This window comes from Xenopus laevis, chromosome 4S, assembly GCF_017654675.1.
Source record: "Xenopus laevis strain J_2021 chromosome 4S, Xenopus_laevis_v10.1, whole genome shotgun sequence".
In the NCBI taxonomy this organism is placed as follows: domain Eukaryota; kingdom Metazoa; phylum Chordata; class Amphibia; order Anura; family Pipidae; genus Xenopus; species Xenopus laevis.
Window position 1 is genome coordinate 92650697 of NC_054378.1, and position 72089 is coordinate 92722785.

At 37.7% G+C, this 72089-nt stretch overlaps 2 protein-coding genes across 3 annotated transcripts; one reads left to right on the forward strand and one right to left on the reverse strand.

The window, feature by feature from the left end:
- Positions 1-7515: 7515 nt before the first annotated feature.
- On the reverse strand, positions 7516-52153 carry cdc73.S (cell division cycle 73 S homeolog). 2 transcript variants are annotated; one of them, NM_001086043.1, is given in 17 exon segments: positions 7673-8087; positions 10542-10683; positions 13372-13472; positions 15399-15560; positions 16873-16960; positions 17086-17121; positions 20886-20943; positions 38664-38728; positions 39776-39854; positions 40000-40098; positions 41703-41919; positions 43185-43273; positions 44028-44080; positions 44206-44268; positions 45257-45326; positions 46596-46701; positions 51826-51968. In NM_001086043.1, coding segments are annotated over 17 exon segments (1596 nt in total). In that variant the 5' UTR covers positions 51957-51968; the 3' UTR covers positions 7673-8050.
- b3galt2l.S (Beta-1,3-galactosyltransferase 2 like S homeolog) lies at positions 26716-31478 on the forward strand. Its single transcript, NM_001094098.1, is given in 2 exon segments — positions 26716-27022; positions 29767-31478. A coding segment is annotated over 1 exon segment (1263 nt). The 5' UTR covers positions 26716-27022; positions 29767-29902; the 3' UTR covers positions 31166-31478.
- Positions 52154-72089: the final 19936 nt, after the last annotated feature.

Here is a 72089-nt window from a genome sequence, read left to right on the forward strand (position 1 = left end):
CTCTTTATCAAAGCAGCATGTTCCCTTGTCTTTGTTGCAGTTGACAAAGGGACAGTGTAGATAAAAAGCTGCTGTGTTTTGTGCCTATACACCAACTGCACCTCCTCTGAGCAGAAGCAGAGCAGCAAATCCTTGCTTACCTCTCCTGTGTTCAGATCTGAGTAAAGGGGTGGCATTATTATTGTTCAATTCACCATTTCACTTTTTCTATTTTAAGCACTATCAAAATGCACACCCCCAAGGCTGACTATCTCCATCTAATATGGCTATACCTGCAGGTACACCGCTTTTGAGAAGTGGTGCTGGATTATATTCAGAACACAGCATCTCTGCCTAAAATACTTACACCCAAGGTACGTCTATTTGGCAATTTGTATGAAATTGTCTTTGAATCTGCAACACATATACTTTTCCAAACCTTACTGTTCTATGCTAGGAAGTGTATCCTCCTTCAAAGAATGGATCAGCCAACTTCTCCCTTCTCCCTCTGATACAACTCAACTACACTGCAAGGGGTGCCTAAACTATGACAAGGTATGGGGAGAATGTGGTGATGCTATAGACTAACACTATATATGGGTACCAATCTGAGACTATGATCCCTCCCTCCACTGGGAATGCCAAAGTCCCCTATTTTCTCTAGCAGGTGACTGAACACCATCTTCAGTAGATCATCGCTGACTGATCAATATACAGCGGTGTTCAGAATAATAGCAGTCCGACATCACTAATCTGACCAATTAATATTTTTGGTAGAAATTATATTTCTACATGGCAAATAATTTAGTAGTAAGTGTTGTAGAGTAATAGAAAACCAATAGACCCAACAGTCCTGATATGCTGCTGATTCTGTGTAATTGAACCATTAATTGAGAAGGAAGGCAGCAAATGTTGTGCATGCTGGTTATAGTGCATTTCTCTCTGAAAATCTGAGTAAAATTGTACGTTAAAGACATTGTTTAGAAGAACAGCGTACTTTGATTTAAAAAGTTGATTGGAGAGGGGAAACATACAAAGTAGTGCAGAAAATGATAGGCTGTTCAGCTAAAATGATCTCAAATGCTTTAAAATGGCAACCAAAACCATGGAAAAAACAGAAACTACCATTCAAATTGATAGAATATCCAAAATGGCAAAGACTCAGCCAATGATTAGCTCCAGGAAGATCAAAGAAGGTGTAAAGTTACGAGTAGGCCTATATGAAGCCAAGCTATCGGCAAGAAGACCCCGCAACGTCCCATTGTTGAAAAAAAAGACATGCTGAAGAGGTTACAAGAACACATTGAGTGGCCTAAAGCGAAATGAACTGATGAAAGCAAGATTATTCTTTTTGGGTTAAGCCACCGTACACTGTGAAGACAATAAAGCATGGTGGCAAAAGCTTCATGATATGGAGATGTTTCTCATACTATGATGTTGAGCCTATTTATCACATACCAGGGATCATGGATCAGTTTCAGTATATCATGTTCATTAAAGTCCAGATAGGGGAATTGGGTAGAGGCTCTGGCCTAGCCACTCGCCAGTGAAATAGTCAAAAATAAATGGAAAGCCAATACCTTGTCTGCTACAAACGGGTGAATCCCAAACTTTATTCCATGGTGCTCACAACACTTCAATGTTCAAACATTGAAGTGTTGTGAGCACCATGGAATAAAGTTTGAAATTCACCCGTTTGTAGCAGACAAGGTATGAGTATATCATGTTGCCTTATTCCGAAAAGGAAATGTCCTTGAAATGTGCGTTTCAACAAGACAACAACCCAAACACACCAGTAAATGAGCAACAACTTGGTTCCAGACCAACAAGATTGACATTATGGAGTGGCCAGCCCAATCCCCAGACCTTAATCTAATAGAAAACTTGTGGGGTGACATCAAAAATGCGGTCTCTGAGGCAAAACCAAGAAATGCAGAAGAATGGTGGAAAGTCAACTCCATGCAACACAGATGTGCAGCAGATCTCAGAAACACTGATTATACAACTTAAGTTTAGGGGTTCAAATGAAAATGTCTTGAAACTCTTTTTAGTTTATACAGTGAATGTTTAAAGTTTATAAATAAGAATGCAGATACTGCTATTTTTTGGAACAGCCTAATATTCCCTTTTCTTCACTTTCAGTAAAGGAATAAAATAAATTTGGAGTCTTTACAATGCATTTGTGTGTGTGTGTGTGTGTGTGGAAAGATATGGAAGATATTTTAAGAAATTTGAGCTTTATTCTTTAAAAGCACTATTATTCTGAAAATGACTGTGGTGTATTGGGAGTATTGCAGACACAGGAACGAAACACGTTTGTAGAACCTATGTTGCATTTTTCATTCATGTCTCAATAAATACTTAAATAAAAACATAAATTCTGCCTTTGATGTTACCTCGGGCAACTTTTAGCCAGTGGTAAAGTACTGTCTGGGGCCAAGTTCTCATCTCGCCTTGGGGCAAAAATGCCCCAAGGATACTTGGAGGTCCCTGAACAATTCCAAATCTACATAGACTGTATAAGCCACTTCTTATTTATAGAAGCCTTTCTTAAGCAGAATAATATGCCTTCACTTGTCAGCAATTCTATTAGTTGCCGTATTATTGCAGTTGAAGGCTACTGTCTGGGAATACAACTTTTAGTCCTATGAGGTGCCTTTCTTTACTTATACCTTTAGTCAAAGCACCCTCTGTTATTTTTCCATATTTTCAAACTACTCTGGGACAATGTTGAACTGAGAAGCAATAATCATTAACAAAGAGGGGGACAGGGTGAAACTTATTGTGAGTTATAGCCCAATAACTACAGTTAAACTGGCACATTTTGACCACAGCTGAAATGCATTGGTGTGTCATGCCCATTAAATTATTAGCAAGTGATGCATTATTGAAGAGGTTTATAGAAAGGCTCAGTAATTGCGATCGATAAGCAAATAAGCTAGATATTTTCTAGCATGATAGCCAAACTGGAAAGGAATAGCACTAAAACTTCAGAGTGATTTATGGGCTAACAGAAAGCAGTTTAACCAGGTGAAACCACATGCTATTATTAGAAGGGTTGGCTTCTCCGCTAACATAAATCAACGTTTTATCACAATAAATAAACTTCCCTCTTTGTAGAAGGAAAGCAGTAAAATGGCGCATGCATATATATTTATGACCCACATTGGCAGATCATTCTCTGATTAATATAATTAAAATGGAAGACTTCCCTTCTTTAAATGACTATTGTTACAATGCATCGTTATTTTAATGAACTTGAGTGAAATAGGTTCCACCGTTTTGCCAAAGGGTGGGGGCTATACTCACCTGCTAATTGGTCACATCAACACCAATCAAGTTAATAGAGGGGACCACCATTCCTTTGACTCCAGAGAATGATGATCTTTTATCTGCTCCTCCAGGGAGACTTGGCGAGTCTTCAGGCAAATTTAAATTGACACACATACATTAAACAAAGACAGATGTTTTAATGTTAAAGTTCAAAGCAATGTCTGTGGTGCAAATACACTTTTGAAAATAACCCCATGCCTGCAGTTAAGTATTGTCGTGGCAGCATCATGTTGTGATCTGAAGGCATTGGAAATGTTTCAAAATATAATGATCTACAGATGGTGCAAAATGCAGGACAATGGTCAAAAGCAGTTTGAGTGGCTTAAGAACAAAAAAATAGAAAACAGCAGCCCAATTCTGTTATTTATTTACCCCAGGAGAAATACAATATGCAACCAATTTCAAACAACTGTCACATTAAAATGATTGATCTTGAAGTTCAATGCTTTGTAATATTATAAAAAAACAGTTGTATAGGATTTGTTATTCAGTAGAATAAAGGAATTGGATAAGAGGCTGGATAGGAGGGAACATCAGACTGTATAAATGGTGAGACAGGTTTTAAATATCCAGAATCTCATAGAAGTAACAGTTGACCAAAGTTGCTTTACCCCAAGGAGATTTTGGTGGGTCTTAAGTTCCTGATGGATCTCAAATAAGAATCAAATCCTTTTCTGGGTTCTGGGAATATCTTATTATATCCTGCTTTGCTGAAAAAAACAGCAGCACACAGTACTAGATAAAAACTTCTTTAAATATTATTTTCCTACTAAAGGAAATTACTATTTTCACCCTTAATCTTTAAGCTGAAGACTGGTTTGCTTCCAAACAAACTAACAGCACGATACAGAATTGTGTTTGCCATCTAAGGTTCTGACAGATTACTCACTTTACTTTTGGTCACTAGTACCGTGTAACCCCCTGTACAGAAAATACAAAATAAAGTAAAACAAGGTCAGGATGAAGGGAAAAAGAGGATTATATTAACTGACACAGTCAAACAGGTAGGGAAAGGACAAAAAAATAGAACTAGGCCATAAACCAGGACGAATTAGAACAAGAACCTGACGCACACCAGACAGAATAGAAGCCACATGAGCTGAAAAAAAACCACAGGAGGAATATGGTCCAGCAAGAGATCCACAAATAGTACCAAAAAAATTTTTTTTTTTTTAAAAAAAAAAAATAAGATTTAGACACTGAAAGAGTACTAGGAACTTGGAATTATACAAGCAGTCTCTGCTGGGAAAACCAGCCAATGAGCTGCATCCCCTGCCTATTGCAGTGCTCAAAATATGGATGTAAGGCAAGGCATTAGTGGAATAAACCCAAAAGCCTAGCGCAGGGATCCCCAACCTTTAGAACCTGTGAGCAACATTCAGAAGTAAAAGGAGTTGGGGGGGGGGGCAACACTAGCATGAAACATGTTCCTAGGGTGCCAAATAAGGGCTGTGACTAGCCATTTAGTAGCCCCTATGTGGATTGCGAGCCTACACTGAGGCTTTGTGTGGCAGTACACCTGGTTTTTATGCAGCCAAAACTTGCCTCCAATCATGGAATTCAAAAATAAGCACCTGCTTTGAGGTCACTGGGAGCAAGATCCAAGTGGTTGCAGAACAACATGTTGCTCACGAGCTACTGGTTGGAAATCAGTGGCCTAGAGGTTAAAAAGAGACAGGAAGTGACAAAGCAGAATGTCCCAGGTTCAACTCCAACAGATAGCAGAAGTTTCCAACCACCCATTTCCGCTTGATAGTCCCATATACACCACTAGAAACAAAAAATACAAATTGCACAGAATCCCAAATGCTGGAGGGAGGTAGAATGAAATAAGAAAGAAAAGAGATTTTTACGTGTTAGCTGCACACATTAAAAGCCAGTCATACAGACACTAAACAATTCAGCTTTTGTGATGGAGAAAGTCAGCCAATCCAGAACCCAGATAACAAAAAACACATGCTCAGAAAGGATGCAAATGGCAGTATGCTAAACTGTTTCTAGATCTGTAAGGAATAATGCAGCACATGCTGGTCTGCACAAGCTCACAATGTCTCTCTTCACTTAGGCTGGCAGCGCAAGAGCATGTCTCTGCCACTAACACAGGAATCTTGTCCAAAAAAAAAAACAGCAATGACTGGAGTTTTAGACAGTTCGGGGAAAAAAAAACAAAAAACATTGAGAACTCACATATTATTATGAAGCATTCAGCAGCCATAACTTTATCGGCTTTCTCTTTCCAGTCTCTTGGCTCTCTTTTCAGTATTTTAATAAAGTTATTCAAAGTAGTCAAGACCGAGACTCAAGTCAACTGCTGTGGCCATGTCGGACTTTATTCACTGTTTTCACACCGTGTGGCTTCTTAGGGATTGTCGCAAATTATCAGGTAGAAAATGAGGTTGGTCTGTAATATAAACTGATGCTACAGGGCTGATTATTAAATTCTGATGCTAGTTGCACTGGTTTTTGAGCCGACATAGTAATTATTTGTATTAATTACTTATATTGTGACATTTATATTCTATGTGTACTGTATATTGTGAGTTGGTCCCTAAGCTCAGTAAGTGAAAGCAGCAGAAAAGAAGATGGGGAGCTATTGGGGGCATATTTGGGGTAGAGATCTTCCCTGCTTAAGGGTTGTGGTTGCCTTGGGCTGGTACAGAAGCCCAAAAATATAATGTACAACATTTCTAGCCTACTTCTTTAGGCTTTAGTTCTCCTTTAACCACTGGTTGGTGGTTTGTTTGTTGGAGAGACAGTAAGCAAGGAGAATTTAGGCTGTCAAATATTTTACGGAAAGTGCGTAGACTAGTACCATGTCAAGATGAGCAAAGGTCATGTCCGTTCCCGCATATGGCTTTTCCTAGAATGATACTCCATGGAAACCGTTGCTTTCTAAGAAAAGCTTAGAAAGTCAAACAAACAAGGATATATAGATATATCTTAAAGATTTATTATTATCTATAGCTGACCCTTCTGAAGAAACAGAATTTCCCCTTTCATGCATGTGCTCTGTCAGCAGAAAGGGTTGTTTCTGTGGTGACAAATCAAGTCAGTGCTTTTTAGACTTTTTCAGTTCAGACCCCCTTATGGAGCAAACTTTGAAAAGGTTCCGCATTTCTTCATAAAGCTGACAAATACACATAGGATCTATTATATCAATGTATAATGCTTGGCACCTGAGGTTTTGCAGTCTATTTGTAATGGGAAGCACCATGCTTTAAAGTTCACAGTTTAACAGTTCAGTGTAAAATTGTAACTGGTTAAATACAGGTTTTGCAAAATAAAAAAAATGTTTCTAATATAGTTAGTTAACTAAATTGTAATGTATAAAGGCTGGAGTGAATGGGTGGAACTCAACTTCCTGCTTTGCAGCGCTCTAACCCGTTACCAGCCAGTAACCAATCAGTGAGAGCTACAAAGCAGGAAGTAGTGTTCTGCCTATTACGTTAGACAACCAGTTAATCCAGCCTTTATACATTAAATTTTTGGCTAACTATATTGAAATCATTTTTTACTACGCACAGCCTATTTACCCAGTTTCACTTTTACACTGAATGGTTCCTTTAAGGGTAGGACTACGCGGCCAACTTCGATGTGTGTCCGTTGGATCTGACGCTGGGCGACGAAACTCACGCGTCAAGTCGGATGCAGCAGGAACAAAGTAAGTAATATAAAGTTGGATGATGTCGCAACGGTGATCCAACACGATCCAACACGACTGTCGGATGCAAATGCTGCGTCTGCATCAGACAGTCGTGTCGCGTCGGATCACCGTTGTGACACCATCAGACTTTATATTACTTACCTTGTTCCTGTCGCATCCGACTTGACACGCGAGTTTTGTCGTCCAGTGACGGAAACGCATTGAAGTCGCCGTGTAGTCCTACCCTGAGGCTGCTAATATTTTGAACATTGCAAAAACATGCAGCCAGCAAGTATAATGAGTAATTAAAAAATTACTGGTATCTATTTATTTATAACTGGACAAAGTTTATCAGCTATAGAATTCCAGTGGAGATGCCGATAAGCAGGTATAAAGAAATTTACAGAACACCACAAATGCTTACAGCCAAGTGACATGCTCCACGATTAAAGATGCTGGAACAAAATGTTTTTCCCTTTTTATTTTATTTTTTTTTATATTCAATGCTTTTGGGAGAAGGAAAAAAAAAAAAAGCAACATATTTTCATAACAGTACTGTGTGTGTGTATCTACCATTTTATTAGAAACACAAAGAATATCACTTTAATCCACATACAAAGCTGTATGCTTCTCTTCACACCGCCTACCAATGAGCACGCCTGATGCCATACGGAAACAGATTTGGCAAATGTGTAAGCTAAACAGCACAGAAATTTCTTTTATGGTAACAGACTAATTCCGAAAAAAGGAAAAAGCAATGGAGTACAAGAATGTAATATTTACAGCCACATCAGTATACTGTATTTGAAAAAGAAAAAAACAAAAAGAATTTGTTTAAAACAAATGCTCTCCCTGCTATCAAAATATACAATTCGAATTGCAAACATTGAAAACCTTATTTTTTTTTCTTTTTAAAAATAGTATGCTATTCCTCTTTTTTTTGTAAATGATGGTAAATTGTCCAAAAAATGGTGGCAATTCTGGTATATTCAAGGTAGGTTCATTGGACAAATGCAAATAGAGTCCTAATCTCTAGATGGAAGTGAAGTCACAATCCTTTCTTCCCACGTAGAAATGAAGAGTATCCAAAGCTTTTCAGAATCTTAAATGGGCTTTGTTTTTGACCATATACCTGGGGGAACAAGAAAAATGCAGATTGTTATGTGAGAAATCAAATTAGAAATAATTGTATGAATTGGAAAGCGCATGCTGCGGTTTAGAGAGCGTTGAATTCTAAGGCACAAGCGGTACTTTATTCTCAAAAGGCTGATATTTAATTATTAAAACTCTGCCTCTAGCCATGTGAAAAGTAAACACCAAAGCATAAACATAACATGTAATATAAATGTGTTCAATAAAACATTAAAGCCTTTACTCATGCTCATCTTTGCTTAAGGCCAAATTATTTTTTGTGAGAATGTCATCTCAGGGAAATAGCAGGGAACATTTAAGGAAAGCTACACCTGAATATATCACTATACGTGATTAAAAGCAGCATATTTAAAATGTGTAAACTATGGCATCCTATCCATTATGTATCTATAAAGCTCCATCAATGAAATAAAAGCTGAGGTTACACTCTACTGCTGTTTATTACGGTTGGTGGAACATATTGGCATATCAGCTATAACATACACTTAAAGGATAAATAAACCTTTGAAATAAGTGAATGTAAAATTGATGAGGGTGCTATTCAAAGCACTTTTGTATTTAAATTCATTTTTTTTTTTAAAAAAAATTGCAAGATATTAAGGGATAAGTGTACTATTCATTAGTGATGTGTGGGTCAAGAATTTCTCGACCCGAACCCGACCCTAACCCGCCCGCTCCCTACAAGCATCCAACCCGTGCCCGCGGCTCCCCTTTATTTATATACCCGCGCCCGCACGCCCCGCAGTGACGTCACAAAAGGGGCAGGCGGAAGTCTATAGATTCTGGCGCCGGAAGCCGGCAGTACTAGGTCGCGGGTGGGAAAAGCAGAAGCGCTCGACCCGCCCCGGGCATTTTGTCCAGGGGTCGGGTCCTGCGGGCCTCGAGTTGGCCCGCACATCACTACTGTTCATATAAATGAATTGTTACAACAGTGCCACCCGCTGGAAGTTGTCATTAGAAACCTTTCTCAAATCTTTCCTAAGCAGAACATCAGAGAAGCCTCTTTCTGTCTCCTTACAACTTCCTTGACTACTTGGTGGTCAGACTGGTTGGAAACTGATCAGCAGGTGGCGCTGTTGAACAAAATTCATTTATATTTACAGCACATGTATCCCTTAATATCTTGGAATAAAAAGAAAATAAATCATGAATGTAAATTGCAAAAGTTCATAGAATAGCACTCATTAATTTTACATTCACTTTTTTTAAAGGTTTACCTATCCTTTAAATGGAATTGGAGAGGGAAGTGGCACAAGTCTTGTAACCATTTTTTATGGAATCTTCCAAAAAAGGATTGTCCAACTCCCAAACGGACAAAAAAAAATATATAATAATTTGCATATTCTATTTTTAATATTAGATGCTTTTTGGGAGAAGTGAAAAAAATGTAAACATTTTTATAATAGTACTGTGTGTATCTACCATTTAATTAGAAACGCAAAGAATATCTCTTTAATCCACATGCAAAGCTGTATGCTTCTCTTCACACTGCCTACCAATGAGCACGCTAAACAGATTTGGCAAATGTGTAAGCTAAAACACAATAGAAGAGTTCTTTATGGTAGTGAACGAATTCCAAAAAAAGAAAGAAAAAAAGCAATGGAGCACAAGAAGAAATGTAACATTTACATATACATCAGTATACTGTATCTGAAAAAGGAAAAAAAAAAAAAAGAATTTATATAAAACAAATGCGCTCCTGGTATCAAAGAACAAAAATTTGAATTGCAAACATTGCAAGTCTTTTTTTTAGAAAAAAATAGTCTTTTTTTTTTCCTTTACAAAAAAAAAAAAAAAAAAAAAAAATTATGCAAATTAACAAAATCAGAAAATGAAAGAAGTGGGGGGAGAAAAAAAGATTCACTAACTTATAAACATGACCTGCAGCATTACATGCATGCACACGCATACACAAAGAGAAATACCAGAATAAGTGCCAATGTGGAATGAGTCATTTAAATTGTTTATAATCACGTTCTTTGCATTTTAATATAAAAAAAATATAAACGATGCTTAGTAAGGCATTCACATACAAACTTAATGAAGGCTGATGCTTGAATATATTTTTTTTAATGCTTTAGGATGAAGAAGATTGAAGGAGAGATTCCCCATTCAGGTAATTATGATGTACAGTATATCAGACAGGGACTATCAGATCCGTTGCCTTCTAATATTTATATGAATAGACTTTATCACAGGAAAGAACAATCTGCAGCCCTATCCATGTTGAACTACACCCCCCAGCATCTATGGACAACTAAAGGCTTTAAGTTCAGCAATATTATCTCTGCTGTAGCATAAAAAGCACAACCTTTTTAATCTCATTAATAGAATTAGCTGAAATACACTCACATAACAGTTACAATAAAATACATTCAAATATCTGCCTGGTTTTTTTTTCCCTTCGTACTCCTTGATAAGAAGAAAAAGTTACCTGTCCAAAGTCTCCCAGAACTTTAAAAACACAGGTCTGTCCAAGTGCCGTTTGTGATAACTTAATTCCAAAAGCGTCACATCCCACTTCTGCACATTGGGATCAAGTCTAACTTCATCATACTTTAGATGGAAAGCTTTAACTGCAAGTTAAAACACAATAATAATGCCTTTAAAAACAATACACATACATAAAAATACATAGTAACATATAGGCGAAGATATCTTAAGTCATAAATATCATTTTGATTCTGCCCCAGTAAAGCACAATTAAAAGACAACTGCTTTACCTCACCATGCACATGGTTCTACGGGTGTATGTCAACTTAAAGGGGAACTATTACGAAAATGAAAATTCAATATAAGCTCCCTCAAACGGAAATAAGAAACTTTCTAAATACAATTCATTCAAATCTCTCTTTATTCGGTCTTCTTGCTGCAGTTGGGTGTCCGATAGTAATTGACAGTTAGATCCAATATATCTTATGGGGGGGGGGGCTTCCTTTTCTAGCAGATCAATTTGAGCACATTCAAATAACCGATTCCAACACAACAAACAAAATAACTGCCTTTTGCACAAATTCTGCATGTAGAGAGACATGATGTCTGGTGATTTTAATGTGAGCTCTAACATGAGCTCTAATACATCTAGGCAAAAGGAGCCCCATATAATATATATATTAGATCTAACGGTCAATGATTATCTGACACCCAACTGCTGCATGAAGAGAAACAAATTCTGAGAGAGGGATAGTGAAAATAAACTTGATTATTTCGGAAATGGTGCAGAACATTTAATTGATTGTTTTTAGAAAGTTTCTTATTTCAGTATGATGAAGCTTTTATTAAACTGTCATTTTCGCTATAGTTCCCCTTTAACTCTAACTCATACAGCCAATAAATGTATTCCTCCTTTAAAGCAATAGAAAACCCTGTTATGCACTGTACAAGTAACAAGAAACCAGGACTGTGCTTACATATAACTAGACCTCTAGTATCTCTGCTCTGACCTGATCTGAAATACAAGAAGTGGGCAAATGCAAGCACCTGAAGCAATGAGAGAATAAGTGCAGATAATTCTGGAAATATCGTTTTTTCTGGAACAAACAGTCTGATTATTTTCATAGTTAAGCAAATCATTTTGTCCTATAGATTTCAGAGCCAAAATAATTGAAAAGCTTCAGATCAGCAATTTTTTTTCCAGTTAATGGAGTCCTTGAATTCTCTCCTTGCATGCAATGTGGAATTCAAACTGCAGTGACTAATGAATGCCAATACAATGTTTGTAGCTAATTTTGCACACCGTCAGCAATGAAGTAAGCATTTATAAGTAACTTTTAATATCATTGGTGTATTTTTATGGCATGGAAAATGGCCAGCCTTTTGTGAAGTCTGCAATAATACTTAAAATGATACGGTCATGAGTTTTAAGGTGTAGTTTTTCTTTCTAAATTACATTATTTACACTGCAAATAATTCACTCCACCATATAGAATGTTATTCCTTAACTAACAAGTATATTTTTTCACTTGTAATATTGGTGTGTGGGCAGCCATCTCAGGTCATTTTACCAGATCATATGCTTTTAGAAAGAGCCAGCACTTGATGGATGGATGGGACTGCTTTCAGGCAGACTATTGTTCCTCTTACTCAATCTAACCGGCAGTGGGACTTGAATTTTTACTATCGAGTAGTGTTCTTATATCTACCAGGGAACATTTATCTTGTGTCAGGGAGCCGTTATCTGATTCCCTTCTCATTGTAGGGGGGGGGGGTGTGTGATATCACACCAACTTGCAGTACAGCAATAAAAAGTGACTGAAGTTTATCAGAGCACAAATCACATGACTGGGGGCACCTGGAAAGCAGACAGTATGTCTAGCTCCATGACAAATTTTACAATTAAATACAAAAAATTATGTTCGTTCTTTTGAAAAATTAATTTCTGTGCAGAATTCTACTGGAGCAGCACTATTAACAGATGCATTTTGAAAAATTTGTTTAAATGTCTGAAATCTTGTTAAGGATGCAACGACTATGTTTTTTTATTATACCATTGCTATGTATGCAAACTAAACAAAATAGTTTAGACCAGGCAAGAGGGAGAAATGACACCTGTCCCCATCATGTAGTGTAGCGCAGAGTAGCGATCCGGCAATCTTCGGAGCTTTCCACGCACACAGTAGGCATGAATACCAGAACTGTCTCAACTGCGCATGCGCGAAAAAGCTCAGTGCCGGAGCTCACTTCCACAAGGAACAAGAAAATGCAGAAGATGGTGCCGAGAGCTCTGCTGCGCTACTCTGCATGAATATGACAAGGATCATGACAGGGACACTTTTTCCACTGAGTTATTAAGGAGGGAGAAAGCAGTGAGGGGGCCAATGGACGGAAGGGGATTTTTGATTAACGGGGGGTTGATCCATGATCCAGGACCAGTGCTCATGCCCCTGTCAACCATCACTGAGATGCAAGCAAAGAAGTAAAGCAAACCAAGCTGACAGCCAACAAAAATGCTCCAAAGACCTGCATTTCTCTGTGATACAGGGGCACAGTAATATTCTGACAATTCTCAATCATGCGGTTTGGATGGGGACCATTGGGCCAATGTAATAGTCATTAAAAAATAAATATAAATTGCAGGGAGGCTTTAACATGAAGTGTTAAACTGGAGCAGTCAGACTTTGGATAGCAGGGCTCTTTCACCTCTTTTAAAATGACCTAAATGGCCCCTGAACAAATTAGGTTCCTTCCTTTACTTTTTTTGTGCTGCCCAGGTCATTATACTGGAAAGTCTGTTCTAACATAAGGCAACAGAGATGGTTACTTACTTTTTGCAAATATGTCTACAGGCGAGCCATCCGGCAACACCCACGGCCAGCCCTTAAATTGCCAAGCCGGTCCTTGGACAAAAACTGCCACAACACGATCCCTAGTGTGGAAAAAAAAAATGAAAGAGAAACATCTTAGTAATAAGGAATATTGGTTATTTCTGAAGGCTGAAAAGCAGCACGTTTGTGCCATCTCTAATGCAGCGATTTCCAAAATGTGAGGGAGGCTACAAGGCCAGTTAAGGGGTAGATCAGTGGAAAAATGTCCATTCACTAACCTAGATTCTCCTGGAACAAATCAAGTGCTTAGGGAGCGATATAGATTTTGCATTCTTGGTTGCTGAATGTATGGTTGGACTGAGATTTAAAAGCTTCTATAGTTCCTTACAGGCCCAATTTAACCACCAGTTAATGGAAACTTAAAGCAATATTTCTAGCCGTTTACAGTTTGCCAGTATATCTGTAACTTTGTTATGAGCTACCTGTGGCAGACAAAACGTTTGCCCTTAAAGGAGAGAGTTGATCCCAGGAACTCCCTCCCAGTGAGGGGCCAAGAGCCAACGATGGGTGGTTTCTGCCCATGCAAAGTACAGGCGTTTTAGCCCACACATCTTGCAGGAGATAAAACTATTTTTATTTTCCAGGCGCCTTTTAAATGTTTAAACTGGTTCAAATGCTTTCAGCAGCCAACATGCACCTAAGAAACTACTGCAACAGTATACTGTACATGGGTTTTATTTTTGGTAAAAAAGATTGTTCAATGCAGTTTTATTGCAACTAACTATATACTGGCATGTTTTCATCTGTGCACTTTCCCACAATATTAATAGATTCAAAAAAAGCGGCTACAGAAGTCCCTACAGAATTTTCAGTGATTTTCAAAATGCTGTTATAACATGCTCCTTTCTCACGATCCTTGGTGGATTCTTGTAAAGGGATGATAACAATGTAAGGGGAAATGGGTGGTGAAATAGAAGCCATGGCCAGCCAGCCTGAACCATGGAATCCTAAGGCAAGCCTAAGACCACCGGCTCAGTCAGGATCGACCTCACAGACGTTAATTCTGTTTGAATATATGAATGTTAAAGGGATACTATCATGGGAAAAAACATTTTTTTCCAAAATGAATCAGGTAATAGTGCTGCTCCAGCAGAATTCTGCACTGAAATCCATTTCTCAAAAGAGCAAATGGATTTTTTTTATATTCAATTTTGAAATCTGACATGGGGCTAGACATATTGTAAGTTTCCCAACTGATGCGTTTTGAAAAAACATGTTTTCCGATGACAGGATCCCTTTAAAGAGAAAAGTAAAATGATCGATTTCAGTTGAATTTATAACTACTCTGATAACTTTATGTTAAAGTGCTCAGAAAGCTCTTACTCATCTTTTTCAAATGTCATATGACATGTTTTAACCAGATAATTGCACAGATGTGTAAAAGGAGCAACCCCCTCCTTTCTGCATTTGTCCAGGTGGATGTTTAAAAGAAAAGCTACCGTTTTACAGCATCTCATCACACCAATTTGCTCGGATCTAACACTCCTATCCTGGCTCAAAAGGGCATTGGGACCATTATATTTCTTTTTTATTTTATTTTTTAAAAACTGTGGCTTTTTGTAGGCAAAGCATTGAAAACATGTCCCGTTGCCATAAAAGGCCAATGACTTAACCAGGAGGTGCTCTCTACATGTCAGTGTACTTGGGGGAATGGAGGATGTTTTTTATGGGATTGATTTTCTTTTATTTAAAACACCCTATAAGTAGTATCTCAAAAAATATATAAAATATGGACAGGCAGCAAAAGCAAAGATTTCAAAACCAAAAAAAATCAAACGTCTAATAACTCAAAATAACACAAAAAGATTAAATTCAACTGTCAAACACTCCCTTTATTTTAGTTGACAAGCAGATATCTGCTGCAAAAGCTGTTAAAGAACTAGAACGCTCAGAATAAAATAACTTCAATAGAAAGTACCCACGTTTGCAACGGATAGTAAGATAGAATTAGTATCTTTAAGTCATACCAGTCCTGGGGGAGCAGCTTTAGTGGCTGGTCCACAACTCTGTATGGAACGGTAACACTTATGTTTGTTCCCCCTGGCTGCATTTGGTCTTTTCTCCTTTGTATTAAGGTTTCATTATCCCTTTGGCAACCTTGTTTTTTCTTTTCGTCTGATGAAACAAACCTAAAGGTAAGCAGATATTGTGATTAGAAACTAATCGACCCAATGTAGGGGCTTATTTTTAGCCTTTGGAATCAAGCACACAGATTAAAAACTAAAAAGCAACAGTAGACAAGGTATACAGAGATACTATTCCTAAAATTAAAAAATGTATAGGGTTACAGAGGCTCTATGTTGTCACAATGGTTTGAATGGCTGCCTTATAGTGCCGAGGTCCTAGGTTCAGCTCCACTTAGGGTTGGGGCAGACGGGCAGATTCGGTTGCCTTACGAGGAAACTTTGGAAATCAAAGTGCTGCAAGTGTATTAGAGCAGGCGATTCTTAATTCAAGCATACGGAAGGCAGTTCTGGGAGATTGTCGCCACGCAGAAGAGGCGATTAGTCGACAGGCAACTAAATCTCCCCGAATCTGCTCGTCTGCCCCAACCCTTATGGTACTATATGAAAGGAGTTTGTATACTCAAACATCAATGGAATCCATCACTTGAAAACACACCTAGATCATAAATAAACTATTGTCACAGTGGAGCTCAGATGCATTTCTGTATACAGGTATGGGATCAGTTATCCGGAAACCCACTATCCAGAAAGCTTTGAATTACAGAAAGGCCGTCTTCCATAGATGCCATTTTTATCCATCTAAATTTTTTTAAAATGCTTTCTTTCTTCTCTGCAATAAAACAAGTCGCTTGTACTTACTCCGAACTAAGATATAATTAATCCTTGTTGGAAGCAAAACCAATCTATTGGGATAATGTTTACATGATTTTCTAGTAGACTTAAGGTACGAAGATCCAAAGTACAGAACAATCCATTATCCAGAAAGCTCCAGGTCCCGAGCATTCTGGATAACAGGTCCCATACGTGTACTACTTAGCAACCCAGAAAATACTAGGCAGTGTTGTGCAGCCTTCCCATATAGGATCAGGTACTTGACACACAACCCATTCATGGGATGACCTATCAAAACAATGAAGTCAAACACATCCAAGCAGTGCACAGGCAAGTAGGGGATGGATATTTTGAAGGCCCACAGACACCATTTAGACAGCTATGTAGTAGAATAAAGTTTATTTTCTAGTACAACATATTACAGACTTGCATACACTCTTCCACGAAAATATTGGGGCCAACGGGAAGGGATAATTTTTATATAAAATGTCTGCAATTATTCTATTAATCAGAGAAAATTCAAAAGGTATGCAGTAAAATGTCAATATCACTTAAAATGTTGTACAAGCAGGAAGTATGGTTTGTTTAGGACCTTTTTATTTTCAAAGAAAGCAACCTTGTTAAAATACAAACAGCCACTTACTTGAGATCTTGCAGAAGGTCTTTTGCATTTAACATAGTAATTAAAGAAGTGGTAGCAGCAGGTATAATGATGATGGGTGTGCGTGACCCTGTGTCAAGTCAAAATACAGAACAACTTTAAAAACATAAATGTCAAAATCTCAATTTTTGCTCGCTCAATTTTCAGCATTAAATCTTTAGATTTTTATTATTAAATGTTTAAATAAAAGGTTACCTTTTTTCTGATTTGGAGGTGGCCTTGCCTGTGAAACTGGAGGAAAAACAGACAAAAAAAAATCAAATAAATAAGAAAAACTTCAGAATCAAGAATCAGAAGATCAGAATCAAGGATACTGATAAATATATGCATGTGTAAGTGTAACACAAATACAGAATAGAATACACATGAAGGCATACAAATTTATTTGTGAATTGTAAGGTTAGACTATAGAGTCGTTCATGGAACCACTACAAAGTAGAGATGGTATTTGGCACAAGTGACAGTCACAAATACAGATCTGATTTAAGGTTGCAGGCGCTTTGCTAGTGGGTTTTCATTAGTTTCTTTTAAAACCTAGTTGCAGGGGGACGTTGCTTTAATTCCCATGGGCACAGCAGTACTTTTAACTGCCAACATAAAGGCTGGTTGGACTGATAACAGGTTTAGAGCTTTCCAGCTGGCAGCCCTCAGCACACTGGCAGAACTACAGCTCCCAGCTAGAGGCTGTAGTGGCATGCTGGCAACTGTATTATTAACAAGTATTTATAAAGTGCCAATGTATTCCACGGCGATGTACAACAAGACTGTAGTCATGAGAAACTAGCAAGTGATCAAATGAGTCAGACACCTCTAACCCCTATCTGGGAGGCATTAAGCATCCCTCACCATTCTCTAGCAAATATAAAATGTTCCACTTTTGGACACTGATATTTTCCAATAGAAACCAGACATATATAGTAGCAGCAGCTTTTTAAAGTACAATTTTCTTATCTTAAATGGGATTTTCTGTGTTGCTAGCCACTGCCAGCATTACTTGGGATGCAGCACACAACTGAGCTTCATGGAAAGATACAAACACATTGTGGCCTGTCAATTTTAAATCTATCTCCTTGTTTTGTAACAATGAGACAAGCCGGGCAGCAATTCTGACCTTTTAGTGCTGATAAGCATTTCATAGACAGGGCTTTGCAAATACCATATCTCAGGATACTGGAGAAGGGAGCTTGCATGCACCTGAAGTCTACTGTTCTTTTCCCTTCTCAAATATAATTTTTAATTAAGAGCAGCCAAACTGCAACTCTGTCAAAATGTTGCGCTATTAGAAAACAGATATTGTGGAGGCTGATAAAATGACTTTGTATGAGGTTTCTTAATTTGCACCCAGTAATTTCTATTTGGTGTCACAACACACTTATTTTAGTCTAATTAAGGGTGTATGTGGGTGTGTGTGTTAATTATTTTATTGTCATTCTGTAATATCCGAAGTTTCGGTCCACATTAGGACCTTTTTCCTAAATATATATATCAGGGATGTATACAGCACCACTCAGTATGCTGCCCATTACATTGTTTCAGGAGTAGGATACAAGCAATGCGTTGTGACAATTCAAAGAAAGCAAGTATTGATCATAAGCACATAGAATTAGAGCTACAGGGAGGTGGGTGGCTCTGTGCATTATTAAAATCCACTTCTGAAAAGGCCCCTATACATTAGTGAATTAAATGTGGGGAAACATGAAGCTTAATGTGGTATGGGAGTGAAACTTAAGTACTAGTGGTGGGATCGTAGATCATCTGCAGAAGACTTACAGTTAAGAGCTTTGTTATGGGTGTATGTGGTGGGGACAGAAATAAAGGGGATCTGTCTCCCAGACATAAAAAGCTGTATAATACAAGTCCTTAAACATAAAACTGAAATTATTTTATTTGATTAACAGATCCACACCTGTTATAAAGGTATTTAAAAATCCCAACTGTCAATCATATATTGTCTGCTCCGACTCTATGCCTCAGGCTGGCTGTGATCTGACCAGATCCCCCCCCCCCCACCCCAAAAAAAAAAAACACTTTGCATACTCTACCTGTGACTTCTGGAGCCAAATTCAGTCCCTAGCACATTCTGTCTTCCCGACGGGTGGCCATAGAGATAAATATATAGAGATACACCCTTTCTTTCACAAACAACCAAAACATGAATCTATGCCCTTATCCTATCCTGTTTATTGCAGTCTCCTAATAACCGATCTTCCGTACTCCAGTCTCTCTCCCCTCCAATCAATCATAAACTCTGCTACCAGGATCCTCCTGAGAGGGAACCTCTTCAACCCCAACTAAAATTCTTAGCACGGCTGCCTATTAAGCAAAGGATAGCATATAATATCCAACTGCTAACATTCAAAGCCCTTCACTACTCTGCTTCTCACTGTACATTTCTGGTCATCTTCCCCACTCCTCTCAGAGCCACATTCTTTTCACACCATCCACATCCACCTCTCATTTCAAGCCTTTCTATTTTGCCGCTCTCCTTACCTCTGGAATTTCATCCCTGAATTCCTCCGTAAGGAATCCTCTCTCAATCTCTTCAAGAAAAAACTCAACCTTTTGTAGCACTAGAACATGTCTAGTCCTGGTACTTGTACATTTCCCTCGTGTACCTTTCCCCCTTCAATGTGTACCACCCACAGACTGTAAGCTCTACTGGGCAGGGATCTTCTTCCCACTGTGTGTCTTACCACATAGCACTTAAGCTGTCCTTATATGAGCTCTGTGTTTATTTATTGTATAACTTGTCCATCCTGTGTGTAATTTTATATATTATACTTTTATTTATAGTGTACGGCACTTCGGCTCCTTAACAGTGCTTTACAAATAAAGTTATGTGTAACAAAAAAAATGTATATACACACACAGCAAAAATGTACCAATTATTTGCCTCTTCCATTTGTATTATTTCCACAAAAAAAAAAAAAAAAAAACATCAAAATTCGCTTTCTACCACTATAGAGCTATTCCAGCCAAATAAAATCAGAAATATTTCCATTTTTTAGAAGGATTATTCTTCGAGCCAATATATAAGATCACTCAAAAATAAAGTTCCAAATAAAAGGCAAGTAGTTGCAATCCGGCCATACTTCAGGTAATTTATTAACACTGGACACATTTTCCCATGGGCAGTAACAAATGGTAATCAACCAAATTGTTGCATTCATTGTTCTACCTGCAGTCAGATTTCTATTTTCCTATATTTCATGTAAATCACAATCCAAGCCTTTCCTTTTAGCAATCCAGAACAGCCTATAAATATCTGGCATGTGCCCCTCAATAACCATCCAGAAATTTTAAAAATACATGAATTCAGTTCAGGATACACCCACAAAGTAAAAACCTCATACCGTAGAGCTATATGGTAAACGTTAAACAGTTAAATATAGAATATAAAAAAAAAACCCAGATATGGGTTAATGAGCAGATTTTAAAATCATATCTACAATAGACATCCATTGAAATGCTAGTTAAAAAAAAAAAAAAAAAAAAAAAAACTACCTTACCACTGTGCAGTACATATTGGTTAATAGTGAACAGGCTTTGGGCCCAGAGGGAGAAGCTGTTTGATAGGATACTTGACACGAATCAATTTAAAAAAAATAAATAAATAAAACCAGTTTCAGGCTTTTGACATTATGAAAAGAGAGCTCAAATTTCAGTGTTTATCTCATTGCTTATCACCTTCTCTTGGACTACAAATTCCTTTCAGCTTCTCATTTCCTTATTAGAATACAGAGCAAGTATTGGCCAGACTCACTCTACTGGTAATAATAAACAGAATATCTAAAGGTACTATTTTATGGTGTTTTAGTTGAATAAAGCTCTCCTTGTATAAGAAATGCAGCCTGGAAAGTCAACAAACCTCTCTCCCTACTAGTCCAGGACATTTTATAACCGAACTACACCCAAAATATGCCTGCTTTTTATGGGAAAAAGTCATTATGATACATTTATGCCAATGTCAATAACCTGCAGCTACATATAGTTACCTGGTCGTGGCACAGGCTGTACAGCTGGAGTCTGTGTCTTCCTGGCAGATGCACCTTCCTAAAAAAACAAAAACAAGAAGATTGTCATAACTAGTCAACAAACATAAGTGGTTAACAATCATTTTTACGTCTCTATGTTTATTTAAATGAAATTAAATCATATAAGCTGTCTTTACAAAATGTTTTCTGCACCTCAGAAAGAAAAGATGGGACTGACAGCCCCTGGAAGGACCAAAACCATAAAGGGGGAGTTCAATGTAACTTTTCATATGTCATACAATGTCCAATTTTTATGGCTATGGGGAAATAGGGAAAGAGGGGGGGGGGGGGGGAGTCCACTGGGCCTGCAAGAAAATAAGAAAAAATACTGCTCTGTGAGGATACAGTTTTATTATTTTTTTTACTAATCAGGCAACTCCTATTCATGTTCCCATCTCTTACACTACTACCTGCTTGCTAGGGTAATACTGAATACAAAGCGCAACTCCCAAATAATAAAACATAAAAAATCAATTGAAAATGATTTGCGCCGTACCAAAAATTAACTTTAAAGTGAATAACCCCCAAGGGGGACTAAAGCTAAGCAAAAAATTATTCTACAAATGTTATGCTTTATGTTTATATGTATATGGGGCTACCCCAGCTCTGTAGCAGTAAAAAGCTATGCCTCGGATAGCCACAGAATTTCCCCATATTTTCTTGCTCTGGTTTACAATAGGTCCCTAAAATATGCCTTTAAATAAGATTCTACATAATAGATATCAAACCTGTCCATTGAGTGACATATCACCCCCCCAAAGAAAATGCTGCTTTGTTAACGAATGATAGCAAAGTGTTCTCAATTAAGCAATTTACCAAATTCCAATCAATGAGTACAGCCGAGATTTGCCCCTAAGGCCAGACTTGTCCAATTGGAGGCCTGAGAGCCTCCACTGGGGTTTTTATGGCCCCCATCTGCTCAAAGGCTCCACAAGCTTCATCATACTGAAATAAGAAACTTTCTAAATACAATCAATTAAATATTCTGTACCATTTCTGAAACAATCAAGTTTATCTTCATTATCTCTAATTCAGCATCATTTTCTCTTCATTCTGTCTTCATACAGGAGTTTGGTGTCAGATAATCATTGACAGTTAGATCCAATATATCTTATAGGGGTATCCTTTTGCCTAGAAGATGTATTAGAGCTCACTATTAAAATCACCCGACATCACATCTCTATACATGTAGAATTTGTGCAAAAGGCAGTTATTTTGTTAGATTGTGTTTGTACTGGAATCAGTTATTTGATCTGCCAGGAAAGGAGCCCCCCCATAAGATATATTGGATCTAACTGTCAATGATTATATGACACCCAACTGATTATGCAGAAATGCAGAATATTTAATCGATTGTATTTACAAAGTGTCCTATTTCAGTATGCCGAAGCTTATATTAAATTTTCATTTTTACAATAGTTCCCCTTTAAGATTTTACAGTGCTCACACACAGTGAGTGAGAAATAATTGGCCCGCTACATGCAAGAAGCTGGAGAGCACTGCCGAAGCCTATATGGGAGATGAAGAATGGGGGCTTGTTTGTGACAGGTCAGTTCAGAGACCATCACAGGTATAAAGGTAGGGGCAATGATACTGTTTTTACTTTTGTCAATGTTATAAATGTAAAAGCTCTACCAAAAAAAAAACACCAAACAGGTTCATGGATCTTTTTTTTTTTTTTTTTTAATGGATTAACCCCTACCTCACTACACAGGGAAGTTGAATAGGGAGCTTGTAAGTCTCATATCCACCACACAACATATATAATAATTGATGGGGAATCTGAGTAAATTTACATCAGTCCAGTCATTTCAGACTTTTAATAAGGAGGCACTAGAAAGATGACAGATACATGATTTTTGATTTGTCCATTTGCATTCAGTGCAAGGAATTGCTTCGATTGTCTCTCAATCTATAATCTAAACAGAAAAGCTTAAGTACAGCTGAAAATTACTACTTCCAACACTACACAACTCAACTGGGGACACAAAACTAAGAGAGGACAACCCCCCCCCCCCCGAAAGCAGCAATCTACCATGCTCTCCCATACACCAACAGAATATAAAACATACATGACCTTCCATTGATCCAACAAGTGTTTTATAGAACTTCTAATGTGTATCTTATGACCGACAGAAAACATTAAATAATTGAAGGTGAAATGTATGAAAACCTAAAGTCTTAAAAATTTCCATTTCTTTACACAGTGCTAAACATGAAAGCTAAGCATAACGCTCACTCTTGCGATCTCTCTCACTGGTACAATTAAGCTGGCAGAGAGGAATACGCCAACGTGGAGCTTTTTAGTTTGGTGCAAACATTAGTTTTATGAAAATGATAGTTATAAAATCCGATAGAAGGTTATGTGTGAACCAGAGGACATGTTCTTTAGGGCAACTTCCTTTCTCAAGAAGTACTTTGGCAAAAAAAGAGCAGGATGAGAACTTCATCCAAAACAGAATGGTATGTATGTATGTATGTATGTATGTATATTTATTAATTGTCCACCTTTCAGTTAAATTTTAGCATGATGTAGAGAGTGATATTCTGGGAAAGTTTCAGTTGGTTTGCATTTGTTGTTTGAGTTATTTAGCGCTTTATTCTGCAACTCTCCAGTTTTTTCCACATTTGAAAGCTGGAAAGAGTCAGAAGACTATAATAATGAATAATGAAGACGAATTGAAACATTTATTAGAATTGGCCATACTATAATATACTTAGGGGCAGATTTATCAAAGCAGTGTCGGACGGGGACAGCAGGGGCCCACCAAGAGAATTTAGACTAGGGGCCCACTGACAGTACGATAATTCTTCCTCTCCACACTCAACCTCTATTCTCCTAGTCTCTTTTAGCTATACATACTATAACCTATTATTCCATCTATTTAGCCGCTTTGTTCTCAAAGAAATAGGGAATGGCCATGAAATAGGCCTAATGTTTAGCAGCATGAGGGCCCACTTACACCTGGGCCCAACGGGAGTTTTCCTGGTATCCCGGTGGGCCAGTCCGACACTGTCTCAAAGTGTGAGATTAGAACTCACCACAATATAACTCACTTTCTATTCATTCCTATGAGATTTTTAGAATCAGATTTATCAATGGAGTTCACCATTTGATAAATATGCTTTTAAAAATACCATAGGAATGAATAGAAAGTTTTATTGTGGTAAATTCTAATCTCACCCTCTGCTATATCTGCCCCTAAAAGTTAACTTAGAAGATGCTGTTAAACGGATTGTCTACCTTTATGTCTGCAAACCTTCTCTCATTTTTTATTTTCTGTGGTTTTTGAGTTAGCTTTTTATTTAGCGGCTCTCCAATTTGCGAATTTGGCAATCTGGTTGCTAGGGTCCAATTTACCACAGTAACCATGCATTGATTTAAAGAGACCGGCACATGAATAAGGAAGAGGACCTGAATAGAAAAATGAATAATCAAAAGTTGCAATAACAACTAATGTGTAGTTTTAAAAGACCTTTTTTATTATTTATTATTTATTTTTATATACATGTTTTATACATGTGTCAGTCTCCCCCATTTGACAGCTGGAAAGGGTGAGAGGATGGCGGCAAATTATTAAAAATAAATAAAAATAAATAATGAAGACCAATAGAACAGTTGCTTCAATGAGCCATTCTATAACATACTAAAAGTTTAAAGGGTTGTTCACCTTCCAAACACTTTTTTCAGTCCAGTTCTTTTTAGATCAGTCTTTTTTTCAGTTGCTTTGCATCTTTTATTTTTTACCGGATTCGCAAAATCTAAGTTTAAGGTTTGCTACATTTAGTGGATACATTTAATTGATATTATTACTTGATACATTTCTCAGCAGCATCTGTGGAATATCAGCAACTATTGTATCAATTCTAACAGCTGCCTTTAATGGAACTCAGGTATTCTGCTCAGCAGGGACAAAGAGAACTCATGTATCAACTAAATGTATCAATTTAGTGCTGTGCTGGTGCTGCAGAGTATGCCCCATACTAAGCAGCTTTTGGAGATGGTGGAAGCAAGGAGACATTGTAATAGGAAAGCAGCACAATTCCAATAAGCTTCTGGTACAGCCTTAATGGCCTTCCCTGACAACCTAAATATTTACATCACTGGCATTAGATTAACGGTCACTTTTCTTTTTTTCACTGTACGCTTCAACAAAAGGGGTAGGGATTGTTTTTGAAGAACTGAAATCCTAAAATTACAAATAAATCTAGACTTAGGACAAATGTTACATTACATGCAAATATAGAACCACCATGCAGCTTTGACTTGACTTCAATAGTGCAGCCATGTTAAAGTTCCTGTATGGTTCAGGGAATTTTCCCAAGCTCTTATTCAAGTCAGACATTGTCTTCAGTTGATGTGATGAATGAAGTGCTGAATAATTTATTGCAGTTGTTTTAGAGTGTGTATACTCAGGGGGATGCACTGTGTTATGCATCCACACACACACACACACACACACACACACACACACACACACACACACACACACACACACACACACACACACACACACACACACACACACACACACACACACACACACACACACACACACCATTAAAATCTTGCTTACAGGGTGTCTTGTTGTTGTTGGGGGGGGGGAACATTTCTTAACATGGGAGTAAACTGCCAATGTATTAATGAAAGGGTACTGGTACATTTACATTAGAGAATCTGTATCCAGACAAGCTTTCGGAGGTGCATATATTCACATTACACATGCCTGAATCTGCCGCTTCATGTTTCACATAGTATTTCAATTAATGGAACGCAAATAAGCAAACAGCAAAGACAGGGGTACATAAAAAGTTATGGAATTATTATGTACCTAAAAACTTGCTTACATAGCTTCAGTAGGAAAAGCATGACTACAGGGGAATAATAGACTGTGCCAGCTCTGTGTGTGCTAGGTAAAATGCATAAACATTCAATGAGATGAATCTCCCAAAATACCAAAGGGTTGGAAGGCAGTTCCAGTTTACCAACCACCCCCAAAGTGCTGGAAGGAAAGAAAAAGTGACTAATAAAATTATATATAATAGAAATCTAAATAAATATATCAATGATTAATAAATATATCAATGATTAATAAATATATATATATATATATATATATATATATATATATATATATATATATATATATATATATATATATATATATATAATTAATTTTTTTATGTGTGTGTTTTTTTTGCAGGAGTGTTAAGTAAATACACTTCAATGTTACATTAGATTTTTATTGTTGCTTAAGAGAGCCTGTAACACGTTACCCCCAATGTGTCACTCTTGGTATGACAGCAGCTGGGTAATTCTTACAAAAAGACATCCTAATGCGGGGGTCAGGCGAACAACATAGAAGTCGTGTGTAGATGGTAAAATCCATGCGGTCTTGTTAATGATTGTCATAAGCAAAAGCATGGGGGCTGGATGCTGCTTGTAGACAGGGAGAAATGCAAGCAAGGCTGTCACGTGAGTATTAGCCTGGCTGTGACGTTCAATTCTGCTCTGTCAGAAGACGGCATCTGTCAGATCCCACATTTAAACCACTGAGTCTAAGAGAAGCAGCAGAAACAGCCTGGGAAACAGACCTGCTTCTCTGCTGCTCCATAGATTTCCCACCCGCCCCCTCCAAAGAGCTCAGTCTTCCAGGGAAGCAGCCTAGCAACAAGGACAGAGTAAAACCCTCGACTATTGCTTCATTCAGATAGATTTTATGTTCTTGCGGAGCTTTCTCTAACACTGCTGATATGTGCTAATATGTGCATGGATACAGACGGTTAAACACTGCATCAGGGACACCAGGCAAGATCTGATGAGGCTCTCAGCACCCGGCGAGGCACCCAGCTGCGGCTTTTACACACAACACAATGCTGGGGATCTTTGTAAATGTGAGCCAGAGGAATATACAAAATGAATGGAAGAGGCAATAGGACAGGCTGCAGGCGGACAGACAGTAGCACAAGCATACGCAGAGAGGACATTTCCCAAGTGCGCATGTTCCAATACACATTTTCTCTGGCCAAGTGATGATGTGCCCAAACTATTCTCAATAAGTGAATTCCAACCATCATGAGCAAATTCAGTAAAAAAGGTACGTAAAAAAAAAAAGCGCGACAATTTCATTTGCTTAAACCATTTAACCCAAAAGTTGCTGGGCAAATCCTGCAAAAAGCTGGTGTTTGCTATGAAACCCAATGCCTGGTATTATATAGTCCATAACTGCTTGCCATGGGGAAAGTCGCTTATATAGGGGAAAGCTAAACCTCTTACAAAGTAGGTCATATTTAATTTTTATCTAAAGTAATCTCTAAGCTTCAGTGACTTCAGCAAGCTGCTGAGACTAGGGAATCATTAATAGCAAATCCGCAATTTAGATTCAAGCAGATGGGGAATCAGAAAGCGGTTCCATGTGATTAGGGGAAAGGCATATTTATCCCTTACCAGAAAATTAACATTACCTTACATTTAAATGGGTAGCGAGGACTGTCATAGAGGTGTAATAGTAGGGAATTGATGTGTACATTTGGAAGTCATTAAAACACTGCAGAATTTGGGACAAGGTTTGTAGAGTGTGCAAAAATATGAGATACTATATTTGCCATGAATACAGCTCGTTTGTGCCAATGAACTGCTTTGTTAAATGCTATTAGTCCTAATGCAATGGGACACTGGAAATAAAGGTTTAATTCCATGTGGCCTGCAATGGGCTACAATGAATGGTTGGATTAGGAACACTGGGTACCAGCAGGGTTGCCACCTTTTCCAGAAAAAAATACCGGCCTTCCTATATATTTATCTTTTTTCCCTATAAATAAAATTGGAATCAACCATAATTTTTATTGGCCAGGAGGGTAAAATACCGGCCAGGTGTCAACCCTAGGTACCAGGGATGCCAATACCAACTATAAGCAATAAACATGCAACAAAAACATATTGCTACAGTAATAACATTACAAGAAACTTTAAAATTGAATCTAATCTATTATTTAGTCCCCAGGCTACCCTGTGCTGCTCAGCTGTCTTTATAACAGCCAGGGGAAATTTACAATGATTTTTTATGGCTAAGGCATGGGAAATCTTTGTATAGACACGGTTCACTGAAACCATTCCTTCACCATACTACCCCACTGACTGAGACAAGATTTTAATCTTAACATAGATTATAGTTGGACTATGTGAACAATGTCATTTTACAGGCTGCAGGAGGAAGCACAGGCATTGGTGCATCTGGAACAGTAATCTAGATTTTCCTTTAGCAGAGAGGAAAGGAAACATTGAATAGCATTTCCATATATTATCCCAGGGTGAATAAGATGAACAAAATCGGCTAAATGTGTCAGCCGAGCACATGCATTGTTCACCAGTTTCCATGCTACTTGTGAGATCAACTAAAACTGAAAAAAAATATATTTGATTAAAAAGATTAGCTTTAGAGCATACAGAAACATTAAATATGTTCCACAGTAAACCCATGTAATGTCATCAATAGGTTAATGTAACAGGAAGTTAAAAATGCCCAGCAGAAAACAAACTGGAAATAGAACAACTTCCTTAATAAATGAACCCTCAGACTAGCAATTGAGCAATAAAGATGCATATCCTATGAAATACTATCACAGGCACAACATTTTGAAATGTAAATATATGAGGCTGGATGTAGCATAGCTTTACAATAAACACTGGCAATCTGGTTCAGAGCTAAATTGTAATTATGTATACTTATAATTGCAGAAAAAACTTGTACAGGTATGGGATTCGTTATCCGGAAACCCGTTATGAAGAAAGTTCTAAATTACGGAAAGGCCGTCTCCCATAGATTCAATTTAATCCAAATTTTTAAAAACGATTTCCCTTTTGTCTGTAATAATTAAACACCTTGTACATGATCCAAACATATATATAATTCATCCTTATTGAAGGCAGAACCAGTCCATTGGGTTTATGTAATGTTTTCATGATTGTCTAAAAGACTGAAGGCATGAAGATCCAAATTACAGAAAGACCAGTTATCCGGGAAGCCCCAGGTCCTGAGCATTGTGGACAATAGGTCCCATACCTGTATACAACAAGCTAAAAACATGATCACCCCTACCAACCGATTGAAGTGCCTTTAGTTCAGTCCAGTACAACAGTCACCATAACACGTAACTTTGGCTCCCTCTTGAGGAAGCAACTTTTAACACGCAAAACCCCAGAGAGATGCTTAAATATTTTAACAATCACAGCCTTTTTTATATATATATAAAAAAAAAATCAATGTAAAGTAGTGGATTTTTGAATGAATGACATTCCAAGCATTTGTTCTGACATTACATCTTAAGTGTATAAAGTGTAAGCAGACTGAAAGGGAATAGCTATTGAACCCTGAAAATGAGTTTTGACAACTGCATCTTCTCATTGACTTTTTGAACACAGCGGCTGCCAATGAAAACATGCGAAGCAGCGTAGTGTGACTAACACAACCCAGCTCCCATCAACTTGCACATGCAGCAGGCTTCTCAGTGCACATGACAAGCACTGAAAACAAAATCAGCAGATTAAATGAACACATTATTTCACTAAATTAGCTACATGATTATTCACCTAACTAGAAGCCTGGCCCAAGCAGAGGACTTAAGCATATCCAGCAGCAAGCGAGAGTTAAATCAGCCGGACAAAGTCTTTATTCAGCAGTTTAGTCAATAACCGGACAGCGGCAACATCTACTAATTAGGCTATAAGGCAATTTCGGTCAAAACAGCTGGATAATTGGAAAGGAATAAGCTGTTGAGGTTTTTATCATGTCTTGAATCTAGTGATGAAGTGTTGGTTTAACGCAAGTGCTTCTCTTTGCAGATCCTCCTTTACTTGATAAAGCAAGTGGCAAATGAATAATGAAGCCTAACACCAAAGAAGAGTGACAGCCGCACAGAGTGCGGGACGAGTGAATCAGGACCTGTGCGATAGAGCGCGGGGCAGTATCACAAACAGCATGCTTCAGTGGAGGAGACGGCATTGCTGTTTTGTCAAAATGACCTGGAATAGCAAGAGGTCTCTGTTCCGCACTCACCTCACTGGTCTTATATCACTTGTGTTTTTATTTGCAATGTTGCTCCTTTTTAACCACCACAGCTCACTCTCGGGCAGAACAGGACTCAAAGAAACCCCAGTGACGCACACAATACGAGGATACAGGGCAACAAAAAGTGAAACGAACAGCTCGCTAAGGAGTATCTGGAAGGAGGGCGCTCAAACGTTAAAGCCTCACACTGCTTCTAATGTGAGCAGCACGGAGTTGTTACAACAAGGAGTAACTGGGTTGGAGAACACACTAAGCACAAATGGAAGTATCTACAGTGAAAAAGGCTCTGGACACCAAAATGTGTATCATTTCAAATATATCATTAACGAGCCTGAGAAGTGCCAGGAGAAAACTCCATTCCTTATTCTGCTCATAGCAGCAGAACCAAGGCAGACGGAGGCCCGGCAAGCGATTAGACAAACTTGGGGTAACGAGAGCCTTGCTCCGGGGATTCCAACAGTAAGGTTGTTTTTACTTGGGTTACATTCCACGGCAGATGGATCAATCCAGCGAGCCATTATGGATGAAAGCAGGCAATATCATGACATTATCCAGCAAGAGTATTTAGACACCTACTACAATTTGACCATTAAAACATTAATGGGCATGAACTGGGTAGCAACATATTGTCCAAAAGTTTTGTACGTCATGAAAACTGACAGTGATATGTTCGTTAACACGGAATACTTAATACACAAGCTGCTGAAGCCTGATCTCCCCCCACGAACCAATTATTTCACAGGATATTTAATGAGAGGGTATGCGCCAAACCGGAACAAAGACAGCAAATGGTACATGCCCCAGGATTTATACCCCAGCGAGCGTTACCCAGTATTTTGCTCAGGGACTGGCTACGTGTTCTCCGGGGACCTTGCTGAGAAAATCTTCAAAGTGTCTCTTAGTATCAGACGTTTGCATTTAGAGGATGTATATGTTGGGATTTGTCTTGCAAAGCTGCGTATTGATCCTGCGCCTCCGCCAAATGAATTTGTCTTCAATCATTGGAGGGTTTCATACTCTAGCTGTAAATATAGTCACCTTATTACTTCCCATCAGTTCCAGCCCGGAGAACTTATTAAATACTGGAATCACTTACAACAGAATAAGCACAATGCCTGTGCCAATGCAGCCAAGGAAAAAGCCAGCAAGTATCGGCACCGTAAAATGCACTAAATGGACAACACGTTAAATAATAGATTCTATTGTGCAAATTGAAAATATTTACAAAAAGCATGTGCAGTGGATTGGCAAGCTTACTGGGAAAGGCTTTTCCAAAGGAGGATAATGGGGAAATTATTTTTTTATTTTCAAAAGATTATTAGAAAATAAATGATCAAAAACAGGAACTAAAGGGTATTGACAAAAACAAACAATGCATAAAAATGTTGTGTATAAAATCTGTGCAATAAGACGCATGCACACTTTCATGGTACACATGCTCTTTTATGTGCCAATAAAATTCAACTGGTCAAATTTTGCATACAAACACAAGGGAAGTGTATTTGTTAATAAAAAATGGGGAGCATGAAACACAGATCAGCAGCCTCAAGCACCAATTGTTGTAGAAATAGAGATTTCAGGTATTTGAAATACAAGTATGGCATCAGTTATCCGGAAAACCGCTATCCAGAAAGCTCAGAATTACAGAAAGGAGTCTCCCATGTATCCTAATACAAATTTTTTTAAATTTTTCCTTTTTCTGTGTAATAAACTAAGATATAATGAATCGTTAATTGAAAGAAAAACCAGCCTATTTGGGTTTATGTAATATTAACATGATTTTCTAGTAGACAATGTGTTTAGATGCAAATTACAGAAAGATCTGTTATCCAGAAAGCCCCAGGTGCTATTCTGGATAACGGGTCCCATACCTGTACAGGTATGGAATTTGTAATCTGGAAAGCAATTATCCAAAAAGCTCAGAATTACGGACATGATGTCTCCCATAGACTCCATTTTATCCAAATTTTTAAAAGTGATTTCCATTTTCGATAACAACAACAACAACAACAACACAGTACCTTGTACTTGATCCAAACTAAAATATAATTAATCCTTATTGGAAGCAAAACCAGCCTATTTGGTTTATTTAATGGTTATATAATTTTCTAGTAGACAAGATAGAGATCCAAATTATGGAAAGATCTGCTATCTGAAAACCCCCAGGTCCCGAGCATTTTGAATTACAGGTCCCATACCTGTAGAATAGCTATCCTACACACTTGCTAGCAATATAAACACCAACTCACTGTTGTAGCTTTGCAGACTTATAATTTCAAATATCAGTGCATAATATTTAAGATGATTTTCTAGGAAGTGTAAAGGTATGGGAACATTACCCAGAATACTCAAAAATATGGCATTGCCATAGTGCCAATATCCAATAGTACCCTATTCATACAAGTAATTCTTTATTTTAACTGCTTTGCTTGTATCTCTTGCCCTAAAGAACGAACCTTGAACATGATGTTAACATCCACAGCATAACTCCATATTAATGGAAAACCAGTGTTTTACTACCCTTAAAGTAAATCTGTATAATAAAAGTCCTTTTCAAATTAAACATGAAATCCAATTTCTATTTTTTATGAAAGCAATCCTAGCTGTTATAAGCTCATTTAAAAATCTCAGCTGTCAATCAAATATTGTCTGCCACTCCTCTAGGCATAGAGGCGGGCCGACAATTACTTTAAATTTCCATTCAGCAATTCCTAGATGTCACTGCTCTCCCACATTCCCCCCCCCCTTCTCTTCACCATTTAATTGTGTAACCAGTGCATGGGGATGGACATCAGGGCCCCCATTCTGGTGCACAAACAAGATTCTGAGATGATGTAAGGCTTGTCTTAATAACAGTGTCCACAAAATGGCTCCTGCGTACTTGCTGTAATTATGAATTCCCAGACCGAAGGAAATAAGATTCAAATAATTTATATTGTGTAATTAAAGTTCATTTTGCTTGAATAATGAGATAAAATAGGATTTTAAATAATTTTTTTGGGTGACAGATGCCCTGTAACAAATTTATGGGCCATGAAATGACAGAATTCAACATTACACCGATTTTACAACTGGCCAAAGCCTCCAAAATATTGCCAAGAAGGCACAGCCCATAGCAGTGACAACCCCCGCGCCAAAAGCCTTACACAAGTCAACTAAGCATCTCTTTGCACCATAGTTTTTTTGTGAACATTCACGCCCAGCCATGAAATACACGATCTACAGCTCAAGTGTACCTTTGCCTCCAATAGGGTAACCATCTCCAGATGACGGACGTAATCCAAAGGCATTATGTTTTAAGGAAACTGCAATTGGTTTTGTCAGTTTCATGCCTTTTCTGGCTTATGAACTGGGTAAGAAAGCTAAAAATCGCTGACAAATGTAGACTGATCAGTAATGAGCACATATAGTACAAGGACCTCTTTTAACAAGAGATCAAATGTGTTTTTTAGTAATCACTAAATATCGGGTGTATCGGGGATGCTGCTGCATCATGGGAAAATCTTTCCTAGAGATTCTTTTTTTAAAACTGCTTGGAAAGTATAAAGTGTCCAAGATGATAGGTTTGCTCTCTGAAGGTAGACAATTAAAGAGATAAAAAGCAAAAAAACAGAAAACAAAAATCAATTATCCAAAAACCACGATAACCACTAGAAGCCCTGGGACATAGAACGATATACGCCAAGCTTCGATTACAGTTTTCAAAAAATTGAATACATATAATGCATTCTAGGAGGTGTATATGTCTATGGGGCGATATGTTTCAATGACTATAAATATATATCTATATACATACATAGCTGTAAAATATTTTACCAGAAAAGTTACTGCATCTGATATAGATTAAAAGTAAGGTGACTAGCGCAAATCTGCTTTAAACTACTGTGCAGCAACAATGGCTATAGTACTGGTGCAACAACACACCAGCTTCAACTGATCAATGTGATTAAAGGAACAGTTCAGTGTAAAAGTAAAAACTGGCTAAATAGATAGGCTGTGCAAATAAATAATATTTCTAATAGTTAATTAGCCAAAAATGTAATGTATAAAGGCTAGAGTGACTGGATGTGTAACATAATAGCCATAACACTACTTCCTGCTTTTCAGCTCTCTAACTCCAAGTTAGTCAGCGACTTGAAGGGGGGCTACATGGGACAGCATCCTCAGCATTCAGCTCAGATTCAAAAGCAACAGTTATGACCCATGTGCCCCCCCCCAAAGTCACTGATTGGTTAATGCCAGGTAACCAGTCAGTGGAAACCAAGAGAGCTGAAAAGCAGGAAGTAGTGTTCTGGTTATTATGTTAGACATCCAGTCACTCCAGCCTTTAGACATTACATTTTTGGATAACTAATTATATTAGAAATATTTTTTGACATACACCACCAATCATGTTAATTTATAGTCATGCAATGATTGCATGCAGAGCTTCAGCCAAGTAACTTTTAATGCAAAGCAAGAATAAAGTTGCAGGATCTCTGCGATTTCTCCTCAGAAAACAGATTACAAAATGTGGGAATAGCCAGAGGCCACTCACAACAAATACATAGCTGCAAGGAAAGTGTGACCCCTTGCCTGGACATGCTGATGAGCATTCATGGGACTTCCCACTGTGGCAAATCATCAAGTGACCAGTAATGAATGACCACATTCCAATGCTGCTAACCATCAGGGTCCTAGAACTGGAGAAACAAGAAGCTCAAGCAAGGCAGTTTACATTGAAAACACTTTTTAGAAAAAGGACATTATCCTTGATTAAGCAACTATTCTATAATGCAGTGAGGAATATAAAAATGATACGCTGGACTGTAAACAGATTTCAAAAAATAGTATTTACAGTGAGAGGAAGTGTGAAGAAGTTCCTTGTTAATGGGATTAAAACAGATTTTTTTTGGGGGGGGGAAAAGACTTGTGGGGCATGTAATACACACAGCAAAATATGCCCAGGTCTATTAACCCATAACAACCAATCAGGTGTCTTTCAGCAGGTACCGGTAAATGTTACCTCCTAAGTGGTTGATTTAGACCAGTAGCTTTGATTACATTTCTTCCTTAAAAATTTATGACCAACAAAAATAATTGTAGACTGAAAAAAAATAGATTGTGCCCTGTAACAACTGGCAATGATTCACATCCATGCTGTGCTGTATTTTTTCCCAGAATATAAATTTGTCAAAAACCAGGATTTCTAAGGACTTTGTGTGAGGGCAATTCCCAACTTTTTGTCACCTATCATCTGGCAACAAAACGATGGAAACCTTACGCCTTATTGGTACCAAGTCTTAAATGAACAGTTCAGTGTAAAAATAAAAACTGTGTAAATAGGCTGTGCAAAATAAAAAAATGTTTCTAGTATAGTTAGTTAGTGTTAATGTAATGTATAAAGGCTGCAGTGACTGGATGTCTAACGTAATAGCCAGAACACTAATTCCTGCTTTTCAGCTCTGTCACTCTGAGCTAGTCAGCGACTTGAAGGGGGGGCCACATGGGACATATCTGTTCAATGATTTTGCATTTAGCTCATATTCAAAAGCAACAGATATGACCCATGTGCCCCCTCTCAAGTCGGCAGCCACGGTAACCAGTCAGTGTAAACAAAGACAGCTGAAAAGCAGGAAGTAGTGTTCTGGCTATTATGTTAGACATCCAGTCACTCCAGCCTTTTTACATTACATCTAACTAACTATATTAGAAACATTTTTTATTTTGCACAGCCTATTTACCCAGTTTTTATTTTTACACTGAACAATTCCTTTAAAGGACAAGTGAACCAAACTGGCAAAACCATACGCTTATAATATACAACAGTTTAAAAGGTACCATTGGATAATAAATATGAAAGAGATCTTGCTCAACAACTCCCTCTATACATTTTGTAGCTGAGCAATTTTGCTTACAAATATTATTGATATCAGTGTCGGATCATTTTGGGGAGAACAAAAGTAAAATGTGACATTCATCACAAAATGCTCTTAGATGAAAGCCTTAATGCGGCCGTACAATATTACCATGGAAACCATTCTCGGAGCTCGCTGCAAAGTATTTAAATTTTGACAGCCTCGTGAGAAGACTCATACTGAATGATAGTAAGGCTTTGTTTTGCTGGGTAATTCAGCCACTTTTCTGATCTAACCATAGAATTTACTACTAAGTGCTAATGCATTCCACGCCGCCGTTATTTCAGAAGTATTTGGATGAGTGAAGCTGCAGAATAATACCCAGCGGATGAGATTTTTGTATGAGCTTATGAATTTTTATTTAACAAGGCCACGCATACTAAGATACAGACGACTTGGTAATAGTAATAAATAGGACTGAAAGTTTTTACCGATCCCCCAGATACAAATAACAGGCAAGTCTGAAATCAAGACTGAGAACGAGTTAGCGGAAATGCAACCACTTAATGAAGCCAATCAGAATGCTGTAGAATAACAGGGCCAAGTCTAATTCTCTCATTGAAGAGCCCTAAGGAGCCACTTTGTGCTGCTTTATTCATGGCCTGCAACTGGGAGCGTCTCGTGTCAGTAGAACCCGATCTCATTTCTCTCCATATTGATTTTACTAAAATGCAAGGTGCATGATAAACATTTGTAACAACATATTAAATAAAATGAATATCAGCAGCTGTTTTAACCCCTTGATTGCCAGCACCCACTATTTTATGCTGTGGACTTTTACTTTACAGTCTCTCTGAGACTGAACCTTGTTCTATGACACTTATCTGGGCAACTGAAGGAAACACTTTTTTTTGTTTACAATTGTTGCCATTTCTAAATACAGGTGCCAGATCTATTATCCGGAAACCCATTATCTAGAGAGTTCCAAATTACAGAAAGGCTGTTTCTAATAGGCTCCACTTTCATAAAAATAATCCAAATTTTTAAAAACAATTTCCTTTTTCTCTGTTAAAATAAAACAATACCTTGTTCTTGTTCCAAACTAAGATATAATTAATCCTTATTGGAAGCAAAACCAGCCTATTGTGTTTATTAAATGTTTACATGATTTTCTAGTAGACTTAAGGTATAAAGACCCAAACTAGGAAAGATCTGGAAAACCCAAGGTTCTCTTATCTGGATAAGAGAACCTGGATTAGTCTTTAGATCTGATGCAGTACGGGCCAAATAGTTTATGAAGAATTTTGAATTCAAGATGTATGGATTCTATGCATCCTCAGTATATGCAGGCCCAATTCTCATATCCTGCCCCAGCCTTTATAATGCAAAAGCAAGTCAGGACTATATCAGGTATAAACCTCCAAAAAATCCCACATAAATCCCCATTTTCAGCAGAGCACCTTCCAAACTATCCCTGTTTTCAGTGTGTCAGTCTAAAACTGCAGATCCCACAACTGGAGAGAAAGTGGTATTCCAGAAAGAAAAAAGTTAAAGACCATTTTTAAATTTGCATGAGGGTGGGAACCTACAAAGCAACCAATCAGTAATAAGAGTAGGTAAAGGAAGTTTAATGATGTGAAATATTTAATTAATTGCTATACTTGTGCAGATATATGTGTTAGCAAATGAGCAAGTAGTTCAGAATTTGTTGAGTAGAAGTGATAAACACACTGAAGAACAGGCTGTTTTTTGGACATAAGGAGTAAAAGAAATTACTCCAAATTACATCAAGACCATTTAAAGAAATATCAAACCATTGAAACGCCATTAGAAAGAAATAATGGGATCATACTACCGCCAAGTGGCCATGATAAAAAAACATAAATCATTTCTAAACCCAAAAATTCCAGAAACATTTAAGGTAAGATACACCTTTGCAGCAGAAGTCACAGTTGAAAATGGACACATTTATACAAAATAAATCATCATTTGCATCAGTGGCTGCCCCAGTGCAGCTTGCAATCCAAGATCCTGATCACATACATTATAGTCAGTTAACAGGAGCAAATTATCCTTTGTTTTCGAAGTGTGGATAAAAACAGGAAATCATACAAGACCGCAAGGTAGCAACTCTAACCACTGAGCTACCATGATGACCATACCTTTTTATGCAGTGCATAGAAAAAATAAATGGTTAAACCAGGATTAGGTAATCAGAGATAAAAGCTATGTTTACAGGAGGGGAGAAAATTTGGCCACATGTGTATGCATTGACAGAACAGGATCTGCTTGTAACTGTGCCACAGAATGGATTTTGGACAGAAAATGCAAACTTGGGTTGGCAGCATGCAATCAGTTTTTCTTCCACCAGCATTCTATGCAAATGGTGGGTTTTACACATCTACAAAATAAAGCTGTGTAAAGAACATTAATTTTCCTTGCAAGACCATAATCTTAAACATGCATCAAGGCTGTGCCAGGTCTATTTAAAAACCAACGGCAACAAGTGTTGACTTGCATAGCTTTCACTTCTCGATCATCAGACCCAAACTCTAATCTTTGAAAGGGAAAGGCCAAAACATATTGTAGCATACAAGACAGACTCAGTGATGCTCTAAGTATGCTGAATAATGGCGAATCTCATATTTTCTGACAGCGCAAGCAGTTTACATGCCAAATACTAAGACACTTTAACTTACTGTAGGTTAGGAAACATTAACAATCATATTTAGATTGCAATATTATATTGCAATGTATATAAGACAAAATAAAGCTGGGTCTTTGTGGAATTTACATTAATTTCTCTAATAAGAGTAACAAATCTTAAGACTTACAGTCACAGACTTCAGTGTCATGCCGTGGTAAGTTCCCATAGTGTCAATCTTAAAGCCTTCCGTTTCTAAAAAGGATTAAATTAACAGTTAAGACTTTCCCTTCAATCTACACATTTCGACGAACTGCAAACAAAATAAATATCTTTTGCATTGTTGGACAGATTTATTTTAGCATTAATGAACCACAAAAAACACAAAAAGTGTAAAAGAAAACATTTCATGTGTATTTACATATTACAGGTAGAGGATACATTATCAGGAAATCTGTTATCCAGAAAGCTCAGAATTACGGGAAGGTCGACCCCATTTTAAAAATGTCCTTTTTCTCTGTAATAATAATACAGTACATAGCACTTGATCTAAACTAAGATGCAACAAATCCTTATTGGAAGCAAAATAATTACAGTGTTGCATAGGAGGTCAGAAAGGTTAGAGATGTAAGCACAGATTCAGCTGACCATCAGCACAAAGAATCCACACAGAGAATGGGGAAATACCTTGCAAAACTGGCAAAAATTGCAATTATAAAATTTAAACTGAACACTTAACCAAGGAGGAAGTTCCTCTACCTTTTAAGGAACTATGGAAAGTTAGAAATACCTTTACATACAGTGGTGCTTGAAAGTTTATGAACCCTTTTAAATTTTAAATTTTTTTATATGAATGTGACCTAAAACAGTCTGGTTTTCAAACAAGTCCTAAAAGTACATGAAGAAAACCAGGTTAAACTACGAAACAAAATTTTATTTGGTCATGTATTTATTAAAAAGAAATGATCCAATAACATATCTACATGTGGCAAAAGTAAGATTAATCCTTAAAATTATAGAATTTGAAGGTGAAATCAGAGGCTGGTGTATGGCAACATAGGGTAGGCAGAGTACGCAGGGGGGATTACAGGTGTGAACAATGCATGAGTTTTCTGTTTGAATTTGAGATGTAAACAATGCAGGGGCCATTTAATTTCTCCGTACTTACTTTTTAAAGTTTATACAAGGTAAGGAATCACAGCAGGCAGACTTTCAATGTGGGGGCCAAAAAATGGGGGGGGGGGGGTTGCAGGCTGGATACACCAGTTGGACAGCACTGATCTAGATAGTCTAACAACGTACCTTCTTTTCCTTTGAACCTTTCCTGATCGTATCTGTTGTAAGCTGCTGGGATTGGTTTATTGGTCCTTAATGCTGGATCCTACAAAGCAGCAACATACAAATTTAATATTTCCAAATCACTCAGTGGATGCACAAGGACATTTTCAATAATTGAAGATTTAAATGTATAGCTACAGAGCTCTAGTAATCTGCCAGATGACACACTACATATAACAGACACTTACAGTTGGTGCTGTGGTTTGAGTTGGTCTTTGCTCAGGAGCACGGCCCTCTTCGCGAGCCTTCACAGACTGAAGTATTGCAAATATGTTCTTAGCAAAGTTCTGGAGGGAAAACAAATCATTTTAAAACTTTTGCACTGGAACTATTCAACAAGCACTTATTACCCAGGTCCCTGAAAAGTGTATGCAGCAGAACACTTCTTCATTTCTATGTCTGCCCATTAATCTTTTATGGACAATGATTAAAAAAATGCAACAATGTACTAAATTATATGCATTAAGCCAAAATTAAGATGCTATCAGGAATACAGGGAGTCCACTTTTTTAATCCATCATAATACCAAACCACAGATGAGATTTAATTTGTATATTTAGATTTAAATATAAACATTTGCGCAAATTATGCACAAAATTTTGTTTGCATTCAGCTATATAAATTTAGTTGAAAACTTAATCTGAATCCTGCAAAAGCGGTCTGATTCAGCAGTATCCTGAACCAAATCCTGTATTCAGTGCATCCCCGTTGCTATAATGTGCAAGGATACAGAGGAACTATGTATCCACTATAACACAAACACTGATACCATAGACAGACCCTTGAATAGCAACATTTTGGAAACAAATTCAATAAGATCAGACAGTCAAAACTGCTGCATTTCCTGGATCACAATTATGTACAGAATTCATGGGAATTAGATCAAATTCTAAAGGAATTTAAATGTAATCCAAGACAAACAGTTTATCTAGACAGAATTTGAAGCAAACACCAAGGGGCAGATTTACATATGGTCGAATATCAAGGGTTAATTAACCCTCGATATTCGACTGCCGAATGTAAATCCTTCAACTTCGAATATCGAAGGATTTACCACAAATAGTTAAATCGATTGTAATCCATCGATCGAGCGATTTTTCTTCTACTAAAAAATTGTTAGAAAGCCTATGGGGACCTTCCCCATAGGCTAACATTGCACTTCGGGATGTTTTAGGTGGCGAAGTAGGGGGTCGAAGTTTTTTTTTAGAGACAGTACTTCGACTATCGAATGGTCGAATATTCGAACGATTTTTAGTTTGAATCGTTCGATTCGAAGACGAAGGTCGAAATAGCCAAAAAAAACCATTCGAAATTCAAAGTTTTTTTTATTCTATTCCTTCACTCGAACTAAGTGAATGTGCCACCAAATGTTTGCAATTTTAAAACAATGCATGACAAGTTCTAAACCAAATTTTGTCTCAAATCCGATTACTATTGTTGGTGCACAGCCTAATACTGACACAGTAGTGACATCATGATGGTCTTCTGCCATCCAAAAAAAAACACATAGCTAAATTTAAGTGGTTCAACCCGAAATGCAGCAAATTATGGATATATAGGAAAGGGCCTAAGTTTAGTACCATTTTTCAAACCTGCTACTTGTAAAACTTCCCTGCACTTCTATAGTGAATAAGAGTAAATGGGGTTTACTGTCAGATAAGCCTCCTGTGCAAACAGTGCTGTTTAAGAAGTCAAAAAAGCTTGCTCCTCACTGGAACAGCGTCCCAACTGGGAGGCAGCAGTCACTTTTGTGCTTATTGTTTAGACTATTTACCTATGGAGAATAACATTTATTTTCATTATTAACTAACTAAAACTGAAAAAAATTGTAGCTATATAAACCAGAATATAATCTGAAAACAAAGCGAAAGAGAGATCACAAAAAACATACTTTGCCGGTGCTCTGTAAGATAGTTGTCCGCGTTCTCCACACTCTTTCTCTGCTCACAATGTCCCTGGTGAAATCGACTTCAGCATCCACAAAGCTTCTTTGTTTTAAGGCAGTTATATCATCATCCAGATCAGTTTTGATGGTGGATCGTTTCTTTGCCATGATTTTTGCTTTGATAGCAGCAATTTTTTCAACGGACATAGCCTCTGAGAGTGATCTGAAAGGTAAGAATATACAGGAATAATATGTGGAGAAGTCCAAGCACAATAACCAACTTTAACCATTATATCAATTTATGATACAATTATTTTGAAGCAGAACTTAAACCCATTTGTAAGTAATTGGGTAATCAAAAATAGAAATTTGCCATTTTTAAATATAATAGCCTCCCCCTGGTATCCAAACAAACTATACATGTTAGGTCATATGAGCCAATTAACAGACAGTTGTGTCTCTTGCTTTCACACTTCTTCCTGTTACAGTTAGAGTTGAAGTATTTCTGGTCAGGTGATCTCTGAGGCAGCACACAGACCATCACAAAATGGTGGCTCAAGGCAAGAGATGTAAAAGGGCAATATTTACTTAAATATATGTATTTACTTAAATATGCGTCTATACCAATTGGGTAAAATTCTTTACTATATATGCCACTTAATAGGATATAAACTGTTGCTTAAATGGATTCTGTCAATTTTTATGGTTTCGTTTTATTCACATGTTTACACTGCAAATAATTCACTTTACCATGTAAAATTTAATTCCTCACCCAAACAAATGTATTTTTTTTAGTTGAAATATTGCTGTGTAGGCAGCCATATCAAGTCATATTGCCTGTTCATGTGCTTCAGAAAGTGCCAGTGCTGCACTACAGAAGTGCTTTCTGACAGGCTATGTTTTCCCCTACTCAGAGTAACTGAAGGAGTCACAATGGGACATGGATTTTAACTACTGAGTGCTGTTCTTATATTTATCAGGCAGCTGTTATCTGGTTACTTTTCTACTGTTCTGCTGATGGGCTGATGGGGGGGGGGGGGAAGGAGGGTGATAGCACACCAGCTTGCAGTGCAGCAGTAAAGATCGTCAAAAGTTTATCAGAGCAAAAGTCACATGACTGGGGGCACCTGGGAAACTGGCAGCATGTCTAGTCCCATCTTAGATTTCAAAATTCAATCTAAAAAAAGCCGTTTGCTCTTTTGAAAAACTGATTTCAGTGCAGAAGTCTGCTGGAGCAGCACTATTAACTGATGCATTTTGGAGAAAAAAAAACGTTTCCCAGGACAGTATCACTTTAAGTATTCATTTTGGGAATATATTTTTCATTTAAGTAGGATTTGGTTTGGGATTCTTTCAAATCTGAGCCTTTTTCAGTAGGATTCGGCTCAACCCAAGTTCCTAACGGAATTCAAGAGCCCACAAAATGCCTATTGGCAAGTACAAATTCAGACTGGTATCCAGCTTGGAGCATTTTAACACTTTACTTACCGAATCTGTTCTGTCGCCACCATGCCTTCTTTATGGCCTTCCAATCGAGCAGCCAATCGCTCCTTGTCAAGACGTACACGTTCCTCATCCTAAAATACATTATTACTTTTTACTAATTTGTAATACATAAACAGAATGGATATGATGGTTTAGCTATCACAATATCCTTGGAACTATTTTTAAATGCATAGAAAATCAGTCAAACAGTAAAATAAAGAATGTTTTGCTTAAAAAGTAAGAGAGCTGTTATTTGTGTGTATGTGTGTGTAATAGATCTCATGCCTGTATAAATAGAAATTATATAAATACACATGTGGGTTTTAAACAGAAAAAAACTCTCCCTTGCCACCATATTTTTCATAAAGTCAAATACTATTACTAACAATGAAGTATTTTAAAGCAAGGGAACTATAACAAGTTATTAATCTTCAGCTGTTAGTGGGTGGTGGGTAGTTCAACATCTGCATAGACCAGTCCTAGAGGACCAAAAACACTATATAAAAATCAAGCCACTGCAATATATACAGTATTAGCCAAACTAACTACTCAGCAAATGTAATGCCCTTTTTTCTTGAATCTGCAGCAATAAATTAGCAAACAGCCCAGGGAAACTGCCAGAAACGGCAAATTTGGAGGAGCTCACCCAAGACATGCAGCCTCTCCACCGAAAACTCTCGCAATAAACTTTGCCAGCTATCAGCGATGACTGTCACATCCACGGGAGGCTCAGGTATTAATAGCAATGTGGCTTTATTGAGACCCACTATTGATCAAACATCACATAGTATGTTTCAATAAAGCCGCCAGAAAGCCCTTCATAATACGCAGAAAGGGAAAACTTACCTCTACTCTTGGTTTCTTTGCCTCAGCGGATATTTCATCTGCAACTCTCTTCACTATAATAAAGATAATTGTTATGAACGCATTTCATTCCCTGGCTGCTAGAGATTTTGTAGAGCATTAGAGGGGCATCCTTGCATCCAAGAGAATAAGAATTGTATTAACATTCCTATGTACATACCTTGTGTGGATCTCTGAAGACCAATTTCAAGTGGCGCACTTCTGTCTATACTGGCAGATGATGCTGTGGAAAGCAGAATGGTTGAGATAATGTAGATACAAATATACTGCTATATTACAAACGTTCAAAGGCCAACTCAGTACAGTAACCTCTAATTCAGGTTATTTATTAGAAAACACAAAAGCATTCAATGTGTGAAATCTATTTGTTAAATTTTTTAAATGATTTTATTGATACAGTTCTGTACCATTTTCTATATGTCGACCTATAAGTCATAAGCCAAGCCCCACTCAACTCTGATGTGTCCAATGAAGCGTTAAATAATACATATTGGTGAACTCCCACTTGAGCAAAGAATAAGTGTTGGTGCCGGGCACACTGGTAACTCACATATAGATCATACCAAAGTTTTGTAGATAAAAAGTAGATACTTTATTTATACAATCATCTCTTGCCTGACGCGTTTCGTGTCACAATGGACACTTAATCATAGGCTTCCCAATTGAGCCCTACCAGAAAAACTACAGGCATATCCAAATACAAATATACACTTTAGAAATGGTTCATAATCGTTTGCATGCCAATTGTTGGTACAGGTATGGGACAGGTTATCCAGAATGATCGGGACCTGGGGTTTTCCAGAATAGATCTTTCCACAGGGCTGGGGGCGGCTTTTAGTGGAAACTATTCAGTATGCACCAGCTCCTAGATATGGACACGTTTCTATGATTTTTATAGGAACTTGTCGGTATTGCTTTAATTTGGATCAAGTACATGGTACTGTTTTATTACAGCGAAAAATAAATCATTTTTAAAAATTTGGATTATTTGGATAAAATGGAGTCTATGGGAGACGGGAATCCCATAATTCGGAACATTCTGGATAACGGGTTTCCAGATAACGGATCCCATACATGTAATGTAAAATGACTTTCACTTCATTGTTTTCTGTTGTTTTCTGTTACTGGTCCTGTAAAATCACAATTGTAGTTTTATAATGATAGTGAATTCAGAAAAAGGTAGTGAACAGTATGAAGTCACTGGCACTTACATGTTTCTCCATTTAAGTATGCAAGGAGATCTTTTCGATCAGGTCTTCTAACCACAGGAATGTTTTCAGTCTGCGGAAGGTGAACAGAAAATTAAAATTTAAAAATATATATCCTTCCCAAAATATATTCAGTGAAAATTACAACTTATAATTACAATTGTCTGATGAATATCAGAAGGGAAATCCAGGAATCTCAGCGGTTGGTTATGTAGCCTACAGGGTATTCTGTTAATATGAAAGTTTTAGGAGAGAGGGAAAAATAATTTTCTTTACTTTTTGATCTGCTTACAAATGAGGAGAGGGTCTCCTTGGTTGAAATCCATTTCATATGGATTCACTTCCCTGGCTTTGCATACACTGATCATAAAAACCTTGCACTATATTGATGAGCCCCAATAAAGCCATAAGTGGTCTGTACATGGGATCTGGTCAGCAACTACCCTGGCTACGCTATAACACCCAGTGTGTGAATGCAACTCTAGAGAGTATTATTTTAGGAGAAAAACTGGGTTCCTTTCCACGACTGTTTCCACTTTACATACAAATGAGGAGAGACTCCCATCATATGAAATGCACTTCATGTTGATGTATATCAAGGACTTCAAAACAACACTTGGTGGTTTTAAATGAATTACCTGAACCAATTGCTGATATCAGTACTTACTTTGCCAAGTTTTCTAGATTAATCATTTATCTAGAAGTATTAGGGTTGGGGCAGACGGGCAGATTTGGGGAGATTTAGTCGCCAGGCGACTAATTGCCTCTTCTGCGTGGCGACAAACTTCCTGAACTGCCTTCCGCCTGCTTGAATGAAGAATTGCCTCTTGCGTAAGGCAGACGGAAGGCAGTTCGGGGAGATTGTCGCCACTCAGAAGAGGCGATTAGTCGCCAGGTGACTAAATCTCCCCAAATCTGCCTGTCTGCCACAACCCTTAAACAAGAGAATTCCAGCACCTAGTCTGTAAAGCCTAGGACCTAGTCATGGCATGCCTAAGGTAACACTATATAGGTAAGCCATCGATTGCCTAGAATACTTAAGGACCTGGGGTTTTGTAGATAAGGGGTGTTTCCATAATTTTTCTCAACATTACTTAGTCATAAAATAAGAATTGCTGACTTAAATCAGACTTGATAATGACTTTCCCTAATATGGAGCTTTCGTGAAAACTGGTTTCTGTATAATGGATTACTACCTGCACTTACTTTAGATTACTGTAATACTGCTGAAGTCACATGACTACTATAAGCATGCCCATATGTATATATTTACACAGTAAAACAGGTGAAAATGTAATAAAGCCATTTATTTAAATTATTTCATTTTTTTTGTACCACTTACCGCAGCACGTCGGACGTACACAGGATGAGAAAGATGCACATTATTGAGCAAGAACAAAATGGAGTCTAGTGTATAATATTCTCTGGGCTGCCCTTCTTTTCCTGTCCTGCATTAAAACAATTAAGATCATGTTTATTAGCAATTCATATGGAAATAAATATAAGGCACATGCACTATTTAAAGCAATATCTATTAAACACCACTACATGTTGAAGACTGCTTGCCTATATTTATAAAGTAACAATGTATTCTGCATAGCTGGGCATATTCATGTTCACACAAACAATATGATTTGTTTCTTATAGGGATTTTTTATATTTTGTTGAATTTGCAGTTTAAATTTATAAGCTCTAGACTCATGAATTCAATGAACTGCCTGGCTACAGGTTGGTCAAGCAACAGGTTTGCTTGACCAACCTATGTTGTTTGAAACACAGGATGACACAGATTTATCCAAATGCGAGATTAGAACTCACCACAGAAAATCTCACGCATGTTCTATTAATTCTTATGGGAATTGTTTTTGTCAATTAAGTTCATCATTTGGTAAATATGTTTTATAAAAATCCCATGGGAATGAATAGAAAATGGGTGAGTTTTACTGTGGACAGTTCTAATCTCACATTTGGATAAATCTCCCCCTTAGTTACGCAATACCATAAGAGCTAAATAAATGCTCCTATAAATGCACTGGTAATAGGAGATACGAGTAGATACGAGTTGAAGTTTAAAGTTTCATTTTTCTCCTTCTAAAAACACGGGGGGGAGGGGTCACTGACCAGAACTGTTCTAAATTGATATTTAGTTGATACATTTGTTATCTTTGTCCCTGCTGAGCAGAATCTGAGTTTCATTAAAGGGCAGCTGTTAGAATTGATACAATAGTTGCTAATATTCCACAGATACTGCTGAGAAATGGATCAACTAATTGTATCAATGTAGCAAAAAGAAGTTTTGGAAGGTGAACAAACCCTTTAAAGTGGACCCGTCACCCAGACATGAAAATCTGTATAATAAAAGTCCTTTTTAAATTAAACCTGAAATCCAATTTCTTTTTTTTAATAAAGCATTTATAGCTGTTGTAAACTCATTTAAAAATATCAGCTGTCAATCAAATATTGCCTACCCCACCTCTATGCCTAGGCATAGAGGCGGGGCAAGCAATTACTTTCACTTTCCATTCAGCACTTCCTAGATGTCACCGCTCTCCCCACATTCCCCCAGCTCTCTTAACGATTTAATTGTGTAACCAGTGCATGGTGATGGGCATTGGGTCCCTGTCCCCTGGTGCACAAACAAGATTCTGAGATTATGTAAGGATTGCCTTAATAACAGTGTCCACAAAATGGCTCCTTCCTGGTTGCTATAATTTTGAATTCCCAGACTGATGGAAACAATATTCAAATAATTTACACAGTGTAATTAAAGTTCATTTTGCTTGACTAACATGATAAAATAGGATTTGGAATAATTTTGCTTGGGTGACGGGTCCACTTTAACATAATGCAGAACTAAAGAAACACATTCACAATTTAAAACAGCACTGGGCAGAGGCGCAGCTGCCATGAGGTGAGTTGAGGCAGCAGCCCCCGATTTACCAGCAAAAAGCAACTCCTTATAACTTTAAGAGATGAATTTCAGGTCACTAAAGGAATTGTTCAGTATAAAAATAAAAACTGGGTAAATAGGTTGTGCAAAATAAAATATTTTATAATATAGTTAGTTAGTTAGGCAAAAATGTAATGTATAAAGGCTGGAGTGACTGGATGTCTAACATAATAGCCAGAACACTACTTCCTGCTTTTCAGCTGTCTTTGTTTACGCTGACTGGTTACCAGGCAATAACCAATCAGAGACTTGAAGGGGGGGGGCACATGGGTCATATCTGTTGCTTTTGAATCTGAGCTGAATGCAGAGGATCAATTGCAAACTCACTGAACAGTTATGTCCCATGTGGCCCCCCTTCAAGTCACTGACAAGCTCAGAGTTAGAGCTGAAAAGCAGGAAGTAGTGTTCTGGCTATTATGTTACACATCCAGTCACTCCAGCCTTTTTTACATTACATTTTTGCCTATATAACTATATTAGATACATTTTTTTATTTTGCACAGCCTATTTACTCAGTTTTTATTTTCACATTGAACTGTTCCTTTAAACTGGAAATTTGGCTCTTCTAGTGCCGAGAGCGCAATTGCCTCATAAACATGAAAGGAGAATTAAATTCACATCTGTCACTATGCATATTAGATGGATGGATAGATATAGGGAGGATGGATGGTGATAAAAATAGACCGAAGTGAGAAGTTTCTTATTTTGCATTATTTCTTATTTCTAGCATTTTTTTTGCATTCGATTCATTCTTACTACAATAATGCCTCCCTGCTAAGGTAATTAACACACAAGCTATTTTAAAAAATGATTTCATACGGTCTTAAAATACTATATACACCATGCTCAAAGTTTATTTGAGGACAAACTATCCCTTTAATCAGAAATGCACTTGTTAAAGGGGTTGTTCACCTTTGAGATAACTTTTAATATCATGTAGAGAGTGATATTCTGGGACATTTTATAATGTACTAAAAGTCAGTTTAAGGGGGTAGTTTAAACTTTTAGTATGTTACAGAATTGCTAATTCTAAGCAACTTTTCAATTGGTCTTCATTATTTATTATTTATAGTCTTATAATTTGCCTTCTCCTAACTCTTTCTGTCTTTTCAATGGGGGATCACGGACCCCTTCTAAAAACAAATGCCCTGTAAGGCTACAAATTTATTGCTGTTTATTTTTATTACACGTCTATCTATTCATGCCCTCTCATATACATATCTCAGTCTCTTATTCAATTCAGTGCAGAGTTACTAGGGCAACTTGGACCGATGAAAATGCAAACCGGAGAACTGCTGAATAAGAAGCTAAATTACAAAAACCCCATAATAAAAATGAAATCCAAATGGTCACAGAACTTCACTCTCTTCCTCATACTAAAAGCTAATTTGAAGGTTTTTTATTCTCCAGATTATGCTTCAAACTGATGTTCAGCCATATTCTGGTTGCTAGGGACAGTGAGCTAGAGAGTCTCAACATGAACCTACATTAAATATATTAGAGTGCATATATAAAGTGGAAGGAAAAATGTATTCACTTTGTGGGGCCAATATGTAACAACAAATTCTCTTTTTAGGGAAAAAAAAAATAAACAGCATGGGGGGGGGGGGGGAGAGCAGCATTGCATGGCAATTTTACCTGCATTTTCCAGGTATCTATCTCCAGAATTAAAGTAATAGTAACACCAAAACATTAAAGTGTTTTAAAGTAATGAAAATATATTGTAGTGTTGCTGTGCACTGGTATAACCGGTGTGTTTGCTTCAGAAAGACTACTATAGTTTATATAAACATGTTGCTGTGTAGCCATGGGGGCAGACATTCAAAGATGAAAAAGGAGAAGAGGCACAGGATACACAGCAGATAACAGATAAGCTCTGTAGTAGTAAAATGGGATTCTTCAGAACTGATCTGTTATCTACAGTGTATCCTGTGCTTGAATTGGATTATACATTCATTATGGCTCAGACTTTTGGGACAATGTAAAAGAAGGCAGCTGATTAACAGACCTGATTTTGTCCAATACTTTTGCAACATGGTTTTAAAAAGTTACGAGGAGTTAAGCAAATGCTGCTATCAATAGCAATTGTTTTTACAACGTTAAAAGCACTGAAAATATTTAATAAATGTACTTTGGAATGTTGCTTAGAATTATGTTTACTTTTATTAGGCATTTATTTTCTTTTTGGGGTTGACTTGCCCTTTAAAATAAGAGAAATAAAAACTGTACAGCATTTGAAAGCTGCTTCTCTTATTTACATGCATTAAAAAAAATCTGTTATTTGTAACTATATATACCTTTTGATGTGGCCTTTACTATAGCTATTAGATGCAAACACAAAAACATAAATACAACGGAGGAAACGTAACAATTCTCAAAGAGCAAAACTTTGCAAATAAAATTCACCTGTTGCTATGGAATATTCTTCACTAGGCTTTTATTGCATTGCAAACCTACTTTGGAGTTTCGTTAAATATTTTGTAGCAAAAAAAGTTTAGCAAAATGTTATTATATACACTGCAAACGTTTGCAAACTTTGCGAGGAAGTCGTTGAGCAGTCAAAAATTATGCAAGCGTGGTCGCTAATGTTCGCAAAGGTGTTTGTGAATGTTTTTACAAACATATTACATTTCCAAATAGGAGTGCAAAGCACAGCCTCTCCTGGACTAAAGCTCCCAGAGTCCTTTGCGTGTTCTAAAAAGCTTAAAGCTGGCCATAGACGCAAAGATCCTATCGTACAAATCGAGCACTCGTGCTATTATCAGACCGTGCGTCATGACATTTTTCGTCTGGCGGAGATCGTTTGTTTGGTCGATCGGACAGGTTTGATTTTGTCCCAACCTTCCCGCCGGAGCCCATTGCGCTCTCATCATAATCCGATCGGCCATAGGGCCGAACGTTCAGATTACCCCTGATATAGCCATGCCGGTTAGTGGCATATCGGGGAAAGATCGGCTCATTTGGCGATGTCGCCAAACGAGCGGATCTTTGCGTCTTTGGCCACCTTCACACATGCAGAGATTTGTAGTTTAGCAACTTCACGGTAGACACATTTAGCTACAATAGACACATGCCGTCAGTCACTCGTTATAAACACACGCAGACACACAAGACATGGAAGCTGTGGGAGTTGCAATGTAATGCTGAACCAACCATGAAATAAACAAGAAGAAAACCCAAAGTAAGTGTTAGCCCATTGGTCCAAGTGGAGAGTATGTGTGTAGACTTACACAGTGACTGAAGTGGGCTCTGCAGCTATTGCTGAACTCCCAGCAGAGGCAGAATAAGTCTGACCTGGGATGCTGGGAGTTGCAGTACAGCAATCCAAGACGCTACAGATACTCTATAATCAGTGGGGTTTTATTTCTGCTCATAAACAGCTGTTGGCACACACTCCCTGAACCCCTCGCTGCTATTAAGGGATGCTGGGAGTTGCAGCTGAACAGGGAGCACAGAAGTGACCGGTTGGAGTGATCTCCTGAATCCTGCAATGAGGCGCAAGTTTGCGATTAAAAGCAGCAGCAGCAGCATGAGGAGGCATAAGGTACATGTTGCACATGCCCGGTGACCACACACACACTGGGGAAGGACAGCGATTGCCCCACTTCTGCGCGATACTCACCCCCAAATGACATAGTTGGTCTTAACATTCTTGGGCCAGGAGAACTCCCCGAAGATAACCTCATCTCCTTTCACGTTGATCTCCTTCTTTTGGATGTTGTACTGACGCAGAACGCTCAGCACGTCCGCCATCTTCTCCTCCTCCGCCTCCTCACTACTCCCGAGGATGCGTACAACCTTCTAGTGGTCTTGCTCGAAAGCCTGTTCCGACAACAGCAAGGACCCAGAAGGCCCTGCTGCCCCACGCAATGCCTGCTCAAATCTCACACAGGACCAAAGTGCCGACCTGCCCGAGAGATGGTCTGAGCCTTCTATAACAAGGACGCAGAACCCAGAGGTGTCCCAGAAAATGCCTGTTTACAAGTGCAGGCCCCACGCATGCGCGTTCTTTTGCCTACTAGTGGTAGTGTACCTGTATGAATGGGTAACTTAGTAGCGCAAACAAATCTACCTGTTCAACATGGTTAATTGCAGACAGGGTGCTTGCATGGGGAACCCACTGAGCCCCACTATATAAATTTATGGTTAAAGCGAAATAGAAGTATTATTTGTTCTACAATGAGATAGTTGTAGTTTCTTGCAGTCCTGCAGCTCCCAGCATCCATTCCCACCAGAGAGGTTGTTGTAGGTTGGATATCTATGAACTCAGTACTTTGGGGTCCCGGCCTTGGATATTAATTTTTTATCTTTCCATGGAAATATCCCAAATTTATAGACAAATAAACTTGTGCGCACAAGAGAGATTATATAGTGAATAAAGTACCCCCTCTTGTAAAATATAAGGATATTATAAGTTACCGAGGAGTTTCATGACCATATAAAAACAAGAGGCCGAAGGCCGAGGGTTTTCATACAGGTCATGGAACTCTGAGGTAACTTCTTATATCCTCATATTTTGCAACTGGGGGTACTTTATTTATTATAATACACAAGTTTCAGTGAGTTATGTGACAGAAATGACATCAGAACTCACCGTTTATAACTGATGACATCAGAACTCACCATTTATAAGGATATCATTTACAAGATATTCATGGCTTTTGTGTTTTATACGTATATATTAACATTGGAGGCAACCATCACCGGTGATGTTGACCATAACAACCAATCAGACAATTGCTTTTGTTTTCTAAAGGTGGCCATACACGGGCATACTTTTATCATTCTGCGATGAACAATCGTCTGACGATTATTTTACCATACGATATGCCATCCACGGAGAACGATTATACGAACAGATATAATCGTATTGTTTGCTTCGTGTGCGGACGAACGTTGTTCAACAAACGAGGAGTGGTGCTAGCATTGTATCACTGTCTGTAGTATATAGTCAATTTCTCCTTCCCTGCTCCATGCAGACATATGGATTTATGTCTTGCTATGGCATAATAAACTTCTTTCACATATGAGGTGATAGGGTGACATTCCGGCAGTCAGCATTAATTTATTTCTTTACATAGTTCATATAATATAATATCAAAGGCTATTGTGATACTAAGCTCTATAGTTAGTATAGGTATGGGTATATCGAATTTAATTAAAAGTAGGGAGGGGTGTATGTATGGATGCTGGGTTTTCATTTGGAGGGGTTGAACTTGATGGACTTTGTATTTTTTCAACCCAATTTAACTATGTAACTATGTAACTATATGGTCACAAATGAAGATTTCAGCAAAGAACGTTTGGGTCCTTCCGTATATGTTCGTTGTTCCTTATATGTTTGTTGGCTTGTGCTACAATCCTGACATGCGCAAAGAGGGATTTTATACCTGAACGACTAAAATTTTTAAACTCATCCAATCAATTTTGCGAACGATAATGTCGAGATGATTGTTCGTCCGATGATCGTTCGTACACCATCAACCATCCAATAGGTTATCGATATTATCGGAACGTTCCGGAATCGGTTGTTTGGAAGTAAAAAATCTGCCCGTGTATGGCCACCTTAACTTGTAGGTAGGGTTGCCACTTGGCTGGTATTTTACCGGCCTGGCTGGTAAAAATGATTGTTGATCCCAATGTTATTAATAGGGAAAAATTATAAATATAAAGGAAAGCCGGTATTTTTTTCGGAAAAGGTGGCAATCCTACTTGTAGGTGACTGTTCATATTTAATTGCTGGTTGGTTGCTATGGGCAACATCACTGTTGAGGATTGTGTTCAAACTCCAAAGTGAATAAATACACCTCTAAATGTCCCTGTAAGCAGTGTATGCTCTCTTGCTATGAAAACTGTAGGGATATTCAACATGTATAGGAATTGAATGTATATTAATGTGCATAGCAAGTGATGGGCAGCTAGGGTTGCCACCTTTTCCGGAAAAAATACTGGCCTTCATATATATATATTTTTTCCCTATTGATAACATAGGGGTCAACCGTCATTTTTACCAACCAGGTGGCAACCTCAGCTGCTAGGGAAGTTACTACCCTTTTTTATAACCCATACCACAATTGAGTAAATTGAGAGCAATAAATAATTTAACCTTCTTGATCGTTGTATTGCAGGTCTAAGGACAACTAAAGGCAACATTTTAAGTATGTACATAAAATAACAGTTTTGTGTACAGTCGTTTCATACTAAAGAAGATATGGCTTCAGAGAATACACCCTAATTATTTTCTGGATCCCCTATTGGGTGCTGACAGCACAGAAGCAGGCAGAGATTGGCCATGTTGGGTTAAAAGGACTTCACTTAATGAAATCTCAGTTTCTGTATATAAATGCATATTATGTGTTTGTTTTTAGGTATGCCGGCCACTTATAAATTGTCTCCAACTGCTACATTTAGCTTCCCCTGTCATCAGAGATGCACCTGTCTGAATGTTTTCTTGATAAGCAGCCACCCTCTCTGTGGTTCTCACCCCTTGTATGGGTGGCCCAGTGACCAAAAAGTAGAGTAACCAGCCAATGTTAGCTGTAACACGTGGGAGTTAGTGGGAACAGTGGCTTGTTTATTTAAGCATGTCACAAGAGAATATTTGTCAGAGCTGATAAAGTATGATCCAAAACATTGTGCCATCAGGGGTTCCCTGAACTTAAATGCACTTCCTCGGCCTCTACTCTATACCTTAGAATCTCTGCTTTAAACCCATGTGTTCAGTCAAAAATACATTTCGACTATTCCTGTAGCAAGAAGCCTCAGTGACTTTGAGAATAGACCTGACACCCTGGGCTTGGGGTTCTTCTAGTGACCACCATGGAGAGATCCTCTTCCTGCTACTTTGTGTCTTCTCGCAGTTGTGCATGCGCAGTAGAGCGGAAAGCCGGACTTTAACGAAAAAGCCGGCTATTACGCTCTACGGCGCATGCGTCTGCCCCAGAAAATTTAAAGAAGAGGATCTCTCTGTGGTGCTCGCTAGAAAAACCCCAGGCTGGTGCGGTTTTCTGCTGATAGGAGCACCGGCCCAGGGTGTCAGGTAAGTAAAAAACTCACTTGGGGGTGCCTAACTTTTGGCACCCCAATTGTAAAATGCTATTCCTTCTCCTTTAAGAAATAATTCCAAACACCTGCGACAAGTTGCATGCGACAAAAATAAGGTAAGTGAATGCATTGTCGAATGGTGTCGCAGTGTTGATCCGACGCGACTGCAGCGTCAGATCGCGCCGAAAACGTCCATGTAGTCCTACCATAAAACCAGTGGACCAGTGCTGTATGTCTGGTTCATCTGCCATTCCGTTTAATATTTTTCAGAGCCTGCTACATGCTACTCCAGTTTCACAAATTAGATTTCTTACCTATACTTCTAGTACATGGTACCTCAGCCATTCTCTAACTAGCAATAAAGGGGTTTCTTCAGATTCACCTGAACATCTTTATGCAGTGTCACCTAAGGGCTAAACTTTTTGATCATCAGATTTTGTGGGTCAAATTTTATCTGAGCTTGTCACTCAAAAGCACAAGATTTGTAGGATCCTACAAAATCAGACCCCCCCTATAGCTAGAATGTAAAGACGGATCAGATAAAGTTGTATTGTGTGGTTTGTTCTTGCATCTACATCCAAAACATAATGTATTTTTATGGGGAAAAAAAGTCAGAAACCATCAGATTTGATCTCGTCGGATAAAGACTTAGCATTTGTATCTGACAATTGTCAATCTCATGAAAATTCTTCCATGTATTTTGCAGATTTTTGTTTCAGTCCCAATATATTTTGATCCATATGACATTTGACTTGTAGGATGTGATCTGTCGATCCTACAAAATCTCCTGCGGAATTTTGCCCTAAGGATAGTACTTGATGACGCGATTGGAGCGGACACATCGCAATGCAACTAAACGCATGCGACGTGTCGGATGTTCTAATGAAAACGGAAGGCTTTCCAGGTTGTACATGAGGTATTGGTTGTAGATTTTTAGAAATGTTTTGAAAATCTTCCATTTTTACATGTGCCTGAAGATTCACCAATTTGCCTGCAGATGTCCCTAGAGGGCTACCTGATCTTTTATGAAACTAATTCTGTCTGTACTTCCTCTACCTTTCTGTTTCTGTATTAACATATAATGGTGCCAAACACCATAGCTCAGCTTCCTTTAGTTAAACTATTTTAATCTAATATATATATATATATATATATATATATATATATATATATATATATATATATATATATATATCATACTGTTATTTGTTTGCTTTACATGGTAATAAAAATAGGTTCAACCAGTTCACAGCCACCATAATCCCAAAAATCCCAAAATTGGACCAGTCCCCCACAATGTAATGTTACAGTGGATCAAAACCCCAAAAGTGAATTGATGTAATGTCAGAGTACTTCTTACAATTTTTTCCCATTTGTTTATATTTGTGCAGGTTTAGACTGCTAACAGGCTTTTAACTCAACAAAGATTCACCTGGCATTAGCAGTCTAAAACTGCTTATACTGTATCTCAGAAACCACTAAATATGGTATGTATGTAAATTGCAACTGTGCTCAGAGTACTATTCTGATACAAATAAGAGTTATTCTGGGACCTTTGTTTCATCTGGTAAATGAAATCTGATACTAGTGTGGAAATCTTGTATGGTATATGTGTGTTATACTTGGAACCAGATAGTGGAGAACAATCAAGGAAACACTAGTAATAACACAGATGTATACACATAGGTAAAAGGGCTTAAAATATAATTGGCTTTGTGTTTGAAATAACACAATGAATAATATGACAATATCAGCTGCCATTCAAGTGCTGTACTCAATGTCACTATTATACCAGTATACTAAATGAGTGCTGGAGGTCACTGCTATGCCCATATAAGAACATACAATAGCTGGGGGGTTCAGTGTTCTTCTAATATATAGCACTGCATATCTTGTGGGCGCTATAATACAGTGGTTCCCCAACAGGTGGCTCAGGAGCAACATGTTGCTCACCAACCCCTTGGATGTTGCTCCCACTGGCCTCCAAGCAGGTGCTTATTTTTCAATTCCTGGTTTGGTTTTAATTTCGTAAAAAACAGGCGTACTTCCAAACAGAGCTTCCTTAGGCTGCCAGTCCACATAGCAGTTAAACTAAGCACCTGTTTTGAATGTTTGTTTAGTTGGTGTGTCCATGTCCTGGATAATATTGAGCTTTGTGTTTTTCCAGGGTGAGTGTTGCTACTGTGTATGCTGGGTAGTGGTGCTAAACTCAAATATTTTCATATACAGGTATGGGATCTATTATATAGAAAACTTGGACAAATGGAAGCACTATATTTCAAGGAAAGCCTGATTCATTGAGGGTATTTTTAGACACCCCCAGTGAATCCAGTAACTATGTGTTTCCCTGGAACAGTGCACCCTTTAGAAAACATTGCACTGACAATCACTATCTTACTTATATTTCTCAGAGTTCAAAGTAAAATATTCAGATAACTCTTCTGCTTTTTGGAGGCCCTGTGCTAGGAACAGAACTGTGCCTGGCTCTAGTGAGGACATCTACAACTTGTTGAGAGTGGCCTTTCATGGACCACATGGCAGTCTCAAGGTCCATACAACCAAATGTAACATGAAGTCGGTATCTGGTCCTTGAGCAATAGATTCATTTGTGGTTTCTGTTTGACCCTAGCTTGCCAATATCTGGCTGTCCCCACTAGTCTATTATCTGTTGAAATGTCTGAGGGCGTAGCTCATTCTCCCTAGTCCACCACCAAGTTAAGTATCATAATATGAAGACTGCAGAAATTGCCAGAACATTTGTACATTGTACTCACAAGGGTCTGGGCTGTAGTGAGAGCATCTGGAGACAGCATTCCAAAGTTCCCTGATCTACAACACAGTGATGGGGAGAAGTGTTTTTTGCACATGTGAGTGTCTAGCACGAATGCCCATCCCTGTAAGCTGATGTGTGTTGTCAGGATCTGCCAAGATTTAGGGCTCCATAGCTTTCCTGATGTGAGGTTGTGGTGAAGAACTTACCAGGTGAGTCTGCCTTGTGTCTGAGAAAAGAGGTATCTGCTGTAATAGATTCTGATTGTGTACAAACTAAATAGAAAATGCAATTCCCTTCTTCTGAGTCAATTTTTCTGACCATTGTTCCTGCCTTCAAGCGTCTGGTATCATATGGCAGAGAAATAATCTTGCTGTCTTTTATGACTTACTATAGTTGTTTGCATTATAGTTACAAAGTAGCTTTCTGGCCCAGGTGCAGGCGCACTGTCGATTTTGGTGCCAAAATGTATGTTTACAATATAAGGGAAAGAGACATGGGTGGAAATGTATATATGTATACATTGTACAGAACACCGACATACGTGTCACCTTGTGAATTACTCACAGTTCTCCATTGCTGAAGTGCCTCCTGTATGTTTCCCATTCTCTAGTTTATCCAATTCAACTGCTGTGTACTGCACAGGCCCGGACTGGCAATCTGTGGGGTCTGGCAAATGCCAGAGGGGCTGCTGTATGGTTCCATAGAAAGTTACCATATAGTGGGCTGGTAGGAGGCTGTTTTGGGCTGGTAGGGGGCTGTTTGGGCCTCTGTGTACTTGGAATGGCAGGGCCTATTTTGACTCCCAGTCCAGGCTACTGCATGCATATATTTGTGAAGTCTAGTTTTTGTCATTACACAGTAAGGACAGGTAGTTTTTAAGAATATCACTACACAGTCTTCTGCAATGGTGTTCTAAAAAAACTAAATTAAAGGATTTAGATTTACATGGTACCGTGTGTAATACAATTACAAATAATGCACAATGGAACAGACAATGGAAGTAGATTATCCTTGTGCATCACTTCTACTTAATATCCCAGACTATTACACATGCATTCCTGATCCCTGTACTAGTATCCTCAGCTTCAAGAGCTCTGCATAGTGCTTTCTAGCTGTGCTCAACGCTGTAGCTACAACCATATAATTATCTGACTAACGGATAATGAGGATCCATTTTTAAATTAATCCTTTCTTACATAACATATCATAAGTACATACCTGACTGTCATCTGAATTGCCCTTGGTGATTGAAGTGTAATTAGGACAGGCCTATATGGTTAAATTTGTCTGAACATTTTTATTAAAGTATATAGGGAGTATTAAAGTATATAAAGGGTATTAAAGGATATAGGGAGTATGGTTGCCACTTTTGCCGGCAGTTAAACCGAACAAAGAAGGTGGGGCAGATAACATTGGGGGCGGGGCAGTAATGTAGGGGTGGGCATGATGATATCATAAGAAGTCACAATGATGTCATAGTGGTATTTTTGCATCATTTAGAATCAACTGGCTGTTTTAAACTGGACAGAAAGTTCTAAACCATCGAAAAACGGAGAAGTCCAGTTCAAAACCCTACGAGTGGTAACCCTATCTCTATCTATATTCTGCCTTATGAGTATAATAATAGGAGTATTATACAGAAATCAGTTATTCAGAAAGCTTTGAAATAAAGCAATGCAAATTTAGAAAACAAATTCTTGCTGATTAGCTTTTTTGTTTCTGTAATACTAAGAAATTATTTAAGACATGAGATGAGTATCTTAATATTTCCATTTTTTTCCATTTATTGCCAAGATGATTGTTCAGGTTTCACAAGGCTAAAAACGGAACAGAAAGTCGAGACCCTAACAGGCTTTAGAATAACCGAACAGATGGCAACCCTATTTGGGAGTCAGAGCTGCCACACTTATCTGAGCATTACGTTAAAGCTCATTAATAGACTCTAATGTAATCTCATTCATAGCTTTACTAAGCAACTACTAATAGAATACTACACATTATGTTTTAGTCACTGTAGCCCTTTAGCAGAGATCTGTGCCTCTACAAATGCCCCTTGCAACTCCTCACTAATTTTCTCCTTCGTCACTGCACATGTATATATACACACAATAGAAAGGGCCTAAAATGCAAGGATATTGATAGATGTTTTGTTTAATATTAATATATAGGTCTCAATTGATACCAATTTTTATTTTGAATGTATCATAACTGAGTTTGCATGCACATTATAATTTTGCATTAGAAGTACTTGCCTTAGGCCCTACATTACCTATCTGATCGCCCACTTCCTTCTCTAAGGTGGCTGCAATATTTGTGCAGCAGTAGTTCATCAGCATTAGACGCTAACTGGCAGTTTAGAAGGGACTGTCAGGTTCAGGAACTTCCAGTAACTATTACTTTCAAAAGAGACCTATCCGCAAAAAAGACAAACATGACCTATAGCTAACTTTTAGGGGCAGATTTAGGAAGGTTTGAATAGTTTAATATTTGGTCAAAACTCACAAATTCAAGTTTGGAAAAATCCAAACTCGAATACAAATGTGAAATTGATCATACCTCGACCCTGAAAGTAACTTGAATTCAATAGGTCACCAGCCTAAAACCTGCGAATTTAATTTAGAAGTCAATGGAAGAGGTCTGTTGACCAATTTGAAGATGTTAATAGCATTACTGACGCCCGAGAAAAACTTGAATAGAGTTCAGTTTAATTTTGATTCTAATTAAATTAGTTTTAGGGTCTGTAAAATTAATTTGAATTTTAGACGTTCGAGTTTTTTCTTAAATAAGATACCATACCATTCGAGTTTTGAGATTATTCAAGTTCATTCGAGGAAGAAAAAAAAAAAGAACTATCACTCGACCTTTGATAAATCTGCCCCTTAATGTAGATTTTGTAGATATTTTTTTTATGTACCACTTTAATCTGTTGCTCCAAATAATGTACAAATTGATTTGCAGCATACCAAGGCAAGTAATACGAGAGGTACTAATGGCCAAATTAAAATGTGCTTTGTCATGGTGATAAACAAAAGTCTGACTACCTAAACATCTGGGCAAGGTTCAACAACTTCAAAACAAATGGCAAGTAAATTGTATATGGCAACATATATTTTATGTAAGCATCTTTAAAAACAAGTTGTAGCAGTGTCCTGACAATGTTTTAACCCTGTGAGTGAGGCAGAATTTTTTTTGTCATAACCTTACAATAAACATTGGCAATTGTAAAAATCCTATTTATTTTTTTTATCAGGGTAGGTGCAGTAGTTATCAGGGGTCAGTTAATATCACGGTGGAGCAGAGAAACTATATAGGATGTAGTGCCTGTATCTTTTGCTAGGAGCAGGCAGTGGTAGCATCTTCCCTCAGTGCTTAGCCTTAGACAAATGGGTTGCATAGCAAAGAACTGTAGTATCCATACCCTCTGGTATAGAGGCTTGATAACAAAAAAAAGCCTAAAGGTGGCCATAGACGTAACAATTACGATCTTTATTGGAAAAGATCTTTCCAAGAAAGATCGTTCGTTTTAATACACACGTGTAGAGCTGAATCGGCAGATATACAGGTAGATATACGGGAAGAAACAATAGAATTCTACCTGTATCTGACGATTCCGCACTAACAATGGCCGATGTTTGGGTCCCTTCAAATGCACCCGATCAAAATTTTCCGTCCAGCCCGATCGACGAGCCGACCGATACCCAAGTCTTCTGCCGATATCGGTCGGCTCTTTTTCCATCATAAACGCAACGAATATCGGACGAAAATTCGTTTCGTACGATATTATCTGTGCGTCTATGGCCACCTTAAACCAAGTGGGTTAAAACCTAATCATTTAAGAATAGCTGTAGCAAACTGTAGTCACCATTAAAAAATCTAAATTCATCTGTTCCAAACACATTTTTGTTGGCATGACCCCTTTGCAGTTATATAAGGCAGGATATTAGCTTTTATAAGATATCTATCTTTTACTCACCTCCTAGCTGAATAATAATGGTACCTGGCCACATGCTGAGAGTTTTATACAGGAACTCTGAAGGGGATTCTGTGTAGCACCCACTACTGTGGAACACACAAGGACCATCACTTCAACATGGAACATAAGGGAGGGGTTCAGATAGTGTCACTTATACAAATTAAATTATGAGATGTCACAATGTTTCAAAGAAATACTACACAATCATGTTTACAGTTAATTTTATTTAAGAATAATGTACATTAGAAGTGAGGAAAAGAAGAAGTTATTTAAGCTTTTTTTTTCTTTTTAGATGATAAAATATTGTTGGAGGTTTTCCTTTACAGAACACCTACAAAAAGATTCAGTTTGATCAAAGACTCTAAAAACGAGTATTTGCAGACAAATCCATTTCAAAATAACTGGCTTCAGCCTCTGCATTGCAAGATATTTCTTGGTTAAAGGAGAGTAAAAAATGCATACGAAAAGACTGCAGTTCTCTTAATACATGAAAGCATAAATGACTGCATCTATCAAAATGCACAGCTCAAAAAGCTTTGGGAAAGGTCTCAAAGGATAAACATATTAATAAAGTGTTGATGATTCACTGTGCCTGCCACTGAGTATATAAAACAGTAATAAAAAGGCAACCCAAAAGGTGCGTGTTTTGGCATACCTGCACTTCTTTACTCAAAAATATTGATTCAGTAAGGCTTTTATGCACATTATTTTATACTAAAGAAAAAAAAAAATCACTTGCATTCAATTAAAACCATGTAAGATTTTGTAACTACTCATTAACTGAAGCTCTACATGTCAGTGCAATAGGAACAGAGACAACATATACATAACAATGCTTGCCGAAAGAAAAAAAAAATCCCTGGTTTTCATAGAATTCCACAGTAGAGTAATTACAGTTAGCACAAGTTATTTAAACCTTTCCTTCTTACAAATAAATGAAAAAAAAAAAAATGTATTTACAGCTTTTTGAAAATATGCAATATGCAAAAACGTACGTTGCTGGTACAACAAATATGAGGGACTTAAGCCCAAGCAGATCTGTGAATTGCATCAGTGTGAGAAATGAGTACTAGGATTCACACAGTTGTGTAAATGGACTCCACTCATCTGTCCGAGGGTTATAAACTTCGATTGTATTTAAGAATTCATTTCCATCAAAACCACCTGCAGCATATATATAATTTCCTACAGCTACCATTCCTGCATTGCTTCTTGAAGATGTCATACTCCCCACCATCTTCCACTCATTTCTTTCAGGGTCGTATGATTCAACACAACTTAGAGCATGGGTACCATCAAATCCTCCAACCACAAATAGCTTTCCTGTTTAAAATAGGACAAAGAATGTTTAGCATCCAGATAGCAAGAAGAAAACCAGCGCTCCATCTTTACTTATACACAAAAGTTTGTGTTCTGCAGTAGTAGAACTTATTACCATGGTACTACACAGGTCTGCAGAGTAAACATACCTACATCAGTAAAAACAAAAAAATAGTATTTTCAGTATGTTTCTATGCAAGAACAGTGATGCCCCTCATAGGACATATACAGGTATTGGATCTATTATTGGGAGCTCAGGTTTCTGGAATAGGGGTCTTTATGTAATTTGTAGTGCCACAACTTAAAACCACTAAAACACATTGAAAAAAAATCAGTAGGAATGATACAGCTTAGTTATCCATCACCTACAGGGTAAAGTTATTTCATTACAGAGAAAATAAAATTCAGTCAAAATATAAGAACGGTTCACTTAACTCTTTAAAATATTTATGTTTGTCACTGAAATGTGCCGTATAATCTTTTGGAAACAAATATGGCGTTGCATTGAAGTCAAGTTCTAGCTTGAGTTTCTTACAGGACAAGGTGAGGGATAGATATGGGGAGGCAACATTTTTATGCACCCCTCCAGTGGATAAAATTGGTAACCTCAGACCTGGATTTCTAAAAAGTGCACCATTCAGGGTACTATTCTATTCAGTGGTGTTCTTCCATTTTGTTATGGGATCCCTTAAGGCTGCCCTGTCCAGTGCACATGTTCAATAGAATAAAACTAAGTCTACTGCACATCACAGTACAGGAAGCGCTACATAGCAAACTTCTCACTCGTTGCAGCTGGGTCCAAGCTCAAATCCCAATGCCATGGAGAACATTCAGTGCAGAAAATCCAATCCAGCAGAACACCAAAGTAGTGAAAACAGTATTTCATGTGCCACAAATTTGTTGGGGCTCTTTATAAAGACTACTGTGCATAAAGTGACACTCAGCATAATGCCCTGGGCCAGTGTCTTTCCTACTGGTCAGGGTCTGATTAGGGCACAACTATAGTTCAGTTTGAAATAACATATGAACTTTTACAAATATAGCCATTATCTTGGCCATAAAGCAGGACTGGACTCAAGCCTTCTGAGAGATCTGACTGACCATCTTTTGTATGGGAATCTGTAAGGAAATAAAGTTTCAGATTATAATTTGATATGTATATGGATTACCATCATAAACAGCAACACCAGCACCACGTCGGGCCACATTCATAGGCGCCACCAATGTCCAGGTGTCATTTTCTGGATTGTAACATTCTACAGAATTAAGACAATTCCAAGATTCAGCTCCTCCAATAATGTACATCTTGTTGGCCAATTCACAAACAGCAGACTGGTGTCTTCCTGGAGGTTGTGCAAAACAACATGAGGTAAACCTGTAGCCACTAAAACAACCTTCTGTTAAGGACAGTGAAGTTGAGACACTTACTGATGTTTATCTGGGCACAACATGTCCACATCCTTGTTATGGGATCAAACACATCACAGTTTTTAAGACCTTTCTGGCCATATGGATCTGAACCTCCAACAACATATAATTTTCCATTGAGCGCACACACACCTTCAGAAACAGGATTTATGAACATTACTAACCACTCTAACATTTTTTATTTTTTTTCATTAAAGAAAAGCATGATACCCCTGGACACAAGAATACACATCAACAGATATAATCCACACACCAAGCTACACATATACAGTACAACACAATTATTTGCATGAAAGCGGTTATGTTTATGTTATGTATTCTATTTCTTTGGATCTACCCTTTTTAAAACTTTTTTTCTAATTTTTTTCTACAGATAGAGAAAATCTTTTACATTATTTTAAGATGATTGACTACTCTTAGGGGGTTATTCATTAAGGACCGAATGCCTAAAACTTGAAAAAAATTTTCAAAAATTTTTAGAGCAAAAAAATAAATAAATAAAAACCCTGAAGATGGAAAAAGTCAAAATTCTGGCATCTCAGACCTACTGAGGTTGTATATAGGTCAATGGGGTAAGTTCCTATCCTATTTGGAAGTTTCTGTCGTCTCATCTGGAATTAGCCCGAAAATCCAACAGTTTCAGACTTTTTGGGAAAAAGCCAGAAAAAAAAAAAATCGAGGTATTTGGGAAAAAACTCAGAAAAATCATACAATTGGGTTTTTTGCTAAATTTTTTCGTGTTTGCCCCCCAGATCCGATTAAATTGTGCTTTTTTAATAATAAATGTCCAATCATGGATTCTAGTTTTGTCAGACTTTTTTTATACTAAAATAATCAGAAAAATGGATTTTTATAAATAATGCCCTTAATGTAGCCTGAAACTAAAAGTCTACTGAGCCTACAGTTACTGTATTTTCAAATATAAATATCCTGCTTCTGGCAGTGCTTTAAGGTTCTTGGTGCAATTGGGCCTTTACATTGCCTTTAGATACTGCTTTAATAATACAAATGATGCCTAGCAGATGCATAACACAGTGGTTGAGAAAATCGTAGCTATATTTTCTATATTCATACCAGCATTACAACGGTTGCTTCTTAGCTCAGGAACAGGTGTCCAAGTGTTTGATTTGGGATCATACTTTTCTCCACAACTGAGATCATCAGAATGACCATTTGATCCTCCAACAACATATAGATGGTCCTAAAATTTATTAGAACAACTTTATTGATGGGAACAGTTTCAGTAGGTTATGTACACAAAATGTTTATATTTATAATTAAAAGTTTATATAAACTTCTTTAAAAGTTTGTTTAAACATATAACAGTACGAGTTTAAAATTTTTTTTTGTGAACTTGCCTAACTCCTAGGAGGGGAAACATGTTTCCTGACCCCAAGAGGACCAGTCGCTGGGTCAATCATTACTTTGGGGTATATTTATCAAAAAGTGAAGTTGGAGATTGCTAGAGTGAAATTCCGCCACTCTCCATTAATTTCTATGGGATTTTTAAAAGAGCATTTATCAATGGGTGAAAGTTCGCCCTTTGATAAAATATGCCTTTTAAAATGCCATAGAAATTAATGGAGAGTGGCGGAATTTCACTCTGGCAATCTCCAACTTCACTTTTTGATAAATATACCTGTAAGGGTGATATAGAGTTGCCACCCGGCCGGTATTTTACTGGCCTAGCCGGTAAAACACCTGCCAAGGCCGGGGCCGGTATTACAAATTTACCGGCAATGCAGTTGTCGGTAATTTGTAATACCCTTTAAAAAAAGCCCCTGGACTGCCCCCAATTCGCACAGAACTTACCTTTTTTCCAGCGCTGTGCACATCACTGCGATGTTGCTCCGCCCCTTTTGTGGCACGTCTCGTAGCTCCGCCCCCTTTTACATCACAGACCACCCCTTTTTTGTGCCCGCCCCCTACTGGCCGGTAATCTTTTTGAGTAAAGGTGGCAACCCTAGGGTGATAGCAGATGGAAGGCTTTATCACCCATGGAAAATCATCACCTAACAAGTTAATTTCAGTCTAAAAATACACAATTTGTTCACAAAATACATTGTATGTTTCAGGAGTATGTTTCGTACCATCAGAACTGCCATTTGGAAACGGGCCCTTGGTGTTTTCATGGGTGCAATAAAGGTCCAAATGTCTGTCTCTGGATTATAGCACTCAACTGTACGTAGACATTCTTCTCTGTTATAGCCACCTAAGGGGATAGTTGTACAAGTTGCATTTAAGTTATTAGCTTGCCAGTCATAATATCAGTATTAACTCTAAGAGCTGAAGCATTTTGATCTTGCCATGTGTTGTGAGCAAACATAAGGAGTGAATGTGTATGTCAGTCTGTAAAATGTATGTATGTATTGTTACTATACTGTTACTTGCCACTTAAAGGACCAGAAAAGATGTCCAATAATCAGCCATAAATGGTGCTACATGTTGATTTACATCATTCTTAGGGTAGGCAGAGTCTTTACATATACATATTTACAAGCACTGCATCCCCTCCAATCCCAAAATTCACACTAATGTCCCACACTTCTGCTTTTTTTTTCTCTTTCTTATCAGACAGGGAGCATTCAGTTAAGCCGGTGGTAAATCTTTCAGGCACATTTTATTTCTGTTTCAGAACTAAAGAAAACAGCAATAAAATAAAATACAGTTCAACTCACTCTACCACAACAAATCTGCCACTCATAAATCACTAAGCTTTAGACTTGTTGTCCTTCATGAGTGTGCATAGAGTTCGGCAAGGGATTTTGCCCAATCACCCTGTTTCAAAATACACTTAAGAGCCAGACGACACGTGTGATGCCTCTACACTGCATTTTACTATAATAAAAATCTGGTATTCCTGTTCCTTAAATGGTTAAATTAATAAAAATTAATAAATTAATAAAAAAATAAAAATAAATGTACTTGTGCTTTAAAAACATTTGAAAAAAAAAAAAAAAAAAAAAGAAAAAAGGCTTGTTTTGTTCCAGAAAGTTTCTGTTAAATTGCAGTTAAGTCATGTTCATTTATCACCACCACAGGCATCTCAAGGACATCCATGGCAATTGAAGGATCAGTAAGATCAGAAACTTAAAGTTTAATACACAAATGTCCCGTTTCAATCATTGGAAAAACTGTTTTCTTCAGAAACTCTACTACAGTTGATATAAAAAGCATCTGTGTAGCCATTAAAGGGGTTGTTCACCGTCAAACACTTTTTTCAGTTCAGTTTTCAGATTGTTCACAATTTTTTTTCCATTTACTTTCTATTCTCTATTTGTGATCGTTTCTCTAATATTAAACTGCAAAGTTAAATTTTTTAATTTTTATGTGTTTCTAAAGGAGCTTGGGGAAGGGACTGTAAACTGTTCTAAATTGATAGATTTCTTATCTTTGGCCCTGCTGAGTTGAATCCCTGAACTTCATTAAAGACAGCTGTTCCAATTGATACATTTGCTAAAATCCCAAAAATACTGCTGAGAAACAACTAATGTAGACACTAAATGTATCAGACTGAACAAATCAGAATCTGTACCCGGATTACCGAGTTACCAGATTGAAACACCAGAGACAGGATTATTAAACTTGAATTTTGGAAACATTTAAAAAACAAAAGATGGAAAGAAAACAAAAAACACTCAACTGAAAAAAGTTTGTGGAAGGGGAACAACCCATTTAAAGGAATTGTTCAGTATAAAAAAACAGATAAAAAATGCTTTCAATATACAGTAGCTAGTTAGCCAAAAATGTAATGTATAAAAGCTGGATTGACTGGATGTCTAACATAATAGAAAGAACACTACTTCCTACTTTTCAGCTCTCTTGGTTTCCACTGATTGGTTACCAGGCAGTAATCAGTGACTTGAGGGGGGGGGGAAGCAGCAGGAAGTAGTGTTCTGTTCTGACATCCAGTCACTCCAGCCTTTATAGATTACATTTTTTTACCCAGTTTTTATGCCTGATAATTGCATAAAAAAAAGCCTTGAGTATCACAGAGGTTCCAAATGTGGGCTTTGGAGAAAATGCCTATTTTATGTGCTAAATATTTCTGGATAACCAGCTTGAAGGTCAGTTATAGCGAGATCTGAGGTAAACATCGATTTGTTGTCTTAGACATTCTTGGAACTATGGCTGAATGGTTGATAAAATAATATTTTCATACATGTGTAATCTTGTTTGGCCCTTGGAGGAGGGGTGAACAGAAAAAAAATAAGAAAAATGCTGTGTGAATCACAAAAACTTAGGCTAATGGTTCTTTTCCTCTGCTAGCATATACAGGTGTGTTTAGAATAATAGCAGTCCGACATCACTAACGTGATAAGTCACGGTTTTTGGTAACATTTATATAATTATATAGTAGGTGTAGTAGAGTAGTAGGAACCAAAAGTCATGCTGCTGATTCTGTGTAATTGAATCATTAATTAAGGCTTGTTCAAAATAATAATTATAATAATAATAGCTTGTGCCAAATAATAAAAGTGTGGAGTTCAATTAGTAAGGTCATTCATTTTGTGGGGGGGAAAAAAAAACAGGTTACAGCCTTTATCTAAAGAAGGAAGGCAGCAAATGTTGTACATGCTGGTTATAGTGCATTTCTCTCTGAAAGTAAAATGGGTTGTTCCAGACATTGTTTAGAAGAACAGTGTACTTTGTTTAAAAAAAAAAAGAAATGAAAATTGTGGAAAGTGACAGGTGCCAGAAGCTGGTCGGCTCCATGCAACACAGATGTGCCGCAGTTCTCAGAAACACTGCTTATACAACTTATATTAGTTCAGTGATTCAAAGGAAAGCAAAATCTTGAAGCATTTTTCAGTCTATACAGTGAATGTTTGAGTGTCTTAAGAAGAATGCAGACTTTTTTTTTTTTTTTTTTGGAAAAGCCTAATATTCCCTTTTCTTCACTTTCTGCAAACATAAATATAAACATAAATTTGATATATTTTTATTCATGTTTTGATTTGGAACAGAATGTGCAGTATTCCCAGTGCATATGCATGTATGGAAATAAAAGCTATTATAAGGATTTTGAGATTTATTCACTTTTTTTAAACATACTGCTATTATTCTGAACACAACTATCTCCTCTATGTGCACGCTGACAAGCACAGGTATGTATCATTAGTGCAGAAGCAAGTCATAATTAAGGTATTGTATAGGTAAAAAGTTTTAATCACAATCGGCCAGGTACATGCACAGAAAACCACTTTACATTAACACTTACCTGCTGCAATGAGTTTGCCATTTAATTCTGCTGTTCCTAGCCCAGACCGAGCATAATGCATTGGAGACATGACCCTTTCAAGAGCGTGATCAGGCTGTATTTCAAGACTTAAACTTCTTGTCAGTCTAGGGGTGCTTGATGGAGAATTAGCAGGGCTGTTTCGTCCATGCAGGAATATAACACACAGTGTGCTATTCAGCACAGCTAGACACAGGTAGATATTATCTGCAACAACAATATGCATTTTAAGGACAATGACAAAGTGTACATTTGTAGATTTATTAATACTATATTGGAAATACCGCTATTTAATAGCATTGTAATCCTGGCATATCTGGGAATGCACTCACATGGCCCCTTGTGCTATTGCCCTTATCTGCATTACCCTGCCTCATCACTCTGAGCGAATACCTTAAAGAGGAAGGAGTTAATTTAATAGAACTTAATATAATGTAAGAAAAATCTAATGTGTCATATTTCTTCAACTAAACAGAGAAACTGAAGCTAATTCCATGTTTCTAACTTTGTGGGTTTTTTTTTTAAAGGCGGATGATTAGATTAACATCCTCCTGCTTAGTGGACTTATACTTAACTATAAGCCATGCAAGCCAGTCACAACAAAGAAGTGAAGAAAATGGGCTATACAGAGATCTTGAAGGAGAACTAAACCCCCAATAGTGATAAGTCTCCACTGCCCCCCCCTTCCTGCAAAGTGTTATCCCTGAATTCTGTCCCCTCTAGAAATAGCGACTGCACATGCAGAGTGAGCGCTGGTGCCATCTTCTTCTCTTCGGTAATCTTCGTGTCTTCTTCCTACCTTTCGGCAATTTCCGTCTCTTTTGGCGCATACGCAGTTGTCGCGAACCGGAAGATTGCTCCAACTGCGCATGCGCCAATACGCTGCTCACTCCACGATTACCAAAGAGAAGATGATTGCGCCCGTGCGGTCACTATTTCTAGAGGGGACAGAAGGGACTTTTCACTAGGGGGGGGTTTTATTTCTCCTTTAAGCTGTAATTAAAATAACTTGGATAATTACTAGTGATTTAGAAAGTCTGAATGCAAAACAGTGTTTTATGCAACCTCTAGATAATAAGGAACAATACTATGAAAATATGAAAGTTTTATTTAATTTAAAAAAAAATAGGCATTAAGTATTTCATTCAAAACATTCCTCGCTTGCAGTGCTGGCCATTCACTGAATGGCCAGCGCTGCAAGTGAGGAACGTTTTGAGCAAAATTGGAGTGTACGGGGCTAGCACCCGAAGTCTCGCGACCAGGAAGGGTACGCTGTATGCCGGAGCGAGCTCCACCATAGCAACTTCTCTACTGCTACAACATTATGTATTTCATGCATATTGTATTTATTTCTTGCTCAAGGTTTATATGGTGTACACTGCCTCTTTAAGTCCATTGAAGCCATCTGTTCCAAGGTATTAATGCTTATTAAGAAGGCTGGGTGCTTTCTTACTAATGCCTGGAGCCCCTGCAGCAATGTTAAGCTTGCCGTACATGTGAAGCTCCACTGTGGATCTTTCACTGATATGCTCACCTTAAGGTTGGGTTGATCTAATTCTTTGGAACTTGGGCCAATGACCAGATCATACTTGGAGCTATGCAGGTCGCTGGAATGAGTATCAAGGACCATCCTCAATGTAATAAGAGAATCAAAACTGGCTGATTAATATCTGCCCAAATATCAGTTGGGCAATCCTGTTGGGTGATACTATACACTGTCAACAGGTTCACTGTATAGGTCTTTTGCTTAGCATAAGTTTTGCTTATGGTTTAAGACAAAAAAAATATTTTTTGGCTTTTATTTCTTGCGCTTAACAGGAAAATGTAAGCTACGTTTGGTCCTTGTGCGGTAGAGAATTAGATTACCAATTTACAGATAAATACCCCTCCATAATGGATTCCTACTAACAAATGTTACAAGGGGAAGGAGGAAGATGTATTCTGGTAATATAACTATGTACCATGCAGTCAAATTCAGCCCTGTTTAGAAAATAAACCATAGTTTTCTTCTGATTAAAATAATAAGCAAGCCTTATCCATCAAACTATACCACTTTAATCTCTTTCAAACAAAAAAGTTGACTTACTGGTCTTCTTTTCTGATGCAATA

Excerpts from the sequence above, each read along its gene's own strand:
- cdc73.S (XM_018259339.2), bottom strand. The coding sequence starts at position 51,956 with ATGGCGGACGTGCTGAGCGTTCTGCGTCAGTACAACATCCAAAAGAAG. Across the intron at positions 44,269-45,256 it reads ATACTTAAATGGAGAAACAT|CATCATCTGCCAGTATAGAC; the intron begins GTAAGTGCCAGT and ends TGCTTTCCACAG. Across the intron at positions 43,274-44,027 it reads CAAAGAAACCAAGAGTAGAG|GATGAGGAACGTGTACGTCT; the intron begins GTAAGTTTTCCC and ends AATGTATTTTAG.